The sequence below is a fragment of the Nicotiana tomentosiformis genome, chromosome 8 (genome assembly GCF_000390325.3).
Source record: "Nicotiana tomentosiformis chromosome 8, ASM39032v3, whole genome shotgun sequence".
Classification (NCBI taxonomy): Eukaryota; Viridiplantae; Streptophyta; class Magnoliopsida; order Solanales; family Solanaceae; genus Nicotiana; species Nicotiana tomentosiformis.
The window spans coordinates 15,033,396-15,105,484 of record NC_090819.1 but is presented as its reverse complement, the minus strand read 5'-3'; the positions used below and the strand labels follow the sequence as shown (position 1 = coordinate 15,105,484).

Below are 72,089 nucleotides of genomic sequence, written 5' to 3'. Positions count from 1 at the left end.
AATGCTGAGCGTGCTCCTCCTGGCTACGAGAGTACACCAGGATGTCATCAATGAATACAACAACGAATGAGTCCAAATAGGGCTGAAATACACTGTTCATCAAATTCATGAACGTTGTTGGGGCATTGGTCAGCCCAAAGGACATCACCAAGAACTTATAATGGCCATATCGGGTTCTGTAAGTTGTTTTAAGAGTATCTGAATCCCGAATCTTTAGCTGGTGATAACCGGACCTCAAATCAATCTTGGAGAACACCCTCGCTCCCTGAAGCTGGTCGAATAAATCATCAATGCGAGGCAAAGGATACTTATTCTTGACTTTGACCTTGTTCAACTGCATGTAATCAATACACACTCTCATGGAACCATCCTTCTTCTTCACAAATAGAACCAGTGCACCTCAAGGTGACATACTAGGCAGAATAAACCCCTTATCAAGGAGTTCTTGAAGTTGTTCTTTCAATTCCTTCAACTCCACCGGTGCCATATGATACGGTGGAATAGAAATTGGCTGAGTTCCCGGAACCAAATCAATGACAAAGTCAATATCCCTGTCAGGCAGCATGCCCGACAGGTCTGCATGAAACACATTTGGAAAATCACGTACCACCGGAACAGAATCAATGACAGGAGTCTCTGCACTAACATCTCTCACAAAAGCCAAATAAGATAGACAACCCTTCTCAACCATGCGTTGAGCCTTCAAATATGAAATCACCCTACTTGGTACATAATCTACAGAACCGTTCCACTCAACCCTTGGAATTCCTGGCATAGCCAATGCCACTGTCTTAGCGTGACAATCTAGAACATCATGACATGGAGATAACCAATCCATACCCAATATCACATCAAAGTCAATCATACTGAGCAATAATAGATCCACTCGGGTCTCCAGACCCTCAATAGTCACCACACATGACCGATATACGCGGTCCACAATAATAGTATCGCCCACAGGAGTAGATACATGTACAGATAAAACTAAGGACTCACGGGGCATATCCAGAAAATGGGCGAAATACGAGGAAACATATGAATACGTGGAATCAGGGTCAAATAATACTGAGGCATCTCTGTGACAAACTGAGACAATACATGTAATCACAGCATCTGAAGCAATAGCATCTGGTCTGGCAGGGAGAGCATAGAAACGGGCCTGACCACCCCCTGATCTGCCTCCCCCTCTAGGGTGACCCCTAGCTGACTGACCTCCACCCCGAGCTGACTAGGCGGGTAGTGAGGTAACCGGTGCTGTAGTCGGAGGCTGACTCCTCTGCTGAGATAGACCTCCATGACGATGAGGACACTGCCTCCACATATGCCCAAGATCCCCACACTCAAAAACAACTCCCTGGTGCTGGTGGCGGAAACTAAAGGGAACCCCTAGAATCGGGATGACAGGTAGAAGAACCTGGCATGGAAGGGCCCTGAAAAGGTGGAGCACGGGATGAACTCTGAACTGGAAGGGCACTAAGTGATGAGTGGCCCTGATGAGAACTGTGAGAATAATGGCCAGATGATGCACCCTGATGAAATGGCCGAGCTGACTGAGCCTGTCTGAAATGATGACCTCTACCGTGCTGGAACTGACCCCCAAAAGGAGCACTGCTGAATCCGCCCTGACCATAAGGCCTTTTGGCCTCCCTCTCAACCCTCTCCTGACCGCGAACCATCTCAATCTGCCGAGCAATGTTGACAACCTCATCAAAGGTAGCACCTGAAACCTTCTCTCTGGTCATGAGCAACTATAGCTGATAGGTGAGACCATCGATAAACCTCATGATCCTTTCCCTGTCCGTGGGAACCAACCAGATCGCATGATGGGCCAACTCAGAGAATCGCATCTCATACTGTGTCACAGACATATCACCCTAGCGAAGCTGCTCAAACTGTCTGCACAACTCCTCTCTGTGGGATCGAGGCACGAACTTCTCCAAAAAGACCACGAAGAACTGCTGCCAAGTAAGGGATGCTGCGCCAACAGGCTTACGCCTCTCGTAAGTCTCCCACCATCTGAGTGCAACCCCAGAAAATTGAAAGGTAGTGAATGAGACCCCACAAGTCTCCAAAATACCACCAGTACGGAGTATCCTCTGACACTTGTCCAAAAAGTCCTGAGCATCCTCTCTCTCTGTGCCACTGAAAGGTGGTGGTTGAAGTTTCCCATACCTCTCCAACCTACGCTGATCATCCTCAGGCATAGCAGGAACCACATAATCCTGAGAAAAAGCAACTGGCTGGGCTGGTGGTGCCTTCGGTGTCTAAAGTCCTTGAATAACCTACTCGGGTGTGTGAGCGACGGGAGTTTGAGTGCCTCCCCTGTCCTGAGAAGTGGCTTCGGCCGTCAAAATAGAGACCGCCTGAGCAAAGCCAGTACACATTGTCAGAATCTGAGCTAGGGCCTCCTGAAGGCCTGGAATCACAATAGGCACAAGTGGTGCCTGAGCTGGAACATCAATAACTGGAACTTGGTCCTGATCTGGGACAACCGGTGGATCTGTAGCTACTGCCCCAGCTGTTGTACGGGCTGCACCTCTGCCCCTACCACGGCCTCTACCGCGGCCTCGGCCTCTCGCGGCCCTGGCTAGTGGTACTGGTGGCTGGTCCTCCTGCCCAGTAGTACGAGTCCTCACCATCTGTGAGAGAATGAAACAACAAATGTTTAGTTACTAGAATCAACAGATTCGCATGACAAGAATTCAAGAATGTGGAGTTTCCTAAAGGTTTTGCATCCTCCTGAAGATATGTACAGATGTTTCCGTACCGATCCGCAAGATTCTACTAAACCCGCTCATAACTCGTGAGACCTATGTAACCTAGGATCTGATACCAATTTGTCATGACCCAAACTAACCTCTGTCGTGATGGCGCCTATCGTGGAACTAGGCAAGCCGACTCATTTCCAAAACAAACCGATAATTTCATTTCAAAGATAATTTCAGTGTTATTTAACATAAAAACCTTCGTAAAGGAGTTCCAATCAAAATAAAAGTGCGGAAAGAAAAGCCCGACATTGGGGTGTCACTAGTCATGAGCATCTACTACAAACTGTGTAACAATATCAAGGCTAACTCAGCCTGGAAAATAACTAAATACAACTAGAGGAAGATAAGAGGGAGAAGAGCAGGGGCTGCGATCGCCAAACAGCTACCTTCTTATCTCCAAGAAAATATGCAACCAGAACACTCAATAACCGCTATCGTGTCCAGCTACACCTGAATCTGCACACAAGGTGCAGGGAGTAACGTGAGTACGCCAACCCAGTAAGTAGTGACGAGCAATAAAGCATATACGTTCATATCATGAAATCTCAATAAAGTACAACATGCTTTAAAAATCAGTGTTTGAATAAAATCATCTCGTTTAAACCCGGTTCCAGTAAAAATCATTTAAAGATATTTTTCCAAAAGTTTTTCAAACAAAGGCTCAATGCAAAGGTGAGCAAAAATGATGAAATCATAAACAGCCCCTCAGGCAAACCTCACAGTCACTCGTGCCACTCGGGCATACCTTACAATCACTCTTGCCACTCAGGCATACCTCACAATCACTTATGCCTCCCAGTCACTCAACACTCAGCACTCGCACTCAGTAGGTACCTGCGCTCACTGGGGGTGTGTACAGACTCCGAAGGGCCTCCTTCTGCCCAAGCTCTATAATCTACACGGATAACTCACGTGATGCGGACAACTCACGTGCTATAATAATAAAGTATATTGCAGGCGGGCAGCCCTGATCCACACTCATCCTCACAATCAGGCCCTCGGCCGATATCAAACATGCTGCGGCGTGCATCCCGATCCCAAAAATATCCTCACAAATCAGGCCCTCGGCCTCACTCAGTCATAAACCTCTCAAGCCACTCGGGCATTCGGCCCAAAACATTTATATGCATCAAAATAAAGTCACAAAAACTGAGTTATGCGGTAAACAAATATATACCTGACTGGGTATAGATTTTCAATCAAAAACAATGAGATGATAGTAAGATAAAGCCCCTAAGGGTCCAAACAGCACTGGCGCAAGGCCCAAACTTGGCATTCAACCCAATTTACAGAAACTCTTTCTAAAACATATAAGTATCATATAGTTTCAACAAAGTATGCAACTTTACAGTTGCTACGGGACGGACCAAGTCACAATCCCCAACAGTGCACGCCCACACGCCCGTCACCTAGTATGTGCATCACTAAAAATAGTAGAATGATACAAAATTCGGGATTTCATACCCTCAGGACTAGATTTACAATCGTTACTTACCTCAAACCGCGAAATTCTTATTCTGTAATATCCTTTTCTCATGAATTGATCTCCAAACGCCTCGAATCTGGTCATAAATAATTCTTTTCAGTCAATAAAATTCATTGGAATTAATTCCACAAGATAATAATGATTTTCCATAAAAATCCGAAAATTAGCTCAAAAATCGCTCGTGCGGCCCACGTCTCGGAACTCGACAAAAGTTATAAAATCCGGAAACCCATTCAACCACGAGTCTAACCATACCAATTTTACAAAAATCCGACCCCAACTCGACCCTCAAATCTTCAATTTAAACCAAGAGGGTTTTCAAATTTTTCCCAACTCAATTCACCAATTTAAATGATAAAAACAACTATGGATTCGGGTAATTTAACCAATATTGAGTTAAGAACACTTACCCCGTTGTTTCCTCTGAAAAATCACCCAAAATAGCCTCAATTCCGAGCTCCAAATCGCCAAAAACTAAAAATGGGACTTAAACTCACTGCCCAGACTTTTCTTCTTCGCAAACGCGGTCAGTGCCTCGCGTTCACGAAGCACAAAATAACTCTCGTCCAATTTCCTCCTTCGCGAACGCGACATCACCCTCGCGTTCGTGAAGCACAAAATGCCTCTGCCTCAATGCCTTCTACGTGAACGTGTTCAACCCATCGCGAACACAATGCTTCGTTTTCCCCTCACTACGCGAACGCGACACCACCTTACACGAACGCGTAGACCAATTGCCTGGGGTTTTCGGCTGCTTCCTCTCTTCTTTGCGAACGCGTAACACCTCTCGCGTTCGCGATGCACACCCAGTCCACCCTTCACGAATGCGTGCTTCTCTTTACGAACACGAAGAGCAAATATTGCCAGCCTCCCAGTTCCTCTTCGCGAACGCGAGGCTCCACTCGCAAACGCGATGAAGGAAACCAGATGGTGCATCAGAAAAATTCCAGCAGAGTTCCAAGTCCAAAATCCAACCCGCTAACAATCCGAAACTCACCCGAGCCCCTCGGGACCTCAACCAAATATACCAACAAGTCCTAAAACATCATACGGAATTAGTTGAACCCTCAAATCACCTCAAACAATGCCAAAACCATGAATTACACCCCAATTCAAGCCTAATAAAGTTTGAAATTTCTAATTTCTACAAACGACTCCGGAACATATCAAATCATGTCCGATTGACCTCAAATTTTACACACAATTCATAAATAAAATAACAGAGGTATTCCAATTTTCAGAATCAGATTCCAACCCCGATTTCAAAAAGTCAACCCCCGGTTAAACTTCTCAAAAATTAAACTTTCGGCATTTCAAGCCTAATTCCTCTACGGACTTCCAGATAATATTCCGGACACGCTTCTAAGCCTAAAATCACCATACGGAGCTATTGGAATCATCAAAATTTAAATCCGAGGTCATTTACATATAGGTCCATATCCGGTCCACTTTTCTAACTTAAATTTTTTAATTATGAGACTAAGTGTCTCATTCCGCTCCGAGTTCCTTCCGAACCCGAACCAACTAACCCGATGTAACATAATATAGCTGAATAACACAAAAAGTAGTAGAAATGGGAAAAACGGGGCTATAACTCTCGAAACAACTGGCCGGGTCGTTACAACCCCGGATCAAAATTTTGATGGTTTTGTTAGGTCCGTATGGTGATTTTGGACTTGGGTGTATGTCCGTATAATTGGATGTTTATTGAAGGTTCTAGCGTTAATTGGCGAAAGTTGGCAATTTGGAGTTTTGGAATGTTCATAAGTTTGACTGGAAGTTGACTTTGGTAATATCGGGTTCAGATTTTGTTTCCCGGAGTTGGAATATCTTCATTATGTCATTTAAACTTGTGTGCAAAATTTGAGATCATTTCGAGTTGATTTGATATGGTTCGGCACGAGTTTTGGATGTTGAAAGTTCAAAATTTTATTAAGTTTGATTTGAGGTACGATTCGTGGTTTTTATGTTGTTTGATGTGATTTGAAGCTTCGAATAAAATCGTATTGTGTTTTAAGACTTATTGGTATAATTGAATGGGGTCCTGAGGGGCTCGGGTGTATTTTGGATCATTGGTTGAGAAACTAGTTAAGTTAAGAATTTAGAGTTTGACCATTGTCAATATCGGGTCAAGATGACCTCTTTTCGGTGTTTTGAATGCGCGAGCATGTTCGTAGCATATGTTATGATTGAAACAGATATATGATTTGTGTCCGGGAGGTTCCGAATGAGTTTTGGGGGCTAAAACAAAAATTCTTTCGTTGCTGATTTTCTAGTGTAAAATAATTACGAAAATGTCATTTTTTATCCCTTAAATCTCCAGACTTCACTTAAAACTTCAAAACATCATATTTTCCTCATTTTAAGGCCGAATTGGGTGATTCAAAGCCCTAACTTGACTGATATTTCACAAGAAATCTATTGGAGGCACCAAAAGCGAATTTTGGGATCGTTTGACATATAAAACAAGGTAGAACAACTGAACAAAAAAATATTTAATATCGAGGATTTGTTCATTTGATCATATTTTGAGTTGGGGAGCTCGGATTTGGACAATATTTTAGGCGATTTATGAATTGGGGTAAGAGTTCTCCACTCGATTTTGGTTATATTTTGTGAATCTATTTTTGTTTTTGGTAATCGGAATGTGAATTTTAAAGAGAAAATTGGGGGGTTTTGTTCAAAGTTTCATAGAGTGAATTATTGAGTTTTGAACATCGATTCGGAGTCGGATTAGGGTGAAACTAGTATAGTTGGACTCGTAATTGAATGGCTTGTCGGAATTTGTAAGTTTCATCGAGTTCCGAGGTGCGGGCTTGGGTTTGACTTTTTGGTCGATTTCGGGATTTTGATTAAAGATTCGACATTTATCGATTGGGTTTGTTCCCTTTGGCATTATTTGATATATTTGAGTTGCTTTGGGCTAGTTTCAAGCCGTTCGGAGGTCGGTACGCATGGGATGGCATTTTAAAGCATCGTTTGGCTTGCTTGGTATTGGATTTGGCATGTTCGAGGTAAGTAGAACTTCTAAACTTGGTGCTGAGGGTATGAAATCACGTATTGCGTGTTATGTGATTGATGTTGAGGTGACGCATATGCTAGGTGATAGACGTGTGGGCATGCACCGTGTGAATTGTGATTTAGTCAATTCCATGGAATTATGTAGCTATCTTTTCTGGATATTTTCATTGTACTCTATGTGTTAGAACACCTGAGCTGTAATTCATCCTAAAAATCATGCTTAGGCATATGTTGGGATTATTGGGACCCACTGAGGTCATTTCTATTATTGAATTATATGTTTAAATTGAAGTTTTGTACTTAGTCATATTTATTCATTGCATATCATATCTCAGTCTCTATTATTATTTATTGATATATCATATCATCATTTTTGAGCTAGTTTCATAACATTGTTAGCCCGAGAGACTGGAGAGTTTGATGGCTGAGTGAGGCCGAGGGCCTGATTGTGAGTGATATTTATGGGATCGGGCTGCACACCATATCATGCTTTATTGATTTATGCCTGGATCTGGCTTATTATAACTCTTGGGCTGAAGGAGCCCCTCCGAAATTTGTACACACCCGTAGTGAGCGCAGTTGATTTATATTGAGGGATGGATTTTTTCTGGGCATGGATCTTGCCCGAATCATTTATATTTGGGGATGGATCTTCCCCTAGGATGGATTGGCCTTATACAGTACTGAGTGACTGACTGTCAGTTGATATATATATATATATATATATATATATATATATATATATATATATATATATATATATATATATATATATATATATATATATATTTGGGATGGATCTTCACTGGGCTAGATTGACCATATACATTACTAAGTAACTGAGTATGTCGAGCGATTGAGCATGATGAGTGAAAAGTGTGAGATAATGAGATTGAGTATTCTGAGAGTGTGAGTGCATGAGTTCATCACTGAGATACATTGCATTTGACATGCGTACTTGAGATACATGCATAGAGATGCATTTCTTTCTGCTACCCAATTTTGGTGACATTCATGATTTCACCTGCATAGTGACATGTAGGCATAGAGATGTACTTTCCTCATGCTATCTGAAAAATGAAACATCTTATTTATTGTTGAAAATTTTTGGGAAAAAATCATAGTTTTACAATACTACTCATATTTTGGTGATTTCGGTAAAAGAATTGGTTTTTCACTTATATACTTGAAAAGAATGCCTATTTGTCCGAACTGTGAACGAGATGAGCATCTTATATCTGAGTATGTTTCTTGTACCATTATTATTATGTTGTTATGAACTGTTGTTGGCTATTGGTATTGGACTCCGGCCTCTGTTCTAGCTCGTCACTACTTTCAACCTAAGGTTAGGTTTGTTACTTATTGAGTACATGGTGTAGGTTGTACTCATACTACACTTCTGCACCTTGCGTACAGATATTGGATGATGATGTTGTTGTATTCGACGGGAGATGGATTTGAAGATGTACATGCGTTTCGGTTATAGCTGCCTCTTGTTCATAGTAGCTCTAGACTTATGAAAGATCTGTTCATGTATATTTCAAACAGATGATGTACTTTATTTCATACCAGCTTCGTAAATTCTAAATCTTAGATGCTCACGATTTGTACTACTAGTCCTTGGGGAATGTATAAGATTCAGATATTTTCTTTCACTTAATTGTCTTATTAAATTTCATTAGAATTGGAAAGTTGTTAATTGGCTTACCTAGCGGGTTGGGTTAGGTGCCATCACGACTAGTTGGATTTTGGGTCGTGACACATAAACAAGCAAAATGGGGTACCGTAGGATACACTCTCGATACAAATTTGATTATGCTCTCATTCCTATCTGAAATGATGCACATGTTTTCCGGCCATAAGCTATCTTAAATTGCTCAAAGAACCACAACCAAGCAGCATCATTCTCTGAATCAACAACATCATATGCTAGTGGCAATATATGTCATGTAAATACAATTGCATATAGATAAAAAGATATCATTCAAGTTGTATTAAAAAGTCAAAATAGCATATTGTATGTTAAATAAGCTTGTATGTATTTTTTTTAACTGACTAACCTGCACTATCCAACGTGCTAGCCAAGACGAATGTCCCTGTGTATGCTAATTTTAGGTGGCTTCCATCCACAACGACGATGGGTCTACAGTAATCAAACCCCTTTATAAAATCATACAACTATATATACAAATACATGAACTCATTTTAGGTGATTTTTCCATTCTAATATGTGAACCAGGATATGTCATATCTAGTGTATATAAGTACCCTGGCAATTTATTGTATGAATCAGCTGGTTCACCCCTCAGAAAATTCATTGCCTTTTCTCTAGCGCGTCACGCCAACATGTAACTAACATCTACACCAAAGTCCGATTTCACATCATCAATTATATCCTTTGGCATGTATTTTCTCTTATGATTAGTAAACTTGGACCTAATCATTCCCCTAACCAACCTACTGGTTGCTTGACATTGCTCATACACATTATCCTTCAACGGACATGTATGCTTATCATTGAACTCCCTCACTTTGAACATTTTTGATTTATTTATAATAGAAGCCTTAAATTTCCATTCACAGTCCTCATAAATACATAACAATGTATAGCTGCAAATATATTTGTGTTATAAATACGATTGGCTAGTTATGGATAAAACATATACAGATCCTACAACTGATTCGGCTACAGACACACAACATTTTCATTTGTCAACAAAGTTTTGACTATAGAAACATACAATGAAATACAATGTATGTTACATGATTATTACATAAAAATTGTTGAATACATTGCATAAAACAATGTATTATGAACAAAATTAATATAAATAGTTCAATTCTCCTATAACTGTTTCAGAACATTCAATTAAAAACACTAAAGGAGAGCATATATCATGAATACAACATTATACTTGCTATATTTACAATATGCTGCCATGAATACACTATAAAACTATTACGAATACATATACATCCAGTTGAATACAACATATGTTACGGCCCAATTCTATTACAGACCGTGATGGCACCCAGCGCCGCCGCTAGGCAAGCAAACAGTGAACTAACCACGTGATTTCTCTTTTTAATAAATTTCCAAGTAATTAAATTTTTCCTGAATTAAAATATGAAGAAGTAGAAAATTTAAATAAATTAAAACGAAAGCAGCTTAGTGCAATCATAACCATAGTAATAATCCAAAACCACAAAGTCTGCTAGTGTGTGCTAAGACCTTGTGTCATAAGTGTATGAGCACTAATAGATTATACATAACTCTAGCTACTGCCTGAAATGAAAATAGACAGAAATGAATGCAAAGGAGAGACTCTAGGTGTTGCGGAACGGCTCAGGAAACAGCTCACCACTAGGCCTCTGGGTAACGGGAATGCGCGCCGGTGTGACCGCCAGATGAACCTGCCTCAGATCCTTCACTGTTAGTACAGAAATGTAGTGTGAGTACATAAACAACATTCACCAAGTAAATATCAAGTCTAACCTCGAAGAAGTAGGGACGAGGGTTCCACATCGACACTTACTATGGGCTAACAATAAAAATACATAAGCTCTAGATAAGCATGGGCTATGTATATAACTACATCAATTCAATAACAACCAGGAAGTAAATAATTCCTTTACACATGCTAAATCTCAATAACTTTTTGTCTGATATTATTTTAACCTCCCAAGCCATGAAATGATATCAATAAATAATTAAAATCCAAGTGTTATCACGCACGATTATGCCGAGGACGTACGGCCCAATCCAGAATAATGTGTACACTACCGAGGGTCGTGCGGCACGAACCATAGATGTATCTATCTACTGCCGAGGTGTTCGGCCCGCTTCACAAGAATATCGGATGTTTTATAACTATTTGACTTAAACGTTACTACAAGGCTAATATACAATGTAGTACAATTTCCATTAACGATCAAGTAATTCGCTCAAAATTCAAGAAAGTGAAATTCGGTCCTTCACGATTGCTCTAACAAGTCCTAATATAATTTAGGCACTTTAATTAAAAAGTAGGGTACAAACATTACAAGTAATTCATGATTTTGGTCCTAAACTACCCGGACATAAGCATAAATAGTAGCTACGCATGGACTCTCGTCACTTCGTGCATACGTAGCCCCCACAATTAGAAACAAATAGCAATTTAAATTACCTATAGGGTAAATTTCCTCTTACAAGGTTAGGCAAGAAACTTACCTTGTCTCAAAGCTCGCTTTCTGATCTCAAAATTCGCTCTAAAGCCTCAACCCGGTGTCGAAAATCTAAAACTAGTCAAATGTTGTATAAATAAATCAATATATGTTCCAAAGTTCATAATTTAACTATTAGAGTAATGACCCAACCCAAATTGGAAGATTCTTAAAATTCACCTCAGGCCCACATGTCCGGATTACGGAAATTTTCAAAGAAAGTTGTTACCCATAACCTCATGAACTCAAATATATAATTTTCACTCAATCCCATAACCATTTTCATGGGTAAATCCCATTTTTATCAAAACCTAGGGTTATTCACCTAAACACATAATTTTCACAATTTTACATGTTAAAATTTACCCATAATCTATGTTTTAAACTCATATTGCATAGAAATCACTTACCTCAAAGTGCTAGGTGAAAACCCCTCTCCAAAAGCTCCAAAATTTCCAAATGAATGAAAGAAATGAGTCAAAAATGGTTTAACTCCAGACTTAAATGAACCCTTCTGCCCAACGGTATTTCCGTACCTGCGGGAGGACCTCCGCTTCTGCGGGAACGCTTCTATGGTCAACTTTCCGTCCAAGTCCAACTCTCGCATCTGCGTCCAAGTCCTGCATCTACGAGCCCGCTTCTGCGGCTCGACTCGCGCATCTGCGACCATGGCCAAGCTGCCTCCCTCCGCATCTGTAAACCCCTCCACCGCATAAGCGAGTTCGCTTCTGTGAAGCTCGCTGACCCCTCCTCTTTCCGCTTCTGTGAGCAAGGTGAGGCATCTGCGGTGCCGCTTCTGCATCCATTCCACTGCAAGTGCGAACGCACCAGATAACAGGCACCAGCAGCTCCTCTCCAAAGAGCTAACAAGCCTCGTCGACCCTATGAATCCTGTACGGGGGCCCCGAGGCCTCCACCAAACAAGTTCGTAAACATAAAACGGACTCGCTCGCACTCTCAAAATGCGGAAAACAACATCAACACTAAAGATCACAACCCAAAACCAAATAGATTCAACTTATGAATTTCAAATTCTTCAAACTCACACCGAACGCGCCGAATCATACTTAAACTACTCGTAATGACTTCAAATTTTGCATACAAATCTTAAATCACCATAAGGAACTATTCTTAGTCTCAGAATACCAATTGGACCTCGATAACACCAAATCCTACTTCAAATCAAATTAAAAGGACTTTAAAACCTTCAATGTGCCAACTTCTAATATTAAAGCGCCAAAACGCTTCTAGGTCATCCAAAAACTGATCCGAACATATGCCCAAGTCCAAAATCATCATACGAACCTATTGGAACTGTCAAATCCCAGTTTTGGGGTCATTCACTCAAAATATTGACTCAAGTCAAACTTAGTCCTCTTTAGCCAACCTTAAGGAACCAAGTGTTCCGATTTCAACCCGAACCCTTCCAAATCCCGAACTAACCATCCCCGTAAGTCATAAAATAGTAAAAGCATATACGTAGAGTTTTATTTAGGGGAACAGGGATTTACTAAGTAAAATGACCGATCAGGTCGTTACAACATATTTGGTGAAGAGGTTGTAAGTGACAACATTCAAACCTGATAGCATTTGACCTATCAACTCGGAATTGAAACCTTTCAACAATTGCATATTTCTCCATCACCACCTTCAATGTGTCCTTATACTTATATACTTGTCCATCCATCACCTCTTTTTGATTAGATTTTGAAATAATCAAATCCCTTTCCAGTTCAAAAACCTCAATTGGTTCACCTGAGTTTAAAGACTCAAGTGCAAGTGTATCAACTGTATCAAATTATGATAGAAAAGGATCCCATGATCCTGAACTGATCTTACCTAGGATCGCAAATCCCAAGTTTGTCTATCAAAAGCGGAAGTGTCACGACCCACTTTTCCCTCTGTGTGACATCGTAACGGCACCTAGTCTCTACAACTAGGTAAGCCTAACACTTTGCGGAATAATAAAATAAAAATATAAATTTAACCAACTATTCAAAAATACACAACAATCCCCAAAACCCGGAACATCGTGAATCACAAACTACAGAAGGAAAAGTCTAGTGTCTCTATACATCAGAATCTAAAAAGGAAGATACATAAAATAATGGACATGAGAAGGAGTAGAAGGGGACTCCAAGGTTTGCGGACGCGACAGATATACCTTGAAGTCTCCAAAGCTGTCTCGGCTCACTGACAGTGCGGCTGATAAGGTGCACCTAGATCTGCACATGAAAAAAAAATATGTGCAGAGAGTAGCATGAGTACACCACAATGGTACCCAGTAAGTGCCAAGCCTAACCTCGGTCGAGTAGTGACGAGGTCAGGTCAAGGCCCTACCGGAGTAAATATAATAAATTAAACAGTAAAAAGATATAAGTAAGTTTTACGGTAAACAGTTAAAGAAAATTTTCAAAGAAATTTAACAGTCAAGGGAACCCTCGGCTCAGAACAAGGTATACACAATGTGGAATCTCCCGAGATACCGTCCCGTAGTCCCGAATGAATATGCAGTACAGGGGATCTCCCGAAATAAGTCCATAGTCCCAAAGTAAATATGCAGTGCTAGGGGATCTCCCGAAATACGTCCGTAGTCCCAAAATAAATATGCAAGACAGGGGGATCTCCCAGAATACGTCCATAGTCCCAATTTAAATATGCAAGACAGGGGGATCTCCGGGAATACGTCCGTAGTCCCAATTTAAATATACAAGACATGGAGATCTTCTGGAATACTATTACGTAGTCCAAAAATAAATATGCAGCGCGAAATATAGAAATACAACTACATCACGAAATTTTTACCATTTAGGCTAGGTACCAGTCAGGGAAGGAGTAGGAAATTTACTAAGCATACTGCACATAATTCACATAAACAATCAAGACACGTAGACATGTTGTAATAGACTAAACATGATAGCTATACATATTGGAATAACGTAATTAAGAATAAAAATAGATTTGTACTCATTAAAATGGTATAAATCAAAATAACAGGAAAACATGTTGCTGCTCAGTAAGAAAATCGGGTTTTACCACAACTAGCCCCTGTACGTACTCGTCACCTCACGTACACGGCGCTAACATATCACAATAGTTTCAAATCTTAAGAGAATTTCCCCCCACACAAAGTTAGGCAAGCCACTTACCTCGAAACAAGCTCAATCAATCGGTCACAATGCCTTTCCCACGAATATTCGGCTCCAAATGGCCCAAATCTAGCCAAAAGCAATTATATATCATAAATACAACCATAATAAACTCATCTAATTAATGAAATCAACATTTTAACAAAAATTCCGAAATTAACTCAAAAATCGCCCGTGGGGCCCACGTCTCGGAATCGAGTAAAAGTCGCAAAATACGAACACCCATTCACTCCCGAGTTTACTCGTACCAAAATTATTCAAATCCGATACCAAAATCTCGATCAAAACCTAAAAATTCAGCCTAAGAACTTTTCTCAATGTTTACCCCAAATCTGAAATTAAACGATGAATTCAAGCATAGATTAGTGGAATATAACCATAAAGGAGTTTAGAATCATTACCCAATCGATATCTCTGAAAATCCCTCAATCCCTTGTCCAAAATCCGAGCTCCCAACTCAAGTTTTTGAAAAAAATGGCATAACCCCCGTTTTTGGAAACTTTAATACTGCCCAGACGCGTCCTTCTTCGCGAACGCGGCCACACCCTCGCGTTCGGGAAGTACAATTTACTTTGGCCCAAAAATCCTCCATCGCGAACACGATGCACATGTCGCGAATGCGAAGACCACTCAGCTTGACCCTTCGCGAACTCGGGATCTCCATCGCGAACGCGAAGCACAAAATCTCGCCTGCCTCCAGCTTTTCTTCGCGAATGCGAAGACCATGTAGCGAACACGTAGCTTCGAGGTTCCATACCTTCGCGAGAGAGACATCGCGGACGTGAAGAGTAATTCAGCTGCCCTTCCCAGATACCTTACGCGAACGCGAGAACGCCCTCGCGAACGCGATGAAGAAAATGCCTGCAACAGAACACCAAAAATCTGCTGTCTTCCAAAGTCCAAAAGTGATCCGTTAAGCATCCGAAACTCACCCGAGGCCACCGGAACCTCAACCAAACATACCAACAAGTCCTAAAACACCATACGAACTTAGTCGAGCTCTCAAATCACATCAAAAAAAATGCTAAAATCACAAATCACCTTCCAATTCAAACTTAAAGAACTTGAAACTTCAAAATTCTACAACCGATACCGAAACCTATCAAACCACGTCCGATTGACCCCAAATTTTGCACGCAAGTCATATTCTATATTACGGACCTATTCCAACTTCCAGAATCAGATTCCGACCTCGATATCAAAATTTCCACTACCTACCCAAAACTCCAAAAATTCGACTTTCGCTATTTCAAGCCTAAATGAGCTACAGACCTCCAAAACACAATTCGGACACGCCCCTAAACCCAAAATCACCTAACGGAGATAACGGAACCAACAAAATTTTATTCCGGAGTCATCTTCACACAGTTTTGACTACGGTCCAAATTCTAAGGCTTAAGCTCTCATTTAGGGACTAAGTGTCCCAAATCACTCCGAAACTCAAAATCAATCATCCTGGCAAGTCACAATAGCAGAAATAGATATGGGGAAAGCAGTTAATAGGGGTTCGGGGCTCTAACTCTCAAAACGACCGGCCGGATCGTTACATCCTCCCCCTTTTAAAATAATCGTTCGTCCTCGAACGAGTATAAAGACATACCTGAAACTGTGAAAAGATGAGGGTACTGGCTGCGCATATCCTGCTTGGTCTCCCAAGTCGCCTCATCGAAGGGCTGACCTCTCCACTAGACCTTTACTGAAGCAATATTCTTTGACCTGAGCTTTCTGACCTGCTTGTCCAAAATGACTATTGGCTCCTCAGCATAAGATAGATCCTTGTCCAACTGGACTGAGCTGAAATCCAATACATAAGTCGGATCACTGTGATACTTTCGGAGCATAGACACGTGGAATACCAGGTGAACTCCTGCTAGGCTGGGAGGCAAGGCAAGCTCATAAGCAACCTCCCCAACTCGCCGCAATATCTCAAAAGGACCAATGAACCTCGAGCTCAGCTTGCCCTTCTTCTCGAACCTCATGACGCCCTTCATAGGCGATACCCGAAGCAAGACCTGCTCACCAACCATAAATGCCAAGTCATGAACCTTCCGGTCTGCATAACTCTTCTGCCTGGACTGGGTTATGCGAAGTCTCTATTGAATCACCTTCACCTTATCCAGGGCATCCTGGACCAAGTCTATACCCAACAATCGGGCCTCGCCCGGCTCAAACCATCCCACTGGGGATCGGCACCGCCTACCATACAAAGCCTCATACGGTGCCATCTGAATGTTGGACTGGTAACTGTTGTTGTAAGCAAACTCTGCAAGTGGCAAGTATTGGTCCCATGACCCTCCGAACTCCATCACACAGGCATGGAGCATATCCTCAAGAATCTGAATCGTGCGCTCGGACTACCCGTCCGTCTGAGGGTGAAAGGTTATGCTCAGCTCCACCCTAGTACCCAACTCCCACTGTACGGCTCTCCAAAACTGTGATGTGAACTGTGTACCTCTGTCTGAAATGATGGATACTGGAATACCATGAAGGCGAACAATCTCTCTGATATAAATCTCAGCCAACCTCTCAGAAGAATAAGTGGTCAACACTCGAATAAAATGAGCTGACTTGGTCAGCCGATCCACGATCACCCAAATAGCATCAAACTTTCTCAAAGTCCGTGGAAGTCCAACTACGAAGTCCATGGTGATCCGCTCACACTTCCACTCTGGGATCTCTAACCTCTGAAGTAATCCACCCAGCCTTTGGTGCTCATATTTGACCTGCTGACAGTTGAGACACTTGGCCACAAACCCAACTATATCCTTCTTCATCCTCCTCCACCAATGGTGTTGTCTCAAATCCTGGTACATCTTCACGGAACCGGGATGAATGGAGTACCGCGAGCTATGAGCCTCCTCGAGAATCAACTCCTGAAGCCCGTCTACATTGGGCACACAGATCCGACCCTGCATCTTCATCACACTGTCATCACCAATAGTCACATCTCTAGCATCACCTCGCCAAACCCTGTCCTGAAGAACTAGAAGATGAGGATCATCATACTGGCGCTCCCTGATACGGTCATAAAGAGAAGGCCGAGCAACCATATAAGCTAATACCCGGCTAGGCTCTGAAATATCCAATCTCACGAACTGGTTGGCTAAGGCCTGAACATCCAAGGCTAAGGGCCTTTCAGCTGCCGGAAGATATGCCAAACTCCCCAAACTCTCTGCCCGGCGACTCAAAGCATCGACCACCACATTGGCCTTCCCAGGGTGGTACAAAATAGTGATATCATAATCCTTAAGCAGCTCCAACCACCTCCGCTGACGTAAGTTAAGGTCTTTCTACTTAAACAGATGCTGCAAACTCCGATAATTGGTGTAAATCTCACAAGGAACACCGTACAAATAATGTCGTCATATCTTCAAGGCATGAACAATAGCTGCTAACTCAAGGTCGTGGACAAGATAGTTCTTTTCGTGCACCTTCAGCTGTCTGGACGCGTAGGCAATCACCCTACCGTCCTGCATCAACACCGCTCCAAGGCCAATCCTCGAGGCATCACAATAGACAGTGTAGGACCCCGAACTTGTAGGCAATACTAATACCGGGGCTGTAGTCAAAGCTGTCTTGAGCTTCTGAAAGCTCTCCTCACACTCCTCGGTCTACCTGAACGGAGCACCCTTTTGGGTCAGCCTGGTCATAGGTGCTGCAATGGATGAAAATCCCCCCACAAAGAGACGGTAATACCCTACCAAACCAAGGAAACTGTAGATCTCCGTAGCTAATGGCGGTCTAGGCCAACTCTGTACTGCCTCCACCTTCTTCGGATCTACCTTGATCCCATCACAAGACACTATGTGGCCCAAGAATGCCACTGAATCAAGCCAGAATTCACACTTAGAAAATTTTGCATACAACCTCTTCTCCCCCAAAGTCTGAAGCACGGTCCTCAGGTGCTGCTCATGATCATCCCGAGACCGGGAATATACCAGGATGTCGTCAATAAACACAATGACGAAGGAATCAAGATAAGGCCGGAACATACTGTGCATCAAATGCATAAAGGTTGCTTGGGCATTGGTCAGCCCAAATGACATGACAAGAAACTCATAGTGACCATATCTGGTCCTGAAAGCAGTCTTCGAGATATCCGGCTCCCGAATCTTTAACTGATGATAGCCAGAACGCAAGTCAATCTTGGAAAACACCCTGGCACCCTGTAACTGATCAAATAAATCATCGATGCGAGGCAAAGGATACTTGTTCTTCATTGTAACCTTGTTCAACTGCCGATAATCAATACACATACGCATAGAATCATCCTTATTCTTCACAAATAAGACCGGAGTACCCCAAGGTGATACACTGGGCCTGATGAAACCCTTATCAAGCAACTCCTGCAACTGCTCCTTCAACTCAGGAGGAGCCATACGGTAGGGAGGAATAGAAATGGGCTGAGTGCCCTGCAACAAATCAATGGCGAAATCAATATCTCTATCGGGCGGCATACCCGGGAGATCAGCTGGATATACATCAGGGCTCACTACTGGAACTGACTTAACTGTAGGGGTATCAATACTGACATCTCTCACATAAGCCAAATATGCATCACACCCCTTCTCAACCATTCGCGGAGCCCTAAGAAATGAAATGACCCTACGAGGAGTATACTCTAAGGTAACTCTCCACTCTAATCTCGGCAAGCCTGGCATAGCCAGCGTCACGGTCTTAGAGTGACAATCAAGAATAGAATAATGGGGCGACAACCAGTCCATGCCTAAGATAACATCAAAATCTACCATACTGAGTAATAACAAATCGGCTCTGGTCTCAAAACCACTAAGAGCAATCAAACACAACTGATACGCGGTCCACAACGAGAGAATCTCCCAAGGGAGTAGATACATAAACAGGGAAACTCAAAGAAAATCGAGATATCCCCAAATGTGGAGCAAAATAAGAAGACACATATGAATACGTAGAGCCTGAGTCAAATAATACTGATGCATCCCTATGATAGACAAGGACGATACTTATGATGACTGAATCTGAAGCAACGGCCTCTGAACGAGCTGGAAGGGCATAGTACCTGGCCTGGCCTCCCCCTCTAGGGCGACCTCGACCTCCCCGACCTCCACCTCGAGCTGGCTGAGGAGGTGGGGTGGCAGCTGGGGATGGAAGAATGGCCGAAGGACCCGGTGGAGCACGTGGAGGCTGATAGGTCTGTAAAGGTATACCCCTCCTGGATCTGGGGTAATTTCTAACCATATGACGAGTGTCACCACACTCAAAACAACCTCTCAGAGGACACGGCGGCTGAGACTGACTCGAACCTGGCCTGCTGGACTGGACGGTAATAGCACCTCTAGTATGAGGCATACTGGATACTGGTGGTGCATAATAGGGCTCCTGAGGTCTAGGAGGAGCTGGAACACCACTGGCTGTTGGAAGAGCTGAATGAATAGGGCGATTCACAAAACCCCTACCATAGCGTGTTGCTGGTGCACGAGCTCCTGGATAATGACCAGTCTCTCAAGACCTTTTGGCCTCTCTCTCCTCTCCCGGGCAAACATGCCCTCCACTCTCCTAGCAAAGCTCACTGCCTGCTGATAAGTGATGTCCATCTCCAACTCCCTGGCCATGCTGGTCCGAGTACTGGGGTGGAGTCCCTCAATGAAGCAACGAACCCTCTCTCTGACTGTAGCAACTAGAGCCAGTGCATGGCGAGCTAACTTACTGAAATGGACTGCATACTCCAACACAGTCATAGCACCCTGACGCAACTGCACAAACTCTGTGCGCCAAGCATCCCTGAGGCTCTAAGGAACATACTCACGCAAGAACATCTCTGAAAACTGAGTCCAAGTGAGTGAGGCTGCCTCATCCGGACTACTCAGCTCATAGGCATGCCACCACTGATATGCTGCTCCCCTCAGCTGGAAAGCGGTGAAAGAAACCCCACTCATCTCCACAATGCCCATAGTGCGGAGAATACGATGACACTCCTCAAGAAAACCCAGAGCATCATCTAAAGCTAGTCCATTGAAAGTAGGTGGGTGGTACTTCTTGTACCTCTCAAGTCTGAGCTGCTCCGTCTCAGAAGCAGCTACCCTGGTCTCATGCTGAACCAGAGCCACTGCGGGAGTCTGTGCCCCTCCCCCGGCCTGAGATGTAGGGGGAGCTATCGGAAATAGTCCAGCCTGAGCCAGAGTGCTGAACATGCTCATGAACTGAGCTAAAGTCTCCTGGAGGGCTGGAGTAGCAATAGGGATCTCCGGTGCTGGCCCTCCAGCTGGAGCTACTAGGGGCTCCTCTGACACAGCTCTCGCAGGTGCTCGGGCTGCACCGCATGGTCGTCCTCTACCCCGACCCCGACCTCTGGCGGCTCTAGCAGGGGGCGCGGGTGCCTGGTCATCAGATCTGCTTGTAAGTGTCCTCACCATCTGTGAGAGAATAGAATACAGAAGTTTAGAATCTTTGAAGTCAACAATGCACGACAGGGAATCAAAGTAGTGAAATTTTCCTAACTGTTCCATAGCCTCCTGAAGATAAGTACGGACGTCTCCGTACCGATCCACGAGACTCTAATAAACTGGTTTGTGACTCACGACACCTACAAACCTAGAGCTCTGATACCAACTTGTCACGACCCAATTTTCCCTCTGTGTGATGTTATGACGGCACCTAGTCTCTACAACTAGGTAAGCCTAACACTTTGCGGAATAATGAAATAAAAATATAAATTTAACCAACTATTCAAAAATACACAACAATCCCCAAAACCCGGAACATCGTGAATCACAAACTACAGAAGGAAAAGTCTAGTGTCTCTATACATTAGAATCTAACAAGGAAGATACATAAAATAATGGACATGATAAAGAGTAGAAGGGGACTCTGAGGTCTGTGGACGCGTCAGATATACTTTGAAGTCTCCAAAGCTATCTCGGCTCACTGACAGTGCGGCTGATAAGGTGCGCCTAGATCTGCACACGAAAAAAAAATATGTGCAGAGAGTAGCATGAGTACACCACATTGGTACCCAGTAAGTGTCAAGCCTAACCTCGGTCGAATAGTGACGAGGTCAGGTTAAGGCCCTACCGGAGTAAATATAATAAATTAAACAGTAAAAAGATATAAGTAAGTTTTATGGTAAACAGTTAAAGAAAATTTTCAAAGAAATTTAACAGTCAAGGGAACCCTCGGCTCAGAATAAGGTATACACAATGTGGAATCTCCCGGGATACTGTCCCATAGTCCCGAATGAATATGCAGTACAGAGGGATCTCCCGGAATAAGTCTGTAGTCCCAAAGTATCCCAAAATAAATATGCAAGACAGGGGGATCTCCTGGAATACGTCTGTAGTCCCAATTTAAATATGCAAAACAGGGGGATCTCCCGGAATACGTCCGTAGTCCCAATTTAAATATGCAAGACATGGGGATCTCCCGGAATACAGTTCTGTAGTCCCAAAGTAAATATGCAGCGCGAAAGAAATACAACTACATCACGAAATTTTTACCATTTAGGCTAGGTACTAGTCAGGGAAGGAGTAGGAAATTTACTAAGCATGATGCACATAATTCACATAAACAATCAAGACACGTAGACATGTTGTAATAGACTAAACATGATAGCTACACATATTGGAATAACGTAATTAAGAATAAAATAGATTTGTACTCATTAAAATGGTATAACTCAAAATAATAGGAAAACATGTTGATGCTCAGTAAGAAAATCGGGTTTTACCACAACTAGCCCGTGTACGTACTCGTCACCTCACGTACACGGCGCTCACATATCACAATAGTTTCAAATCTTAAGGGGATTTTCCCCGCACAAAGTTAGGCAAGCCACTTACCTCGAATCAAGCTCAATCAATCGGTCACAATGCCTTTTCCACGAATATTCGGCTCCGAATTGCCCAAATCTAGCCAAAAGCAATTACATATCATAAATACAACCATAATAGACTCATCTAATTAATGAAATCAACATTTTAACAAGAATTCCGAAATTAACTCAAAAATCGCCTGTGGGGCCCATGTCTCGGAATCGAGTAAAAGTCGCAAAATACGAACACCCATTCACTCCCGAGTTTACTCGTACCAAAATTGTTCAAATCTGATACCAAAATCTCGATCAAAACCCCAAAACTCGGCCTAAGAACTTTTCTCAATTTTTACCCCAAATCTGAAATTAAACGATGAATTCAAGCATAGATTAGTGGAATATAACCATAAAGGAGTTAAGAATCATTACCCAATCGATATCTCTGAAAATCCCTCAATCCCTCGTCCAAAATCCGAGCTCCCAACTCAAGTTTTTGATAAAAATGGCATAACCCCTGTTTTTGGAAACTTTAATACTGCCCAGACGCGTCCTTCTTCGCGAACGCGGTCACACCCTCGCATTCGCGAAGTACAATTTACTTCGGCCCAAAAATCCTCCATCGCGAATGCGATGCACATGTCGCGAACGCGAAGACCACTCAGTTTGACCCTTCGCGAATGCGGGATCTCCATCGCGAACGCGAAGCACAAAATCTCGTCTGCCTCCAGTTCTTCTTCGCGAATACGAGGACCATGTCGCGAACGCGTAGCTTCAAGGTTCCACACCTTCGCGAACGCGAGAACGACATCGCAGATGCAAAAAGTAATTCAGATGCCCTTCCCAGATACCTTACGCAAACGCGAGGACTCCCTCGCGAATGCAATGAAGAAAATGCCTGCAACAGAACACCAGAAATCTGTTGTCTTCCAAAGTCCAAAAGTGATCCATTAAGCATCCGAAACTCACCCGAGGCCCCCGGGACCTCAACCAAATATACCAACAAGTCCTAAAATACCATACGAACTTAGTCGAACTCTCAAATCATATCAAAAAATGCTAAAATTACGAATTACCTTCCAATTCAAACTTAAAGAACTTGAAATGTCAAAATTCTACAACCGATGTCGAAACCTGTCAAACCACGTCCGATTGACCCCAAATTTTACACGCAAGTCATATTCAATATTACAGACCTATTTCAACTTTCGGAATCGGATTCTGACCCTGATATCAAAAATTTCACTACCGGCCCAAAACTCCAAAAATTCGACTTTCGCCATTTCAAGCCTAAATGAGCTACGGACCTCCAAAACACAATCCGGACATGCCCCTAAATACAAAATCACATAACGGAGCTAACAAAACCGACAGAATTCCATTCCAGAGTCATCTTCACACAGTTCCAACTACGGTCCAAATCCTAAGGCTTAAGCTCTCATTTAGGGACTAAGTATCCCAAAACACTCCGAAACTCAAAACCAATCATCCTGGCAAGTCACAATAGTAGAAATAGATATGAGAAAAATAGTTAATAGGGGTTCGGGGCTCTAACTCTCAAAACGACCGGTCGGATCGTTACAGGAAGCCCCCAAAAATGGTTTTCAAAAAATAGGTGATCAAAATATCGAATTACTATGCCTATCTTGGTGGTCGTTACTTTAGGTGGTATTTCTTTTTGGTCCTCTTCTTGTTCTATTGATCAGAAGCATCCAGCAGCACCACGCGCTTTCGAGAACTAAGATTTACAGTTTATTCTACGTTCGGCGAATCTTCTTCCGGGGAATTCAACTCTTCTTTCATAGATTTGGAACATAATAAGCGCCCTTTAGAGAAATAATTACCTTTAGGTTAGCTTTCTTTCTCCGCTCTCATTGCCCCTCTTCTTATTTGTAAAGTGTCATTCTTTCCTCAGCGCAGTCTGGGCCTTTTTACTCACCCCATCGATTTCGTCAAGTTGCATTAGGTCACGTTGAATTAAAGTTCCTCTAGCTACAATTTCTTTATCCATTGAACTTATACACAATGAATACATCCCAAATTCTCTGTTCTCCTTTTTCAACTCTACATACACCTGATAACTCATGTAGTTGTGTATTTCCATAGGCGTGCAATTTTCTTTCACTTTGTATTCAATTTTAATTGACTTTGAGCTCAAATCTATGCGAAGTTGCTTCAAAATTGAAGTAACCAAATCATTGTACGACGCATACTCCTTTATCAGTATCCCATCAATCGAATAATCGACATAACAATTTTCAATGTTCCACTTACTAGAATGATGAATTAGGACGGTTAAACTTGCCATCTAGAAAATCAAATTTCAAACTATTTCTGTAGATACTTGTATCACTTCCTAGCAGAACCTTGAACAATATCACTGGAAAAAAAAAATATTGAACGATACCAGGAAAAAAAAGGAGTGAAACTCTGAAGATGTCTCTGTTTTTTGGTGTTTGTCGTCTGCAAAATCTTCTCATTAATTGAATTGATAATGTTGCGTATTATAATGGTGTTTGTTGAGTTATATTAGGAGTGTATCACGTTAATCGATCCACTGTCCGTTTTTAAATAGCTGGAGAGACCTATTTTTACGTTGATTGCCGTTACTGTATTAATGAATATATGGCGCGAATACATGTGAATACAGCGCCATACAACTGTGCTGGCCTATTTTTTAGCCGAGTTTTGCTACTGTATTCATGAATATAATAGCTTGAATACATCAAATACATTATCATAACAACTGAAAAGGTAGTTATAGGAAGTAATTAAGTACTCCCTCAGTTTCAATTTATGTGAACATATTTTCTTTATAGTCCGTGCCAAAAAGAATGACACATTTCCTTATTTGAAAATAATTTACCTTCATGCAATGATTTATAGCCACACAAAATATATGTGCCTCATTTTACACCACAAGTTTAAAAGTCTTATCTCTTTCTTAAACTCCGTGATCAGTCAAATGGATTCACATAAATTAAAACGGATGGAGTATATAATAGCTATAGGAAGTTAATAGCCACTAAACAATAGTGGTTTCTGAAAATTTCTCTAAAATAAAAGACATTTGGAACTTCACTCCCACTCATTTATATAGTTAATTTTGCCATTAACATGTATTTGGCATAAATGTCAAAGGTCTTTCTTAATTTGTTAAACTTTATATTGTATTTAGTCAAATATGCTCACTAAAAGTAGAACGATGAGACTATTAAATTAATAAGAATCCTAAAATTCGCAAATAATATACAAAAAAAATTACATTTTCAACGTTTATAACTTTGAACCTTACAATCAAATGGTAAGATGTCATTGGTAACAAATGCCTACCTGAAATAAAACTTGTCGTCTGGTGGTCCTCGGAGATATACTAATGGCCAAATATATAAACAACCTCTCTAATTTTACACCAGTTTTTATTTTGATACTTCATCTCAATCTTGTTACACTTTGGTCCTCCAACCTCATTTTTTATGTATCATTTAAACACAAAATAATTTATATGGTGTAAAGCAGTGCGTGTTTATAATCGCTTCTAATGTGTAACAACCATCCAATTAGATTCAAACACCTTCTTTTATCCTTATTAACCGAGTTACCCAAAATTCGATTTCATTATTTACCCAGATAAGTTACAAAATCCCGATTTTTTTCTCTAACTCCCAAAGTCATCTGCCTTAATTTCATTCCCCAAATCTCTAGTCTTAGGAGATGAAATTGTTTATCCGTAAAACGGTACAGTTGAATTTATACGTGATTTCTAGACAAGTGAATTAATTTGATCCTGAAATAATACAATAATTGAAGAAATATATAATACTTCGCCTTGAAATATAGATGAAAACAGTAGAGATGACGATTCCGAGAATAATGTTTCCGGGCACAGCGATAATGAGATCAAAAAACGAGAAAGTAAAATTGTATAAAGCTTTGTATAGAATAGAGTGTAAGTTTAGTCAGAAAATTTGTGTTATTTGCAATGATAACTGAGCTCACTATTCATAGTTATGTCTAGGGAAGGAAGTCCTAGGATCATGTCCTCCTGTAATATCAATTATGAGGGTTATTGATGAAGACGTAACGGTGAACATAAATGCCAAATTCTCTGTAATGGACTCTCGCTCTTAATGCTGCAGAAGATTCGCTATTAAATGCTACCGAGCGCGGAGCATTTAACACACCTTTATGAACGTTATTCTTTCCGGTGACAAGCGGAATGACCATTCAGTATTCGGTCATTTCTGTCTTGGGTTCCACGTGTCCTCTTTTTAGACGTCCACGTGCCATATCATATTTCATCATATACAAAATCATCGATTATTAGTGAATTCTTCATCATTTAAGGACGAGAATCATATTTACATAAATTAATTCTTCATATTTTGCTATATAGTTAGCAGTTAATGATATTTTCGAAAGTGACCATTTTTCATTGTTGCGGTTCTTGTACTGGTAAGTGTCCATTTAGCCGTGCATTAAAGTTTTTTCTTTTTGTTTTTATGATATTTTGGGAATTGAAGACATGAGTTCAGCTGAAAAATTCAAAACTTCGGATAAAGATATGAAATTGGCTTAGAGATATAACTAAATAAAGAAACGCAAAAAAAGAACAAATAAAGAAACTAAAAAACCCAGACTTTGAAGCTTTTATGGAAATGAAATCGAAATGCACAAGAAAATAAGGATTATTTTGGAGAGGAGATGATGAAAGAAATAATGGAAGAGGAGGTTGAGCATTTAAATGGAGTAAACTGTAATTTTTATGGCCTTTTGTTACCGTTAAAATAAAGAATCATACTCCTGTCAAGTGAGGAAATTCTACTAACGTGACACTTTTTGTGTTAAAACGACAGATAAAAAAAATGGAGTTGAAGAGTCAAAATGGAACAGAGCTAAAATTGAATATCAAAATAAAAATTAGTGACAAGTTAGGGGGATATCTATGTATTTGGCTTTATATTAATCCAAACATTCTCAAATATTCAGAAGAGGAAAATAGTATTAAATGAAATAGTGGTTCTTCGAATATTCCATTGTATTATTTCATGATCTGCTGTAGCAGCAAAAATGTTGATTACATATCTCTAGAAAGTCAATCATGCTGTTAAATAATTTTGTGACCCATTACAAACTTATTTTTAGTTTTATAATTTTATTTTTTTATATATATAAGAGATTTATTTTTTTAAATAAAAAAATTTAAAAAAGATATTTTTTTTAATTTCAGCCGAGGCCTAAAACCCTTGTAATCCCAATGGCGCAATAATTTTGTGGTACCTTTTCCAGCCGCCTCACAATAATTTTGGCAGTACTAATAAGCTATGGCGAAAGTGTCGACATCAACAATTCTCATGTTTAATTTTCAGCTTACATGCTAATGAATATTTACTCTATTAGAGTGTGTTGGAATGTATTACTCCATCCGTTTATCGTTTATTTTTACTTGTTTAAAAAATTTTGAAAAATAATTTTTTAAAAAATAAATAATTAATGGAAAAGATAAAACGAAAAAAATTAGTTATCTTTCACTTGATATGCTAAAATAAACAAGCATAATTTTAATTTAAAGGACAAATAAAAATAAATGGAGCGACTAACAGTAACTTCACATGTTACTGTCGTATAAATACGTAAAAAAAAAAAAAAAAAAAGAAGAAGAATCAAATAGAATATGGGAGAGTGGATCACGCGCTGCTGTGAGCGTGAGAGGAGAAGTGAAGAGCCGTGGCAAGCAATAAGTGTTGTCGTAAAAAAGAAAATCCTGCTGGTTTTCGAGAGAACCATGGGCGGGCTTGCCGGCTTTCGGTAAGTAGAATCCGCAGACACGCGTATATTTTTCCTTCAAACACGTGTTGGATTTTCATTGGCTTAGATAATGAGCCGTGAATAAAATGCGGGACCCAGCCACCATTAAGGAAAAAGTGTTGAAAAAACGGATCCATATGACGCGGCGGAATAGCTGAGAGCCTTAGCCGACAAACCCGGTTCAACCGGATTTGTCACCGTTTCTCCAACTCCCCACATTTATCCATTTATTTGACCATCTTCCACGTGTTTTCCTTACCTTAGATTATTATTACTTGAGTGTCTGAATTATTATTTTTTTCCTTAATGTCTTCGATATTCTCTTGTTTTGTAAGCCTAATAGAATTAACGGCGAAGGTCCAAATATATTCCTATACTTTTAAAAATGATCTAAGAATATTTTTTGTTTATGTTATCTTTACTCATCTAGTAATACTTTAAGTTTAAATATACCTCTCATTTAAACAGAAGGACACGTATCATCGTCATGTTAACCAATTATAAATATCTCCTAATTAATTAAAAAAATTCATTACTCATACCCAAAAAGCAATTTTCTAAAACAATTTTCTTTGTAAAAATTCGAAAAAACTGAAATATTTATTACTAAAAACTGGAAAAAAAACAAAAATATTTTTTTTCTTCAGTTTTTACAAAAAAAAAAATGCTTTAAAAAAACAGAAAAATATTTTGTAAAATAATATTTATGTAAAAACTAAAAAAAAAACTGAAAAGAAATTTTCTAAAGCAATAAAAAACTAGAAAAAACTGAATTTTTTTAAACTAAAAACTGAAGAAAAATAATATTTGTTTTTTCAGTTTTTGCAAAAATATTGCTTTAAAAAATTACTTTTCAGTTTTCTTTTTAGAGTTTCTACAAAAACAATTGCTTTAGAAATTATTTTTCAGTTTTTTTTTAAAAGCAATATTTTTCTAAAAACTGAAAAAAAATATTTTCGATTTTTTTCAGTTTTTAGTAAAAAACCATTCAGTTTTTTCCAGTTTTTACAAAAAAATTGCTTTAGAAAATTGCTTTTCAGTTTTTATTTTTAGTTTTTACAAAAACATTATTTTAGAAAATATTTTTCAGTTATTTTAAAGCAGTTTTTTTGTAAAAATTGAAAAAAAAAACTATTTTCGTTTTTTTTCAGTTTTTAGTAAAAAAAACATTCAGTTTTTTCCAGTTTTTAGAAAAAAAAATTGCTTTAAAAAATTATTTTTCGGGTATGGGTAATGGATTTTTTTAATTAATTAAGAGATATTTATAATTAGTCAACATGACGATGACACGCGTCCTTCTGTTTAAATAAAGGGTATATTTGAACCCAAAGTATGACCGCATAGGTATAGATAACCCAATAGTATAACGAGGGATATTCTTACAATAGCTTGCCGTAAAATTAATTACCTTTTGAAGGTTGTTACAATAGCTTTGGCATAATTTAAAAGAAAATTTTCAATTACGCTTATAATTCTACGATATTTGACCAAATCTATTTTTATTTTGGTGACAAGATTTATTTCAATCAAATATTTAAAAAAGGAAAACTAACTCAAAACTTTGTCAAGTTATTTGAAGGTATGAATGCTTCGAACACAGTCTCACTTACATTAACATTCCAAGATTTCACCTATGAGATTACACTGAGTTTGTTATTTTTATTATTTGCATGTGTGACTTTAGAAGAATTTTCAATAAATTATGCAATTTCATGAATTATTTTCTAAATTTACATTGAAATAATAAAGGGGTTCGTCTAAATATTGCAACAAACTCATCTAGTTAAAAGTTATTGATAAATTATAAAGTACATTTAATCCACTTAATATAGCTCATCAATTTAAAATATACACATTAATGTGAGATGTTAAATTGTGCATATAGTTTATAAATACAAATTCTACTAAAACTTTTTTCTTTTCATAGAAAATAAAATTATCTACACCCTTTTTTTCAAACAACAAAAAACACAACCCAGTGTAATTTTACATGTTGGGTATGGACCATTTTTTTTTTAAAGTATGCCTCAATATTTATTATTATACAGTGAGTAACCTGTAAGTAATTTTTTAGATTAATTTGGATTATGTAAATTATTTATACTAAGTACTAACAACATGCATATGTTGTTTAAAACTCTATCACTTGCATTTATGGACAATTAAATTTAGTCGCTGTAACGTACTATTGAAGAATCAAATTCCATTTAATACCTAACCTTTTTATTCAACTTTGACTCCACATTTATTCCTACTGATCTGTTTGTAAAAAACCGACAATAGGCAATTGCCCCTCTAATTTTCACCAGTCACATATTATTGTATAGCAAAATACTAATGTCTACGTACTTCCCACGTATATCCAAAAAATAAAATAAAATACTCTGCCGCCATCAAATAACACAAATGTCACGTAACTGAATGGACCCCACATATCGAGAACGTAGGTCCCACATCCCATGGGGGCGGCTATTTCTGATTAGTCAAATACCCATAGCCACTATTGACCGTACCCCCCCGCACGCTTTTTCCTATTTAAATCGCCTTCTTCTTCTTCCATTTTCTCTATTCCCTACCCTTTGTGTTCTTCAAATTTCAGCATAAATTTGTCCAAAATTATTACTATTAAAAAAATAGCATAGGCAGAGAGTGAAAATGGCGCCGAAGCAACAGGGTGGCGCGATAGCCGTGCCGGTTACAGCGGCGGTTGGAAAAGTGAACGGAATTTCAAAAGAGGTGCATTATAGGGGCGTAAGGAAGAGGCCATGGGGGAGGTACGCGGCGGAGATAAGAGATCCGGGGAAAAAGAGCCGAGTTTGGCTTGGGACTTTTGATACGGCGGAGGACGCAGCGAAAGCCTACGATGCGGCGGCGAGAGAATTTCGCGGTGCCAAGGCGAAAACTAATTTTCCTCCGCCGGAAGAAGAGAACCTCAAAATCGCCCAAAACAATTTAGGCGTTAAGATAAATAAGAATATCAATGATAATAACAATCGTAGTCCGAGTCAGAGCAGTACCGTTGAGTCATCTAGCCGTGACGGGTTATCTCCTGCCGTTATGGTTGACTCATCGCCGTTAGATCTCAGCCTCGGCGTGAAATTCCCGTTCCAGAACCATCAGCTCCGTACTTCTCCGATTTCCGGCGGGTTTCCCGGCTGCGGTTTCACCGGCGCAACTCCTGCGGTGAATCATCACATGTATTATCTGGAGGCTCTGGCACGTGCGGGAGTGATAAATCTGGAAAAACACCAGCAAAGGAAGACGGTTGATTTCCTTGGCGGCAGTAGCGGCGGTAGCGGAAGTGGGACCCAGAGTGAATCTGATTCATCATCGGTGATTGATTTTATGCGCACCGATGTTAAACCGACTACCAGAACTGGTCTTAATCTGGACCTCAATTTTCCTCCACCGGAGAACGTGTGAAAACGCCGGCGACGTAGGTCGGAGATTTTGAAAGCATTTCTTTTTCTTTTTAATTTAATTAGTGCAATTTCCTTTTAATGTTTATTTAACAGAAAAGGAAAATGAAAAAAAAAAGTATATAGAGTTAGGTGATAATTAGAAAACTCAAGAGCCACCGCCGATCGATGTGAATATCAAGAAAGGCTGATCTACTTCCTTTTTTTGCAACACAAACAAATCTATTGATTTTGATTGCTGTTGTTCAAAGATCATCCTTATAATATTGTTGCCGGTTTTTTTTAGCTGAAAAAAGAACAGCCTTAATATTAATTATTTTAGACAAATTTCAATATACAGTTAAAATATTCGCTTTTTTATTTTACATCCAGATTTTACGTGTGTGTGTGTGTGTGTTTTGTTCGGTCGGAATCGGAGGAGCATGTGGTGGTGGTGGTGATGGCGGTCAGAGAGTTTTGGGTTACACGTGCGGCACGTGTAGTCCATTAGAGTACGGACATGGCAGATACCGAGGAGGACAGAGTTATTTTTGAGCAATAATGGAGTCGGTGCCACGTGGGTGTTGTCTGCTCCCCTTTAGGTGGTTGGTTTATCATTCAGCTAACGTAATAAATACGTACTTTAAGCTATAACCGTAATGATGTACAATCTTTCTTTTTTCTATACTTTTCTTTTAAGTGAAAAATTGTTAGCCTCACTAATGGATTAAACGTTATTGGCAATTACTCCGTCCGTTTCAATTTAGATGAGTTAGTTTAATCTGACACGGAGTTTAAAAAAAAAATTTGAAACTTGTGGTCTTAAAAACTAAAGAGGTAAAAGTTTTGTGGGGTCATGACATTTGTGTGGTTATAAAAACTTCTCATTAAGGATAAAATGGGTAAAACGAAGAGTTTAAAGTTGAATTATTTTTAAATTTACTAAAAAGGAAAGTACCTCATTGCTATTATAGTTAAAAAAATTAGTATGTAAAACTTGACTTTTTATTAAAATTATTATGGAAAACTTTGACTTTTTATAATAAAATGATATTATATACTCCTTCGTTTTCAAGTTATGTGAACTCATTTGACTGAGCACGGAATTTAATAAAAGAGAGAATTTTTGAACTTATGGTGTAAAATGGGTCACATATATTTTGTGTGGTTATAAATCATTGCATAAAGGTAATTTGTTTCCAAATAAAAAAATGAGTCATTCTTTTTGGCACGAACTAAAAAAAAATATGTTCACATAAATTAAAACGGAGGGAGTATGATATTGATATTGAGAGTATGTGAATCAAGATGTGAACAAGTAAAATTAAAAAATCCAAAATTATCAAGTAAAGATTTATAATCTATATTGCACTTGTAATAATTTTAAATTTAATTCTAAATTCTATAAGTAAAAACTTTGAGGATCAATTGATCATACACTTGGATAACTTTTAGCAAATATAGAGGAGAGAACAAATACTTGAATGGATTATAATTCAAAGTACTCCAACAGTCGTTTTGCAGTTTAGATTATGCCTTGATCTCGGAAATATAAAATATTGAACTTTTTAATGTATTTGACGGGAGATATGAGTTAATTAAGAGGCAAGGCATTACAAACAAGGTAATTTTAGAAACTCGAAAGGGTAAATTGCAATTTACTAGTCATGCTTACAGTGTAATCTTAGCTGTCTGTTGGTGGTTCCCCGACATAAATAGTGGTCTTAACCGTAGAATCTCTTTTTGAGTAAAGCAAACAGATAAAGCTTATCCTTAAAACGACGTTAATGCGAATCAGAGCAAAAACAGATAATCTTATCTTATGATAAATGAATTAAACCAATATTTAAGTAGGGATGGCAATGAGGAGTGCGGGTGCGGGGCGATGTGGGTTTTAGCATATGCGGAGTGGTGCGGATTTAGACATATGCGGGTGCGATACGGGTCAAAATAATTTTTTTAAATTCTTTGTGGGTGCGGTGTGGGTCAAAATAATTTTTTTAAATCCTTTGTGGGTGCGGTGCTAGCTTTTAACTTGTTGCAAAATTACAACGTTTCAACTATTGCTCATATTATTACAACCTGGAAATATTTACTTTTTTAGTTTTGAACTTATGGTTCATTTCTCCTATGCATTGATTATTTTAGACTCAAACTTTTTTTTAAAAATTTTCATGTATCTGATCTCATTATCTTGTACGATACATCTGAATCATTAGAAATGACATACTGATATATCAAACTGAATTCCAATACTGATGCATATAAAATCAGAAATAAGTATATTAAAAGTTTTAAAACCGAACATTGTTAAAAATTAAAATTGACAGCATTCGGTAAGATTTATAGTTATGAATATTTAAAATTGGACTTCTTTGGTTTGCAATTTGGATTCCAACAGAAACTTTTAGATTATAACTATAATTTAAAATAAAATTAAATAAGATAAAAATATTACAAATTGAAAGAAATAATAAAGGAAAAATTTTGCAGAGTGGGGCAGGGAGGGTGGATGCGGGGTTGATGTGGGGCGGATGGATGCGGGTGAAAATACTATGTGGGGTGAGGCGGGGTGGGTTAAAATTTTGTGGGTTAAGGCAAAACCCACCCCTCACCCGTCCCGCCCCATTACCATCTCTATATTTAAACCACTATAATTTAGAACATTAATTTTGGATTTGGGGCATGGGGGTGTGATAGAGGGGGGTAATACGTCTGAGTTGTTGACTGTGTAACCCTATGGAGACCAGAGTAGGTGGCAGTCCGCAGATAATGAGATATTACCAAACTACATTTTAGAGATTTTTACATAATTGCTCTCTTTTTAAAAACTATTCTCATAAATAATAGTAGGTTTTGTTTATTCCAAAAACGACACATTTTTTTAAAAAACTTTTTTAGCACTTTTACATTGATAACTCCATTAACTAAGGGATCCCTCTACATTAATACACTTTTTACTACATTTCCTTTTTCCTAACTATATGACTGGCATGTGTGCCGGGCCCGGTCCTAAGTGAACTTCGTGGGCCGGTCCTAAATGGGCCCGATCCCAACTTAAACGGGCTTCGCGGGTCCGGAATTCGCGAGTTTTTTGTAGGAATCGGGCCAACAAACTAATGGTCCTGGTCTAAGTGGGACGGCCCCGGGCCTAAGTGGGCCCAACAGATACTTTCTATTTCTTTTTAAAATTTTATAGAAATTAAAGAAAAAATATGGTAATAAAAATATCTAAGGCAATTCCTTGTAAATTATATTATAGAATTGTGACCTAAATTTTTTAATTCAAATTTAAAGACAAAAATATTATAAAGAGATATTTAAAGCAATGCGTTATAATTTTATTATAACATTAAAAAAATATGGCAATATCTTTCTTAGTCTTCCTCCCTCCTATGGAATGAGCACAACAAGGTGCTAATACCACAATTGAGAAGAAAAAGAAACTAATCAAGATGTGCCAAAATCAGATGTTTCTATCCGTTTAGAAGGTTGTCTAGAAAAAGTAGGGGAAGTAACAGGAGGGTCAGACGGGGCATCATTTGGATTATTATTAGTTGGGTTAACTTCAGGAGCAGGACTAGTGGGTGTATCGTCATCCGGTTGCATTTCATCAAAATATATTTCTTCATCATCATTTTCATCAATAGTTGTATTACCATAAAGAGCATTCATATATTCATGATTTAATTGTTCACCGGGTGCAATTATATTATGGCAAAATTGACTCTCGGTAAATTGTAATAAACTATTATCGCTATCAAGAATAGCAGTTGTAGGATGGGTAACAGATTTGGGTCGGGGAGCCGGGGAAAGTGGAGGAGGAACAGATTGGCCACTAGATTCACCACTCTTGGATTTTTCCTTATTTTTCCTAAATATTTTTTAAGGAATAAGGCATCTTAATTAATCAAGCAATATAACGTAAATAAAACAAATAAAACTATAATATTAAAACTTAAGAGTTGGAACGAGTTTACCGAATTGACGAACAACTTGTTGAAAATTAATTATCGTTGAAGACTTGAAGATTTCAATTCACCAACTTCACAATTTCTCACAAATTGTAACAATAAAGTAAGCAATTATAGAAGAAAACTAGAGAGATTGAGAGAGACTGATGATTTTGTGAGAAAAATGAAAGAATGAGGGAGTATATATAGTTGAAAATAGGGAAAAAGTATAATTATAAAAAGTTTGGAGTTAAAACAAAGTTAGGGGAGTTAAATGGCTATTTTGGCAGAGGAAACGACTAGATTTTAAATGCCCAAGCGGGCAGATTTTTTTTTTTAAAATTATGTCCGTTGGGACCGTTTAGGCCCGCTACGACCGGTCCCGGTCTCAAACGGTCCGGTCTCGCGGGCCTCAAGATAAGGACCAACCCACTTGCCAGGTCCACCTCCCCCTGTCCCGGTCTTAAACGGTTTAGCCCGTTTAGGCCCACTACCCACATGGGCCGCGGTCCTAGGCCGGTCCCCGTCCCCGTCCTGAACCGGCCCACTTGCCAGCCTTACCTCACTCTTCCATATTTTCTTTTTTCTCTTTCATAAATAACACTTACCCAAATATATCAATAATAGTCTACTATTAATGAATGTAGCCCCCATTTTATGGGATATATTTTTCTTTTAATATGTCTAGAAGTATTAAAGCTTATAATTTTAAAATTAATTACTTTAAAAATTTGTATTTCAGTCCTAATAATATTTAAAATAATTACTTCGTACCATTGTGGGACTAGTCATGTAGGGTTTTTGTCTAAGATAGTTAGTGGCAATGTTGTGTCTCACTGTTTTTCTTTTCAGTGCAGGTCCTATTTACTAGCTATCACTTTTGCTTTGTATCTTTCTTCTAGATTTCATGGTGTTCATATTTTCTTATGATTGCTATGGTGATACTAATATTGTCTCACATTGCCTTGCATTTTTCTTCTGGATTTCACGGTGTTCCTATTTTTTCTATGATTAATGTGGTGATACTAATATTGTCTCCTTTTGTCCTTTTGTCTTTTTATTTTCTTGAGCCAAGGGTCTTTCGGAAACAACCTCTCTACTCCTTCGGGGTAGGAATAAGGTCTGCGTACACTCTACTCTCCCCAGACTCCATTAGTGAAATTTTACTGAATTATTATTGTTGTTTTAATAATATTATATTATATCATATTATATTCACAAAAAATATTTATGACTAATCTTAAAACGACAAGCTTCAAAAAATTCTCTCTTAAATTCACCCCCTTCGAAAAAGGTATGTAAGTGTCTAACTATGCAATATAAGAATATTTACATTACTAGATCATGAAAAATAATAAAACACCGTTAAAAAGTAAAGTAGGTTGCTCGACGAATTATCTAATACTCCCTCCCTTCCATAAAATACCATATCATATTTTTATTTTGCACGCTTTTAAGGAATCGTAAATATGAAATATTTTTTGATTAATTTACCCTTTATCTCTATGCAATAAATGCGAGCTGTATTAAAATTATTTGCTTTTAAGAACAATTAATATTATGGACAAAATCAGAAAAAAATAATTAATTATATTTTGATTTTATAAATTGTGGCTTCTTCGTTACTGTATTTTTTTTCCGCTACTGCTGGAATTTTGTTTTTTTTGAGTGGAGGGTTTATTTGAAACAATCACTCTACTTTCATAAGGTAAGACTAAGATCTGCATACACACTACCCTCTTTATACCTCAATGGTACTAGGATTATTATTATTGTTGTTAATTTTATAAATTGATAAGTATTTTTGGATAAACTTTTATTGCAATCTTGACAACTGTCTGCTATATATATATATATATATATATATATATACTCCATCCGTTTTAATTTATGTGAGCCTATTTCATTTTTCGTCCGTGCCAAAAAGAATGACTTCTTTCCTTATTTGAAAATAATTTACCTTTATACAATAATTTATAGCCAATAAAATATATGTGCCTTATTTTACACCATAAATTAAAAAATCTTTTTTCTTTTCTTAAACTCTCTGTCCAATCAAATGGGTTCACATCAATTGAAACGGATGGAGTATAATTTACGTATTTTATTACGAGAAAATGTGGGATAGCAGACAGGGGAAAGGGCCCATGTGGACGCGGACCTAAGAAGTGAAGAGAAAGCGCGGCAGCCGGTTTACGTGGGGCCCTGTCATTTTGTTGTCCAAAGGCAAAGCCGTCCACGAGATTCTCCTTTATTTCTGATTTTTCGTGTCATTTTAGTAGATTTTCAATTTAACTATTTAAATCTAATATTTTATTCCCTTTTTTTACCCGAAAAGTCCAAGACTTCATTTTCCTTTTCCCTAGCAAGTTGTTTATTAGCACGTCTTACTCAACATAAATTATGACAAACAAAAAAAGTAGAAAATTTTCTGGTAAATGTTAATTAATAGCAAAAGAAGATGCTAATCTCTTGTTTGGTATGGACGAAATTTGAAATTAATACCAAATAAACTTCCGACAGATTGAGTAGTTATTGCAGTATAAAAACTTATTATAAATTACGTTTTGCTTTTAAAAAAACAAGTATTTTTGGTAAATAATTAGCTCTTCTTTCTTAATTGTATAGATTTTTTGACCTGGAATTGGATAATTTTTTTTAAAAATATGAGACATGTTAAAATAATAGTTATACTGCCAAAAAATGCGGAAAAGAATCTTATGGCTACATATCTTTTTAGGTATAAGATAAAACAAAGCACAGTATGACTCCAAACATTTGGAGTCATTGAACTGTTTTCCTTAGCATACTTAGGTTCTGTGAATTCTTTCTGATGTATTTTCCAGGCTTTGAATAGCTAGCTGTGATGTGTATAGGTTATAGTTTATGGCCATACATTGTGTTGGTCGTGTAGTGTATAGAAATGTCATACATCGTTTAGGAATCGAACAATTTTTGGTTGAATAGAAAAACTGTTTTTAACCCCCCCCCCCCCAAACACACACACACACAACAAAAAAAACAAAAAAAAAAACAACAAAGCACATTATGATCAAAATGGGGAAAAAATCTAAAGGGTTTTGGATATTTAAAAGGATTTATTAATTGTATAAATACTTAGTTCATGTTTGACCATAGATTTTGATAACTTTTTTTTATTTTTTTTTGGAAATATCGTTTGTTTATGGAATATGATTAGTTTTTGAAAAAAAAATTGAAATCTTTTTTTAAGTTCCAAAAATCTGGTTTAGGGCAGCTTTTGGATGAAAATTATCTTCCGCTCACAAGACATTAAGTTTTTAAAAATAAATTGCATGTCCAAACGCAACTTCAACTTTCAAAAATTATTTTTCAAAATAATTTTTTTTGTTTTTCAAATTTCAATTAAATTTACGTTCAAACATTGGCTTAGAAAATACAATAAGCTATAAGCCTATAACCTCCAAGTGAAATTTATGAAATTCTTTAGTGATAAAGATATGATATGCACACTGATTTAAATTCCCATTGCAGTTGTCAAGCAATTTAGAAGCTGGACCACAACTTTTTAAAAGTTACTTTGAATGTGGAAATTACTTGCTATAAATGTTATTCTAAGAGTAGTTGTCATTTGATATTCAGAATAAAAAGAATGGAGAATTAGAGGAAGCATCTAAATACTTTTTTCACGTAGTTGCTGACAATCTGAAGTCAGCAAAGCAGAATGACCTCATTCAATAATTTCAATGAGTCCATTTAATTCGCACTTCACTCCTGTTTGACCCATTAAATTTCATTATAAAATGTTTCTTTATGCCCCTAAAGTTCTCAAACTGTTGCACTTAGCATCATTGTTCATAATAATGCACATTTTTTGTTGTTCAATTTTTTGGTCAAATTTCTTATTGAGACCGTTATCTTAAAATTTTAAATGGAGCAGAATAGGCCTAATATATTGGGACCTTCGAAACTCGATATTTCTTTTTTATTGGTGTACACCTGTTTTAATTTAATGTGTTTTATTATTTTCTTTAGTTTATTTTAGAAATAGTTTTTTTTTTATTATATATATATTTAGTAACTCCTTAACTTCAACTTTCCACATGACATATCTAAAAACATAAGATTCAAGATATTTTGGTACTATATTATACACATCTTTAATTTAAGATCATAAGATTTAGAATTTTTTATTACTTTCTTAAACTTCGTGCTAATCAAATTAATACTAGCATGTTTGGCCAAACTCAAAAGATCAGTTTATTTTGAGAAGTATTTTTTCTCAAAAGTATTTTTTATGAGAAACAATTTGTGTTTGGTTAATTAATTTGAAAAGTACTTCTGAGCAGCAATTGGTGTTTGACTAAAATTTTAAAATATGCTTTTAAGTTTATTTTTCTCAAAAACAAATTTTTTGGGAGAAAATATTTTCCTTTGATTTTTCAAAATTACTTTTGCTACTAATCAAAAGTATTTTTTTTCTCTAAATATTTGGCCAAATACTTTAAATTAAAAAAATATATTTTTAGAAAAAATTCCTTTAACTTTGAAAAAACTTGATCAAAAAGACTATAAGATACATAAATTAAAACAATTTAAAAAATAAAAGAAATTGTTTAAAGCGGTTTGGCGAGTGGACCCGCTGAAGAAGCCCGTTTACGCGCCACGTATATCGGCAACTTAGATGATGGAAGCAGACAAAAGAAACTGCAACACAATAAGACACACAGAAGATAAGAGATTGTGTGTGTGCGCGCGCGTGAGAAGGGCTGGTGGTGTGGGCGGCTGTCGGAAATTATTTTATATGCTTTTTTAAAAAGAAGAGTGTGTACGGCTGCTAATATATGTTTCTTTATTTCCTTTCTATTTTAGGTTTTAAGTACACTTCAAATAAAAAGTTTAACGAAATTGGTAATCATTGGCAGCTATTAATTTTTTTGACTCCCTAGTTATTAACTTAAATAAATAATTTCTCAAGAAACAATAAGATACTTTCTCCTTTATTTTAAATATCATTTGAGATTTTGACACGCCTGTTATGGAGAACATTCGATAGTATTACTCTTTTAAATGTATACATCATTTACAAAGGTAAGGGTATAGAATAATTAATATATTCTTAATTTGTTAAACTAATAATTATTTTGAACTAAATTGCCCCTCTAATTTGACATCAATTTTTATTTTGACACTCTATCTCATCCTTGGTCTGAGCCAGGGGAAGTGGGCGTAGATGTGAGGCTTGATTCGCAGGTCATTCCGAGTAGAGGCAGCTTCAAGTACCTTGATTCGGTTATTCAGGGGGGAGGGGAGATTGACGAGGATGTCACACACCGTATTGAGGTAGGATGGATGAAGTGGATGTTAGCATCTGGAGTCCTATGTGACAAGAGAGTGCCACCGATACTCAAAGGTAAGTTTTATAAAGCAGTAGTTAGACCGACCATGATGTATGGGGCAGAGTGTTGGTCCGTTAAGAACTCACATATCCAGAAGATGAAAGTAGCAGAAATGAGGATGTTGCGGTGGATGTGCGGGCACACTATGATAGATAAGATTATGAATGATGATATTCGGGAGAAGGTGCATGTGGCCCCTATTGATAACAAGTTGTGGGAAGCGAGGCTTAGATGGTTCGGACATGTGCAGAGGAGAAGCCCAAATGCTCCGGTACGGAGGTGTGAGCAATTGGTTGTGGAGGGCACGAGAAGAGGTAGATGGCGGCCTAAGAAGTATTGAGGAGAGGTGATCAGGCAGGATATGGCGAGGCTTCAGATTTCCGAGGACATGACACTTGATAGGAAGATGTGGAGGTCGAGTATTAGGGTTGTAAGTTAGGAGACAGTTGAGTCGTGCCTTACTTCGTACCATTGTGGGACTAGCCATGTAGGATTTTTGGCTAAGATAGCTAGTGGCAATGTTGTGGCCTACTATTTCGCTTTTCAGTGCATGCCCTATTTACTAGCTATCGCTTTTGCTTTGCATCTTTCTTCTAGATTTCATGGTGTTCCTATTTTTCATATGATTGTTGTATTGATACTAATATTTACTAATATTGTCTCCCTTTGCTTTGCATCTTTCTTCTAGATTTCATGGTGTTCCTATTTATCATATGATTGTTGTTGTGATACTAATATTGTCCCCTTTTTGTCCTTTTGTCTTTTTGTTCTTTTTTTTTTTTAGCCGAGGGTCTTTCGGAAACAGCCTCTCTACTCCTTCGGGGTAGAGGTAAGGTCTGCGTACACACTACCCTCCCCAGACCCCATTAGTGGGATTTTACTTGGTTGTTGTTGTTGTTGTATCTCATCCTTGTTCTATTTTGACACTCCAACCCTATTTAAAATGTTTCATTTTAACATAAAAAAGCTGACTTGTCACATTGGGTGAATTCCTCACCTGGTAAGCGCGTGAGGCTCTATTTTAAATGCCCAACCTCCTTCCTCGTTATTTCATCTACATTGATAGTATTACTCTTTTAATGAAATATATTAAAAAGATTTGGAGTACTAAAATGGAACAAAGCTAAGATAAAGTGTCAAAATAAAAATTGATGCCTAGATGGTTGTCTATGTATTTGGCCTTTTGCAATATTAACCTTTTTGGATGTTGTTGATGAGACAAAATCCATAGATGAAATTGATGGATCAGTAAAAGTAGGAAAAGTTGCCCAAAGAAAAATGTTGATAAAGAAATACTGTTAGGTTTTACTATATAAAGTTTTTACCATGTCCAATTAAATTGACATATAATAATAGTAATTACTCGTAACAAATTTAATATAATAACTTATAATATAAAGTGATAATCTGTTATAATCAATTATATTAAACGGATGGTGTTTATTTTTCTTAACGTATATAACTTTAATCGATAATTTATTAGGTATTGATAGAGACAACAAGAAGCCCCAAAAGAATTACTCCTTTCAAATTCCCACATTTCAGCCTATTGTTTTTCTTCTGATCATTCCCATTATCTTTGGTTAAAATGGCATGACATAGTCATTTTTACGGGTGCTTATTGAAAAACAGTCAGTATTTATAAAGTTATTGAAAAGTAGTTATTATTTAATGTAAATTATTTTGTTGAAATACGGAAAGTTCCAGCATAATATACTAAATTATAAAATTTCTGCATATAAATTTCCAACAAATTATATTGGAACTCCAACGCATTATGAATTCCAACATCTTAATATAATATGCTGGAAATTTTCCGAATTTTAAGGTTGTTTTGTTCAGATTTTTATTTTCGCATGAAAAAATGGCTAAACTTTGATTAATTTTAAAACTATGACTAATTTTCAATTACTAATTGTAAATCTGACTATTTTTGTTTTTTTCCTTTTCCCTACCCGCCTGTTCCTTTTCTTTTAAATTTGGGTGGTCCACATAAATCACGTTAATCATTACGTAATTACAAAAGTTACGTATAAAAACATACATAAAAGAATTATATTATGTATTCATTATTATAGTATAAACTAAAAAAAATAACTGCTACAATTACGTATTAGAAACATATCTAAAAAAATATATTACGTATTTATTTCTTTTGGTATAAATTAGAAATGTATATATTTTTTCTATCTTATAACCTGTTTGGTCAAGCTTCTCAAGAGGCCAAAAGTGTTTCTTTTACTTTTCTTCTTACCAAAAATATCCTTAACAAAATATAGTATATACCAAAATAACCGTTAAACTTAATACTTAGGATATTAATGTATAAATATTTCTTATTATTTTTAGGATAGCTTTCTAATATATAGTGACTTTAGGGGTGAATGCTTTTATATTTGTTGAATAATTTTTAATATATTTAACTTATATTAAAAGAATTAAGTACTTTTAAATTTTATTTTCATATTTTACTTAAATAAAATGAAAAAATTTATTTATTGCATGTAATAACAGATTTTTAAGATTATTTATTTACTTATAATATTAACTATTAAGTAAATCTATTCCTGTCCTTATTCGTAATTTGATACTTAAAAGCACTTTCTGAAAAGTTTGGAGAAACACAAATTATTGCTCAAAGTGCTTTTCAGAGTAATTAGCCAAACACAAACTGCTTCTTTCCAAAAATATTTTTTTCAAAAGCACTTTTCAAAATAAGCTGATATATCGGGTTTTGCCAAATATGCTATTAGTGGTCCACCTTTTCTGAGAAGGGCACCAACATATTTATTTGTTTAATCAATTTCACCTTTAATAAATAAATATTTTTTGGTTGGTTAGAAGATTGTTAAATTTCAACACACAATGATTGTTGCAAGACAACAATATAATCCATTGATTCAAAAGACTTTATTTTTCTTTTTGGTTAACAATTCAAAAGACTTTAGTTAAATATAATAATCATAACGTGAAAAATGCGCGACTACCAATAAAGAAAAGCCGCTTTCTTCCTCTTTTCCCGTATGAGTACTTTACTCTTAAAAGATAGTCGTTATAATACCTAATCAAGCATTATTTGTAGCCGTAAGCATTATTTATATTCCTTTATTTATTTTTAATTGTATTTTATTGTCAATGCACCACGTTTCTTACTCCTACAATCATTTTGTGAGCACCCTCAAGGTCCATCGAAGGTTTGTATCAAAAGTAGGTCAAAGGAATTTTCAATTTATTCCAGGGGTGTTTTTAGTTTATGCAAAACTGAAAAACTTTTTCTAATTGAAACTCTTTTTGAAGAAATAAAATATTTAATAAATATATCGACAAACTTTAAAAATGAATTGTAACTGCGTCTATTATATTCATCTGTTGTTCTTACTGCATTTAGGGATGACAAGTGGTGCGGTGCGGTTGCGAGGCAAACCCGCATGAACTCGCGAAGATCTCAACCCGCCCCGCATAGTATTTTCAGTCGCGTCCACCCGCCCCATATAGACCCGCATCCACCCGGCCTGCCCCGCACCGTATAATTTTTTTTTTTTTTCAATTTTGTTTACTTATTTCATTTTTATATTTTGGCAGCAATTTTCAATTAATCAACCAAAAAATTGAAAGTTCTTTTTGTTTTTTCTCTGAAATTTTACTTAATTTGAATTTTTATGTAATAGTACAGAGATGGACCATTATTATTTGGAGAAATTCCAAATAGTTAAACTTTAGTGTCAAAGATAAAGTTGGGATAAAGTAAATGAAAAGGTGTCTTGAAACTCTCCCACAAATATGTATAAAAGCTTTGTAAAACATGTTAAAAATCAATCTTTTGTTGCAAACCGCCATAACATAATACAAGCCTTTTCTACAATTATGAGGTTAGTTTTCTTTTTTACGTTATCTAGAAACTAAACCATTTGAATTTATTGTTTTCTAAACTTAACACTCCTTTTTGTGCTGTTAAGGAATATCAACTTCTTTGCTTTTAATCACCAATGTATCATCATGTACAAGCAATTATAAATTTTGGCAAAATACAAAATCGATAGGTCGACTGAAACTAATTGGATTCACTAGTCTAGAAAGTGTGTAATATATATATATATATATATATATATATATATATATATATATATATATATATATATATATATATATATATATATATTACACAAATAGCCAAAAAAATATTTTTTATCAATTATTATTTTTTAGAGCGGCATTTCTCTAAAACACTTTAGCATACGATTTTTGTTTATGTGCAGTGTGTGTAAAAATAGCACGGGCTAGCCAGTTTTCGGACTGGTCATTTAAAAATAGCTAGCGTTTGCCAAGTTATTGAAAAATAGCCACTATTTTACTGTAACAGAGACCGGTCCAGCATAATATACTAGGGTTCGGTGCACCTGTGTATGAACTTCCAACATATTATGCTGGAACTCCAACACGCGGAAAGTTTCAGTATAATATACTGGAGATTCGAGCACATGTGTATGAACTTTCAGCATATTATACTGGACCGGTATACTTTGCTGGAACTCCAGTATATTATGTTGGAGTTCTAGTATACTTATGCTGGAACTCCAGTATAATATGCTGGAGTATTTTTCGGATTTTGAACAGTATTTTCGTTCAAAATTATCTTTACATGAAAAGTGGCTAAATTTTGATTACTTTGAAAGTGTGGCTATTTTTGAATGACCACTTGTAAATCTGGCTATTTTTAAATTTCTCCCGCAGTGTGCAAGATGATTGGGTCGAATAATTTTGGGCTTGATTTTTTGGCGGTCGTGGGCCTGAGCCCAGATCCAGCCGAGGTCTTATCTTCTCATATTACCACGCTCCTTGTCCAATTCCCCCTTTCACGTAAAAATAACACGGTCTAGTCAATTTTCGGACTGATAATTGAAAAATAGCCATCGTTTGCAAAATCATTGAAAATAGCGACTATTTTGTGTTGGACCAGTATATTATGCTGGAAGTTCACATGTACAAAATTCGAACTCCAGTATATTATGCTGGAATATTTTTCAGGATTTTGAACAGTGTTTTCGTTCAGATTTAACTTTACATAAAAAGTGGCTAAATTTCGATTACTTTTGAAATTGTGACTTTTTTTCAATAACCACTTATAAATCTGGCTATTTTTTTAATATCACCCTTTTCACCCATCAATGTCTACTACTATAGGTTATTCCTTTAAATAAGCATCTTAATTGAAAATAAAGAAAATCCAGAGGGAGCTAATATAGAAGGTTTATGAAGTTATTTTGCTTTTTTCTTTTTGGTTACTTGGTAGAGGAAGTTCTTTATCTTGTTCTACCCTATGCTTTGAGCCAAGAAAGATAAAGAAACAAAGTAGATAGGGAGAATAAATAGAGCACCCCAAAAAAAAAAAAGGAACACTAAGTTACTCTCTCCATCTTTCTTCCTTTTCCTTTGTAAAATCAAAAATTGAAAGGAAAATCGATATGACATCTACTATTTATATCATGCTTTTGAAATTTTTTATTTTAATAAATTGCAAAAAAAGAAAAAGAAATTGTCGTTACCAAATAGTAGTAGTATTCTTTCCTTGAGGTGAAGAGACATATCTGGGCTGATGTACCAAGTTTCTAAGATGAAGTGCACAAACAATCATTTTCAGGGCTGCTATTTAGGGATTAACCATTATTTATTTTGTCTGAAAATTTGAATTAAAATTCTTAATTTCAAGATAATTCAGGATATTTGTGTATCAAAAAACTAAAATTCAGGACACATTGACTAATTTCTAAATAGCAATCCTTTAAAGTGACTACATGATATAATTTCTACACGTTTCTATGTCAAAACCATCTAAGTGGATATGCCACAGAATCCAGTCCAATAAACATATCCAGCCCACTACTTAAGGTGGCGTTTGATTCAAAAATTCGAAAACAATTTTTTGGTAAAACAAACGATTTTTTCGGTGATTTTGAACCAAAGGCCACCTATTAACCCAAATAGCCGCTCACCCTAGCACTTAAATTAAATAAATAGCACGGGCTAACCCGTTTTCGGACTGGTCATTCAAAAATAGTCAGCGTTTGCAAAGTCATTGAAAAATAGCCACTATTTTGCTGCAACACGGAAAGTTCCAGCATAATATACTCGAGATTGGTGCACCCGTGTATGAACTTCCAGCATATTATGCTTGACCGGTATATTATACTGGAACTCCAGTATATTATGCTGGAGTTCCAATATACTCCAGTATAATATGCTGGAGTTCCAATATACTTATGCTGGAACTCCAGTATAATATGCTGGAGTTCCAATATACTTATACTGAAATTTTAGTATATTATGCTGGAGTATTTTTCGGATTTTGAACAATATTTTCGTTCAAATTTATCTTTACATGAAAAGTGGCTAAATTTCAATTACTTTTGAAATTGTAGCTGTTTTTGAATGATCACTTGTAAATCTGGCTATTTTTAAATTTCTCCCTTAAATAGCCGATGAATGTAGAATATATGCATAATTTATGTATTGCATATGTGTAATTGTATATAATCAATGTATAATCTATGTATATGGTTAACAAAAAAAAAAACAATTAATATGGCCGCTATATGCGTATAAACCCCTTGGAACTATAGCTTTTCCTTTTTTTTTTTTCTTTTTTTCTTTTTTGGGGTGTTAAGGCCCTTTGAGGTTGGTTCATTCTTCTGCTACGTTTGGCTTGCTTTAAACGTCATATACTCATTTGATTACAAAAGAAACTTATAAACTTTGGCTATTGGGAATTAAATGATTTAAGTTATTAGATTTAAATTCTTATACTATATAATATCTCTCTAATATCTCATCAGTTGCAACAAATCTCCTGCCATCTTTATCTAAATTACCAACTAAAGTTTACTATAAACATTTCATGTGTTTCACTTTATTTGGCACATTTACTATTTGAAGAGTCAAAGAAAATCTTCTTTTGACCATTGACTTATAATATTTTTTATATAGTTCAGATATACCAAATTCATTCCTAAAAATCTGAAAAATCTGTATCCGAATTTTCATAAGAAAATTAAGTATTTTGACTCTCGTACTCTCAAATTTCAATCATGCCAAACAAAGTGGAACAAAATAGTAAATTTTTAAGATAGTAGGATTTAAATAATATTTTTTGTTATAAATAGAATTGTATTTAAGGTGAATGTCTATATTTTAGAGAGATTTTAGAGTTTGTTACTTGGTAGCTAAGTCATTTTTTCCCTATAAATAGATGAGTTCTATTCCATTATAAATCATCCCAAATCAATAAAAATTCTGTCTCTTTATTTTTCTCTGCAATACTCTTCTTCTTTTATTGTTTTATAATACGTTATCACGAGAATTTACCGTCTTGGATCACTTGTCGTAAAAATATCAAAGTGTAGGTGAGGTCTTGTTCTTTCAAAATTAAGAAGTATGAATATGAAATTGATAGTACAGTCCGAGGACAATTTTGTCAAGACAACAATGATCGATCGATACAAACCTCAAAATCATTAAACTCTACAAGTTTAGTGGACACGCAAGGAGAATATTTCACAAAACTTGTAGAGTGGAAATTTCACAAAAAGGTAGTTTTGCAATCAGAAAAGTTTATCATTGATCAACGGCAGCCGAGAATTACAGAGAGGGAGAGAATGATGCTATTTTTAAAATCCCTAAACTCTCTCTAAGCATTTTACCTTATTTTTCTATTTTATATTTTTAAAATTCTATAAATTAATTTTAAATACAAGCAAAGACAATAAATTTTGATTATAGCTCTAATGAAGTTTGTAAGAAATTATAACCATCCGAAGTGGTAAAATTTCTATGCCTTGCCATGATCAAATTCATGTATGATTGTGAGCACAAGAAGTAGAAACATGTCCCATTGAATTTGCTTCATTCTCATTCTCTTAAGACGAAATTATAATCGTCATCATTGTGGTAATGAGAACAATAAGGATTTTTAAAATAATCCTTCATTTTGTGAAAGTAATGTTTGTTATCGATTTGACATGAAATTTTATAAAGCACATATAGATGATTATGGTCCATTCATGGTGTGAATGTGACAACATGTGATTTATGAATACATATTCATTCTTGGGAGAATATGAACGTGCTTGTGGTAGTGAATATGCCACACTCACCTCTAGAAGGAGGTTTGAGATGAAATAAGAAAATAATTTCATTATTATGGCACAAATTCATTGATCACGTACCTATTGTGATTATGGAAATGTGATTATTATAGGGAAAAAGTAATAGAAGCAACATATCTTGCTGTCTCGACCCAAAATCCTAACCTGTCGTGATGACGCCTAACATGGTACTAGGCAAGCCGATTTCTCACAAATATTTCCAATACTTTTAACAAAAATAAATTGAAAGCAGTTTCAATAGTAAAAGTTCTCATAACCGGGATAGAAAACCCAAAACATAATGCGAAATTCCCAACTATCGGGGTGTCACAGAGGACATGGGCATCTATACATCACAAGTCTGGAAATACAGTATATAATAGTCTGAGACCAAATACAGTAATTAAGAAGATAAGGAAGGAGAGACAAGATCTGCGAAACACCGGTAGCTACCTTGAAATATCCGGATAATCAACTGTGCAAAGAAATCAATACTCACTGTGTTTAGGAACACCTGGATTTGCACACGAAGTGCAGGGTGTAGTATGAGTACAACCAACTCAGCAAGTAACAATACTAGATAAAGAACTGAAAGTAATGAAGAGCTTCACAGCTGAGTCCAATTACAGTAATTTCCAACATAACAAGGTATGCATGCTTTCAAGTTCAACATTTAATGTCAAAACAGTAATTTCATGTCAAGTTCAACTGAAACGTAAGATAATATCTCTCAGAAATTTTCAAAACAGTGGTATAAGATAGCTAAAGTGCAACAATAATGAAATTCAATTGCATCCTCTTAGGACCACAGTCACTCAGCCATTCCATTCACTCAGCACTCAACATTTGCACTTAGTAGGTACCTGCGCTCACTAGGGGTGTGTACAGACTCCGGATGGGCTCCTTCAGCCTAAGCGCTATAATCCGCACGGACAACTCACGTGCTGCACGGACAACTCACGTGTTGCACGGACAACTCACGTGCTATAGTATCAATATCTGGATCCGCACGGATAACTCACGTGCTGCACGGACAACTCACGTGCTATAATATAATATTTGGATCCGCACGGACAACTCACGTGCTATAGTATAATATATAGATTCACACGAATAACTGACGTGTTGCACGGATAACTCACATGCTATAGTATAATATCTCACAATCAGGCCCTCGCCCTCACTCAGTCATAAATTTCTCCAGTCTCTCGGGCTCTCAATAATTATGAAAATAAGCCCAAACAACAATGATATGATGCATCAATAATAAATAATAGAGACTGAGATAAAATAAATAAGTAAACTGTGACTGAGTATAAAACAACAATTTAGCAGATAGTTCAACATGTACACGATCTCTGTGGGTCCCTACAGTGCCAACACATAATCTAAACATGATTTGTGGTTCGATTTCTCTATTACATGGATGTACAGATAACAACAGATTATTCAACTACATAGTTTCATGGAATTTTACCAAGTCACAATTCCTACGGTACACGCCCACACGCCCGTTACCTAGCATGTGCGTCACCTCAAAAACCGATCACATAATACATAATCCGGGGTTTCATACCCTCAGGACCAAATTTATAACTGTTACTTACCTCAAACAGCAAAATTCGTTATTCTGCTATGCCTTTGCCTCGTTAATCGGCCTCCAAACGTCTCGAATCTAGTCACAAATAATTCGATTCAGTCAATACAAATTATAGGAATTGATTCCATATGAAAATATTAATTTTCCAACAAAATTCGAAATTATACCCAAAAATTGCCTGTGGGGCCGTCTCGAAACCTGACAAAAATTATAAAATATGAACTCCCGTTCAACCACGAGTCTAACCATATAAATTTTACCAAATTCCGATATCAACTCGACCTCCAAATCATCAAATCTTATTTCAAAATCCCTAGATCCAAATTTTCAATTTACACCTCTAACACACGTAATCTAGTCAGATTATTCGATGATAATTCAATATTATAGAGTTGAAATTATCACAAGTGACTTACCTCAAGTTTTCCCGTGAATTCTTGCTCAAAAATCGCCTCAACCCATGTTGGAAATGTCAAAAATGACAAAAATCCTGGATTCCTCTGTTTTTAGCATTCTGTCCAGGCTTCTCGCACTTGCGACCCTATATCTGCACCTGCAGAACCGCTTTTGCGGTGCATTTTTCCGCTTCTGCGGAAGCCATTTATTTCCCCCAACTCCGCACCTGCGCTCAAAATCTCGCACATGCGGGTGCGCTTCTGCGAACCCTTACCGCACCTGCGGCCACGCAGGTGCGGAAAACTCTTCACACCTGCGACCTTCATCCTCCCCATCCTTGGCCTCTTCTGCGATGGCCCTTGCGCTTTGCGGTGTCGCACCTGCGAGCCAATTTCGGCAGGTGCGATTACATCCGATGGCAGCAAGTTTCCAATTTTGTTCTTAGTCCGAATTTAATCCGTTAACCATCCGAAACTCACTCGAGGCCCCTGGGACCTCAACCAAATACACAATCAAGTCCTAAAATATCATATGAACTTAGTCGAAGTCTCAAGTCACATCAAACAATGCTAAAATCACAAATCACACCCCAATTCAAGCTTAACGAAACTAACGAATTCCAACTTCTACATTTGATGCCAAAAACTATCAATTCAATTCAGATTGACCTCAAATTTTGCATACAAGTCATAAATGGGATAACAGAGCTATGAAAATTTCCAGAACTGGATTCCGACTCCGATATCAAAAAGTCAATTCCCCGGTCAAACTTCCAAACTTAAATTTCTATTTTTTCGCCATTCTAAGCCTAATTTAGCTACGAGCTTATAAATAATTTTTCGGACATGCTCCTAAATACAAAATCACCATACGGAGCTATTTGAATCATCAAAACTCTATTCCGGAGTCGTTTATATATAAGTCGACATCCGATCTCTATTTTAACTTAAGCTTTAAACTTTAGAATTAAGTGTTCCAATTCATTCCAAAACCTCACAGGACCCGAACCAATTACCCCGGCAAGTCACATAATAACTGTAAAGCATAAATTGAGTAGTAAATGGGGGAAACAGGGTTGTAATACCCAAAACGACCGGTCGGGTCGTTACACTTGCCTATAATAATTTTGACCATGACCATAATGGTATAACTTTCTCTTTGAAAGAGATATTCACCATATGTATGTTGGTGAATATGTGGTAGTACAAAATTAATTGAGAGCTCTGGAAGAGCCAATTATACTATTTTGGAGAAATAAAATTGATTATCAATACGGTATTGTATCGTACTAAGTCTCAAAGAAACTTATTGAGTTTCTAAAGTATTCGTGAAAGCGATTGGTTATATTGAGACTATAAATAAAGTAAAGATTTAATATCTTCTACTACTACAACTTGTAGCGGGGTAATATGTATGTGAAAAGCTACCCGCTTTATTCTCCAGTTTGTACTATATAAATAAAGAATGCCACAATAAAGTAGAAGTTTATTGATATAAAAACTCATATAAAAATAAACTTAGAGTTTATTGATAATTGTACATGTCATGGTGTAAACCTAAAGTTTATCAATATTGATAATTTATTAAGTTGACATAACTAGTTTAGCCATATCAATTTAAGTATGACGTGCAAAAATAAAAGAGAATTCACATGGGTAAATATTAAAGAACTAGAAAATTCTTTACGAATTCTCTTATGTTACTTGTTCTCATTAATTAATAGACCAACTAAAATTGGGACTGAATCTCATGAATGCTGGAAATATCAAAGGTGAATATGGGCCCATTCACCTGCCATGTATACCACATAAGATGCATCTATGAGATGGTTACATGTGCGATTATTATTAACCCACAACTTGGTATTTGCGAGGTAACTTGCTCAATAATTTAATTTAGAGCATAATTTTCAGATTTTCTTTTCAAGACAGTTCATCTTGATAAGTTGGTTTACATCACAGTTGATTTAGCAAAATAATTTATTGAATGCCTTTACTTAATAGCTAAATTGTTTCTTATGAGAATAAAGTTATTTATATCAGTTTGATATAGGTTATATACGAAAGTATATTACATTCTCTCCTCACAAGTGGTTCACAGTCATGAATCAAATAATTTCATCTTATTATTATTATTGATGTGCAGTGTATATTTTAATTAACCCTATAACGCACAAAGGTTGGTTTCCAAAGTTGAGCAAGTAAGTTAATTTTTCTAACATGAGGGTGAAACATGATATACATTTGAGAAAAAGTTACATGGAATGAATTATCATTTATACATCTAGATCCTCGAATAAGATAATATGAACTTGACGTTCATAAAAAGATAATTCATCTGCAATATATTGTAAAGCATGCTAGACGAATTTGCTGATCAAAGAAAGTAACTATATTCTCATTGCAAATACTCCTATTAGAATAAATTCTAGAAGGACAAAGTCTATGGTACGTTTAAAGCTTATAGACAAATTCGAATAGAATTGGTTTCATATGAAAGATATGAAAACACTTGAAAGTATAAAGTCAATGACGTGTGCAATCACTTTTATTTACCTTATATGTCTAGCATGGCATGAAGATTTTATATGCATCTAAAGTCTATTTATATGGCTTATTTGACTATACTTATATGACAATCCCTAAAGGATTTAAAACTGCTTAAAGCATATATAGTTCTTAGTCCTGAAGTACTACATCCTAAGTGTAATTTGTGCATATATGTATCTTGCTATAACTATAAGCATGATAATGTGGTAGCGAGAATACCTCTATGGAGATATTGAAAAGCCATTCCACGACATTATATGAAGACATTATATATCTATCATGAATGATGATTTTAATGTGCAATATATTCATTCAAGTTAAAATGGCTGATTTGTTTATCGAATCTCTACCAACGAACTTTTGAAGATGGTGCACAAGATTGGAATGTGAAGACTCAAAAATGTGAATTGATTGTCTATTTGTAACGACACGACCGGTCGTTTTGATAGTATTAGCCCCGAACCCCTACTTATTGCTCCCTGTATCTCATTTTTGGGTTTTGTGACTTGCCGGGAGGTTTGGTTTTTGGTTTCAGGGTGAATTGGGACATAGTCCCTAAAATGGAAGGTTAAGTCGTAGGAATTGACCGTAGGTTAGTCTGTGTGAAGACGACTCCAAAATGGAGTTTCGACGGTTCCAATAGCTTCGTAGGGTGATTTTGGTCTTAGGAGCGTGTTCGAAAGTTGAATTGGAGGTCTGTAGGTCATTTTAGCGTCAATTGGCGAAAGTTGGAAAATTGGATGACTTTTGGAAAGTTTGACGGGGAGTGGACTTTTTGATATCGGGATCAGATTTTGATTTCGAAAGTTGGAGTAGATCCGTAATGTCAATTATGACTTGTGTGCAAAATTGGAAGTCAATCGGACTTGAATTGATAGGTTTCGGCATCGAATGTAGAAGTTTGAAGTTTTAAAGTTCATTAGGCTTAAATCGATATGCAATTTGTATTTTTAGCGTTGTTTGATATGATTTAAAGGCTCGACTAAGTTTTTATGGTATTTTAGGACTTGTTGGTATGTTTGGTTGAGGTCCCGGGGGCCTCGGGTAGATTTCGGATGGTTAACGGATCAAGTTAAAGTTGAGAGATTGCTGAAGACTAGACTCTGCCAGTGTAACCGCACCTGCAGAGCTTTGATCACAGGTGCGAGCCTGCAGGTACGGACTGGAATGTGCAGGTGCGAGTTTTGGAGTGGTGTGTGCAAGTGGCCGCAGGTGCGAGGGAATTGCCGCACTGCGTGACCACAAATGTGGCAGAGGAATCGCAGAAGCGGAATTGGGAAAGGGAGCTGGGACCGTAAAAACTAAGTGAGGGGACACAGGAGCGGAAGAAGCCGCAGATGCGGGCGAGTGGTCGCTTCTGCGATGCCACAGAAGCGGTTAAGTTTCTCTAGCTTGTGTAGTCATCATGTTTAGCCTAATGTCGCATTCCTACATGTCTTAACTCTTACTTGAAATTTGTGCAACCTGCTTAGTTGAATTACCTGCTTCCTTGATCTTGTATTCACTCTTTAACTATATGATTCATTGTTGTAAACTCATTGTTCCATAGGTTATGTGTTGTGTATTTACTTTTGGGATTATGAGGAGATACCTCGGTAGCTCCCCCTATTATGTATTTACTTTTGGGACTACGAAGCGGTACCTCGGGAGTGACCCTATTGCATATTTACTTTTGGGACTATGAGGCGGTACCTTGTGAGCTCCCCCTATTCTGTATTTACTTTTGGGACTACGAGGCGGTACCTCGGGAGCTCCCCCATGTTGTGCATTTACATTTGGGACTACGACGCGGTACCTCAGGAGCGCCCCTATTGTTTACCTCTATTCGTCGTGTTGTTACTTTTCTGTAACTTCTCATTGCTTAAATTACCCGTTATTTCATTATATTGTTATATCTTCTGCCTTGTTTTCCTTTTATTCCTGTAGGGCCCTGACCTGACCTCGTCACTACTCTACCGAGGTTAGGCTTGGCACTTAATGGGTACCGTTATGGTGTACTCATACTACAGTTCTGCACATTGTTTTATGCAGATCCAGGTTCTTCCTACCAGGCCAGATACCAGTGAGCTGGACCGTACATGGAGACTTCAAGGTATATCTGCCAGCGTCCGCAGACCTCGGAGTCCCCCTCTATCTTTAATATGTTGCTTTCTTTATTTTACTAGACTCTGATGTATAGAGACACTTAACATGTTCTCTTTAGAGCATGTGACTTATTTCTACCGGGTTTTGAGAGTTGTATTTATTTGAATCGTAGTTCATATTTATATTTCATGTGTTGAGGTTGAGTTAAATTTATATTCAGTTATTCCGCAAGTTGTTAGGCTTACCTAGTCTTAAAATCTAGGTGCCATCATGATATTATACAGAGGAAAATTGGGGTCGTGACAAGTTGGTATCAGAGCACTAGGTTCATAGGTGTTATGAGTCACAAGCAAGTTTAGTAGAGTCTCGCAGATCACTACGGAGACGACTGTACTTATCTTCGGGAGGCTTTGGAACTGTTAGGAAAATCTTCGCTTCTTTGATTCCTTATCGTGCAAGATTTTGACTTCGGATTCTAAATTTTTGTTTTTCTATTCTCTCACATATGGTGAGGACACATATAGCTGGATCAAATGATCATACATCCACACCCCCTGCTAGAGCCGCGAGAGGCCGAGGTCGGGGTAGAGGCTGAGGACGTCTACGTGGTGCAGCCAGAGCACCCGCACGAGCTGCTACAGAGGAGCCACCAATAGCTCCAGTTGGAGGGTAGGCACTTGAGACGCCTGTTACTATGCTAGCCCTCCAGGAGACTCTTGCCCAATTTCTGAGCATGTTTAGCACCTTGACTCAGGCAGGATTAATACCACTTGCTCCTGCCACATCTCAAGCCGGGGGAGGAGCACAGACTCCCGCCGCTCGTACCCCATAGCAGCGGGTCCAGGTCGACCAAGTTCCTAAGGTCATACCGATACAGCCGGTAGCTCCAGTTCAGCCCGAGGTTAGGGCAACAGTTTCTGAGGGGGAGCAACTCAGGCTTGAGAGGTACAAGAAGTACCACCCTTTTACTTTTAGTGGTTTGGCGTCAGAGGATGCCCAGGGTTTTCTTGAGGAGTGCCACTGTATCCTCCGTACTATGGGTGTTGCAGAGTCTAGTGGGATTTCTTTCACTACATTCCGGTTTAGAAAAGCGGCTTATGAGTGGTGGCGAGCATATGAGTTGGGTAGTTCAGCTGACGCAACTTCACTCACTTGGACTCAGTTCTTAGATATGTTCTTGAGGGAGTATGTACCCCAGAGTCTCATAGATGCATAGCACGCAGAGTTTGAGCAATTACGCCAGGGTTCTATGATCGTGTCGGAGTATGCGGCCTGGTTTACTGATTTGGCCAAGCATGTAACAGCCTTGGTTGCTATAGTTCGGGAGCGAGTTTGTCGATTTATTGAGGGGCTCAACCCTAGTATTAGATATAGCATGGCCCGAGAGTTAGCGATGGACATCGCATACCAGCAGGTGGTGGGGATCGCCAGGAGATTGGAGGGTATGTTGATTAGGGAGAGAGAGGAGAGGGAGGCCAAGAAGTCTCGAGAGTCTGGCACATATAGTGGTACTCGTGCCCTAGCTACAGTTCGTCAGGGTAGGGGCTATATGGGTCACCCTGTTCATTCAGCACTTCTAGCCGCCAGTGGTGCTCCGGCCACTCCTAGGCCCCAGGCTCCTTATTATGCATCGCCATTGTCTAGTGCACCTCCTGCATGGGGTGCTTTCAGCGGTCAGTCCAACCGATCAGGCCCGAGCTAGTCACAACAGCCACATCCTTCGAGAGCTTATTTTGAGTGTGGTGACACTCGTCATGTGGTAAGGGATTGCCCCTAACTTAGGAGGGTTGCACCTCCACAGACCACTCAGGCACCGCGTGCTCCACCGGGTCCTCAGGCTATGGTTACAGCACCAGCTACCACTCCACCTGCACAACCAACTCTAAGTGGAGGTCGGACAAGTAGAGGTCGCCCTAGAGGGGGAGGCTAGGCCAGATATTATGCCCTTCCTGCTAGGACGGAGGCAGTTGTATTCGATTCTATCATCACAGGTATTGTTCCAGTCTGTCATGGAGATGCATCAATCTTATTTGACCCAGGCTCCACTTATTCCTATGTGTCATCTTATTTTGCTCCATATTTGGGTATATCCCGTGATTCTCTTAGTTCACCTATCTATGTGTCTACACCCGTGGGTGATTCTATTGTTGTTTACCATGTATTGGTCGTATTGGATTGTTCTTAGTGGTTTTGAGATCAAAGCCGATTTATTATTGCTCAGTATGGTGGATTTCGATGTTATTTTGGGCATGTACTAGTTGTCGCCCTATCACGCTATCCTTGATTGTCACGCCAAGACGGTGACTTTGGCTATGCCAGGTCTACCGCGATTAGAGTGGAGAGGTACCTTAGATCATGTTCCTAGTAGGGTTGTCTCATTTCTTAAGGCTTAGCGAATGGTTGAGAAGGGATGTGATGCATATCTGGCATATATGAGGGATGTTAGTGTTGATACTCCTACCGTCGAGTTAGTTCCGATAGCAAGGGTCTATTTAGATATATTCCCGGTAAATTTTCCGAGCATGCCGCCCGACAGGGATATTGACTTTGGCATTGATTTGTTACCGGGCACTCATCCCATTTCTATTCCACCTTTTCGTATGGCCCCAATAGAGTTAAAGAAATTAAAGGAACAGTTGCAAGAGTTGCTCAATAAGGGCTTCATTCGGCCCAGTATGTCGCCTTGGGGTGCTCATGTCTTGTTTGTAAAGAAGAAGAATGGTTCTATGCAAATGTGTATTGATTATCGCTATTTGAACAAGGTTAAAGTGAAGAACATGTATCCATTGCCATCTATTGATGACCTATTTTTTCAGCTTCAGGGTGCCAGAGTATTCTCTAAGATCGACTTGCGTTCAGGTTATCATCAGTTGAAGATTCAGGAGCCAGATATCCGAAGACTGCTTTCAGGACTTGGTATGGTCATTACGAGTTCCTTGTAATGTCTTTTGGGCTGACCAATGCCCTACCAATTTTCATGCACTTGATGAACAATGTATTTCAGCCCTATATTGACTCTTTCATCATTGTGTTTATTGACGACATTCTGGTGTACTCCCGGAGTCGGAAGGATCATGAGCAGCACCTGAGGACCGTGCTTCAGACTTTGAGGGAAAAGAAATTATATGCAAAATTTTTGAAGTGCGAATTCTGGCTAGAGTCAGTGGCATTTTTTGGTCATGTAGTATTGAGTTAGGGGATCAAGGTAGATCCGAAGAAGATTGAAGTAGTGCAGAGTTGTCCCAGACCTTCCTCAACTATGGAGATCTGGAATTTTCATGGCTTGGCGGGGTATTATCGTTGATTTGTAGAGGGTTTCTCACCTATTACTGCACCTATGACTAGATTGACCCAGAAGGGTGCTCCGTTCAGGTGGACCGAGGATTCTGAGGAGAGCTTTCAAAATCTCAAGACTGCTTTGACTACAGCCCCAATGTTAGTGTTGCCTACTGAAGCGGGGTCCTATATGGTGTATTATGATATGTCATGCATTGGTCTCGACGTGGTGTTGATGCAGGACAGTAGGGTGATTGCCTACATATCTAGACAACTGAAGTTGCATGAGAAGAACTATCCGGTCCATGACCTCGAGTTAGCAGCTATTATTCATGCCTTTAAGATCTAGCGGCATTATTGGTACAATGTCTCTTGTGAGGTCTTCATCGATCACCGGACTCTATATCATCGTTTAAACAGAAAGATCTTAACTTGCGGCAACAGAGATGGTTGGAGCTTCTTAAGGATTATGACATCACCATTCTCTATCATCCCGGGAAGGCCAATGTGGTGGCCGATGCTTTGCATTGCAAGGAGGAAAACTTAGGCAGTTTAGCATATCTACCAGTAGCAGAAAGGCCTTTAACCTTAGATGTTCAGGCCTTGGCCAACCAGTTTGTTAGATTGGATGTTTCCGAGCCGAGCAGGGTTTTGGCTTGTGTGGTTTCTCAATCCTCTCTTTATGATTGTATCAGAGGGCGTCAGTATGATGACCCCCATCTGCTTGTCTTTAAGGACACGGTTCAACACGGTGATGCCAAGGAAGTCACTATTGGAGATAACGGTGTATTACAGATGCAGGGCAGGCTATGTGTGCCTAATGTAGATGGATTGCGTGAGTTAATTCTCCAGGAGGCTCACAGTTCGTGATACTCTATTCATCTAGGTGCCGCAAAGATGTATTAGGACCTGAGGCAGCACTATTGGTGTAGGCGGATGAAGAAGGACATAGTGGAATATGCAGCCCGGTGCCTAAATTGTCAGCAGGTGAAGTATGAGCATCAGCAACCAGGCAGATTGCTTCAGAAGCTAGAGATTTTGGAGTGGAAATGAGAGCAGATCACTATGGATTTCGTTTTTGGGCTCCCACAGTCTCAGAGGAAGTTCGACGCAGTTTGGGTGATTGTGGATAGATTGACCAAGTTATCTCATTTCATTCCTGTAGTTACTACTTACTCTTCAGAGCAGCTAGCTCATGTTTACATTCGTGAGATTATCAGGCTTCATGACGTACCGGTATCTATCATATCTGACCGGGGTACGCAGTTTACATGTCAGTTCTGGAGAGCCGTACATCATGAGTTGGGTACTCGGGTGGAGTTGAGCACAACATTTCACCCTTAGACGGACGGACAGTCCGATTGCACTATTTAGATATTAAAGGATATGATTCGTGCGTGTGTGATAGATTTTGGGGGTGCTTGGGATCAGTTCTTGCCACTTGCGGAGTTTGCCTACAACAACAATTATTAGTCGAGCATTCAGATGGCACTGTATAAGGCTTTGTATGGAGACAATGCCAGTCTCCAGTGGGTTGGTTCGAGTCGGGCTAGGTTATTGGGTACAGACTTAGTTCGGGATGCTTTGAAAAAGGTTAAATTGATTCTGGATCGACTTTGTACAGCCCAGTCCAGGTAGAAGAGTTATGCGGATCAGAAGGTTCGCGACATTGCATTCATGGTTGGGGAACGGGTCTTGCTCTGAGTTTCGCCTATGAATGGTGTTATGAGGTTCGGGAGGAAGGGCAAGTTGAGCCCTAGGTATATCGAGCCTTTTGAGATTCTTAAAAGGGTTGGATAGGTGGACTACAGACTTGTACTGCCACCTAGTCTCTCTGCAGTTCATCCAGTATTCCATGTTTTCATGCTCTAGAAGTATCATGTCGATTCATCTTATGTGTTAGACTTCAGCTCAGTTCAGTTGGACAAGGATCTATCTTATATTGAGGAGCCAATGGTCATTTTGGACAGGCAGGATCGAAAGTTGAGGTCAAAGAATATCGCTTCAGTGAAGGTTTAGTGGAGGGATCATCTAGTTGAGGAGGCGACTTGGGGGATCGAGCATGATATGCGCAGCCATTATTCTCATCTTTTCACCACTTCATGTATGTCTCTATACTCGTTCATTAGAGGACAAATGTTTGTTTTAAGAGGGAGAGGATGTGATGATCCGGTTGATTGTTTTGAGAGTATTAGCCTCGAACCCCTAGTTATTTCTCCCTCTATCTCATTTTTTGGTTTTGTGACTCGTCGGGAGGTTTGGTTTTTGGTTTCAGGGTGAATTGGGAGACATAATCCCTAAAATGGAAGGTTAAGTCATAGGAATTTACCGTATGTTGGTTTGGGTGAAGACGACTCCGGAATGGAGTTTCAACAGTTTCAATAACTCCGTAGGGTGATTTTGGTCTTGGAGCGTGTTCAGTTGTTGAATTGGAGGTTCGTAGGTCATTTTAGCGTCAATTGGCGAAAGTTAGAAAATTGGATGATTTTTTGAAAAGTTTGATCGGGAGTGAACTTTTTGATATCAGGGTCGGATTCCGATTCCGGAAGTTGGAGTAGGTCCGTAATGTCAATTATGACTTGTGTGTAAAATTTGAGGTCAATCGTACTTGATTTGATAGGTTTCGGCGTCAGATGTAGAAGTTTTAAGTTTTAAAGTTCATTAGGCTTGAATCGATGTGCAAATCGTATTTTTAGCACTGTTTGATGTCATTTAAAGGCTCGACTAAGTTCGTATGGTGCTTTAGGACTTGTTTGTATGTTTGGTTGAGGTCTCGGGGGCTTTGGCTTGATTTCGAATGGTTAACAGATCAAGATGAAGTTGAGAGATTGCTGAAGACTAGGCTCTACTGGTGTTACCGCACCTGCCGAGCTTTGATCGCAGGTGCGAGCCCGCAGGTGCGAGTTTTAGAGGGGTGTGTGTAGGTGGTCGTAGGTGCGAGAGAATTTCCGCACCTGCGTGACCGCAGATGCGGCAGGGGGACCGCATAAGCGGAATTGGGCAAGGGAGTTGGGACCGCAGAAATGACTTGGAGGCTCGCAGAAGCGAGTCCGCAGAAGCGGAGTGAGGGGATGCAGGAGCGGATGGAGCCGCAAGTGTGGGCAAGTGGTCTCTTCTGTGACGCCGTAGAAGCGGTTAAGTTTCCATATAAGCGGAAGTGTTGGCAGAACACTTAAATACAAAGGTTTGCGATTATGCTTCATTTTAAACATTTTGGGCTCAGGTTTTGGCGATTCTTGAGAGGATTTTCGAGGGGTTTCTTGAGGTAAGTCTCTTGTGCTCATTTTTTATAAATAACCTTGTTTCCCCATTAATTTTCCTACCTAGTTTGTGTATATTTAAGGTGGAATTTGGGAGTTTGAGGCTAGGAATTTGGAGAGTTTAATTTGGGGATTTGAGTGGCGATTTGGTGTCGGATTGTGGTAAATTTGATATGGTTGGACTCGATATTGAATGGGTGTTCGTATTTTGTGACTTTTTTCCATTTTCGAGGTGTGGGCCCGGGTCGACCTTTTAGGACGAATTTTTAATTCTTTACTAAAGTCGTAGATTTATTATTTGAATTAGTTTGTTATAGTTGTATTTATAGTATGCAATTGCTTTTGGCTAGATTTGGTCTGTTCGGAGTCAAAAAGTCGAGGGAAAGGCGTTCTTATCGATTGATTGAGCGATATTTGAGGTAAGTGACTTGTCTCACTTTGTGTGGGGAAATGCCTCTTAGGTTTTGGTACTGTTATGATATTTGCAATACGTGCTTACTGTTAACTCTTACTTGCAATTTGTGCAACCTGCTTAGTTGAATTACGTGCTTCCTTGATCTTGTATTCAGTCTTTAACTATATGATTCCTTGCTGTAAACTCGTTGTTCCATAGGTTATGTGTTGTGTATTTACTTTTGGGACTATGGGACGGTACCTCGAGAGTGTCCCTGTTGCATATTTACTTTTGGGACTACGAGGCGGTACCTCAGGAGCTCCCCCTGTTGTGTATTTACTTTTGGGACTACGAGGCGGTACCTCGGGAGTGCCCTTATTGCATATTTACCTTTGGGACTACGAGGCAGTACCTCGGGAGCTCCCCCATGTTGTGCATTAACATTTGGGACTACGAGATGGTACCTCAGGAGCGCCCCTGTTGTTTACCTCTATTCGTTGTGTTGTTACTTTTCTGTAACTTCTCATTGCTTAAATTCCTCGTTATTTTATTATATTGTTATATATTCTGCCTTGTTTTCCTTTTATTCCAATAGGGCCCTGACCTAACCTCGTCACTACTCTACCGAAGTTAGGCTTGGCACTTACTGGGTACCGTTGTGGTGTACTCATACTATACTTCTGTATATTGTTTTGTGCAGATCCAGGTTCTTCCTACCAGGCCAGATACCAGTGAGTTGTACCGTACATGGAGACTTGAAGGTATATCTGCCAGTGTTCGCAGACCTCAGAGTCCCCCCTCTATCCTTAATATGTTGCTTTCTTTATTTTACTAGACTATCATATATAGAGACACTTAACATGTTCTCTTTAGAGCTTGTGACTTATTTCTACCAGGTTTTGGGAGTTGTATTTATTTGAATCGCAGTTCTTATTTATATTTCATGTATTGAGTTGAGTTTAGTTTATATTCAGTTATTCCGAAAGTTGTTAGGCTTACCTAGTCTTAAATACTAGGTGCCATCACGACATCCTACGGAGGGAAATTGGGGTCGTGACACTCATTAGGGGAGTTAATACGCGTTGTACTCCTTTTCCCTTACAAGATTTTTGTAATAACATGACCGATTGTTTTGCTTTCTAGATCCCCGTTCCCCTAAATAAGAGTCCTCATATGTGCTTTTGATATTTTGTGACTTGCGGGGATGGTTAGTTGTGGTTTGGAAGGGTTCGAGTTGAAATCGAAACACTTAGTTCCTTAATATTGGCTTTAAAGGGCTAAGTTTGACTTGGGTCAGCATTTCTAGTAAACGACCTCGAAACCGGGATTTGACGGTCTCAATAGGTTAGTATGATGATTTTGGACTTAGGCGTGTATTTGGATCGGGTTTTGGATGACTCGGGAGTGTTTCGGCGCCTAAAGTTGAAAGTTGGCTTATTCAAGGTTTTAAACTTCTTTAAATTTAGTTTTTAGTAGGTTTTGGTGTTATCGAGGTTCGTTTGGGATTCTGAGCCCGGGAATAGTTCCGTACGATGATTTAAGACTTGCATGCAAAATTGGTATCATTCTGAGTAGTTTAATTATGATTCGGCGCGTTCAGAGCAAGTTGGAAGAACTTGAAGTTCATAAGTTGATTCGGTTTGGTTTGGAGTGTGATTCTTAATTTTGATATTGTTTTACGCGTTCTGAGGGTTCAAGCGAGTCCGTCTTATGTTTACCTACTTGTTGGTATGTTTGGACGAGGCCTCGGGAGCTACTCGGGTGATGCATGGATCGAGTTTAGGTTTGAAAGAGCTACTGGTGCACCAGATCTGGTGTGCCCGCATCTGCGAGCTTTTTGGCCACAGGTGCGAGCTCGCAGGTGCGAGCGTGTTGCCGCAGAAGCGATTTCAGGAGAGTTGGCTGTGGCCCGCAGAAGCAGAGATATTTCCACAGAAGCGACCTCGCTTCTATGAGGGCTGGCCAGACCTGGGTCGTAGATATGAGAGGCGAGCCGCAGTAGCGGGCTCGCAGATGCGGTGTCCTTTCCGCAGGTGCGCCCAGTGCTGGGCTTGGAGCATTCCGTAAAAGCGGACCTTCGTCCACAGAAGCAGCCAATTCTCTGCAGAAGCGAAAACTGCTGGGAGGCAGTGATGACCATTTATTACGGGTCTTAGGTCATTTTGGTTCATTCATCACACTTCTTGGACGATTTTTGGCGCTTCTTAGAAAGGGATTTTCACCTAGCCATTGAAGGTAAGTAATTCCTACCCAATATAAGTTAAATATATATATTATGGGTAGATTTTAAAATGTAAGATTGTGAAAATTATGGGTTTAGATGAAAAACCTAGGGTTTCGATAAAATGGGATTTAACCACGAAAATAGTTATGGAATTGGGTGAAAATGATATATTTGATTTTGTGAGGTTATGGGTAACAATTATCTTCGAAAATTTTCGGAATTCGGACACGTGTGCCCGGGGATGAATTTTAGGAATCTTTCAATTTGGGTTGGGTAATTACTCTAATTGTTAAATTATCAACTTTTGAACATGTATTGATTAATTTATATAACATTTGACTAGTTCCGGGTTGTTTGGCACCGAGTTGAGGATTTAAAGCATATTTGTGGATCGGAAGTGAGCTTGAAGACGAGGTAAGTCTCTTGCCTAACCTTGTAAGGGGGAACTCATCCCCTTAGATGTATTTTCGTTGTGAATTACTTGTGTGGGGAGCTACATACGCACTAGGTGACGAGAGTCCATGCGTAGCTATATTACATGAGATGTCTGGATAGTGTTAGATTTACATTATGCCTTGACTGTACTATTATGTTTATTATGCATATTAATTGTCTAAAATAAAGCTGAGATTAGGGCTTGTAAGGTTGAAACTCTTCAATTTAGACTTTTTATTTTTGGGAAGAATTGAGGGATATATAATAACTCTAAGAATTGCATGTCCACTCGCGCCGCAAGTACTTCCGCGAGCGAGGTAAACTTCACTACTCTCATGGGAGCGGGTCGTTCACCTCGACAGGTTAATAGATGCATCTATAGTTTGTGTCGTTCGACCCTCGGCAGTGCACACAATATATTTTTGGACCAGGCCATACGACCTCAACATAAATCGTGCGTGATAATACTTGAAACTTGATTACACTTAATATTATTTCATGGCTGGTGAGGTTATAATTTATTTAATGACAGAAGTTGAATCGGGGTTAGTAGGTGTTGGCTAGAGAAATACTTGGGATTTTATCATTAGTTGAGGGACCATTTATTCACTGCTTGTTATGGTGTTGTTGTTATTATTATTATTATTATACAAGAGTGGGTTGCTCTAGTGGTGAGCACCTTCCACTTCCAACCAAGAGGTTGTGACTTCGAGTCACCCCAAGAGCAAGGTGGAGAGTTCTTAGAGGGAGGGAGCCGAGGGTCTATCGGAAACAGCCTCTCTACCCCAGGGTAGGGGTAAGGTCTGCGTACACACTACCCTCCCCAGACCCCACTAGTGGGATTATACTGGGTTGTTGTTGTTGTATTATTATTATTATTATTATTATTATTATTATTATTATTATTATTATTATTATTATTATTATTATTATTATTATTATTATTATTATTATTATTATTATTATTATTATTATTTCCTTTCATACCTGTTTATAATTTTTGTATTTTATTATTGGCCCATAGTAAGTGTCGATGTCGACCTCTCGTCACTACTTCTTCGAGGTTAGACTGGATACTTACTGGGTACATATTGTTTATGTACTCACGCTATACTTTTGCACTAGTGCAGGATCTGAGGCAGGTGTATCTGGTAGACATCCCGGCGCGCACCCCTGGTACTCCGAGACTAAGTGGTGAGCTGCTTCCGAGTCCAATCTGTAGCACCTGAAGTCTCTCTTTTGTATTTACTTTATGTCTACTCTACTTCGGACAGTAATTTAGTATTTTGTATATTCTACTAGTCGCTCATACATTTGTGACACCAGGTCTTGGAATTATGCTAATAGACATTTGATGATTTTTGAGTATTTATTTCATCACACTTGTCCTTATAATTGCTCACACTTTATTTTATTAGATTTCTCATCTCTCACTTATTTAATAATTAAAAATTGACCATTTCTAAAATGTTAAACATGGTAATTACATGGTTAGTTCACCGTTGGCTTGCCTAGCGGCGACGTTGGGCCCCATCACGACCTATAAGGGGATTTGAGTCGTGACAGTTTTGTCCCACTGGGTTTTCCTTGCAAGGTTTTTAACGAGGCAACCAAAAGGCGTATTGTTAGATATGTGTACTCTTTTTCCTTCACTAGATTTTTTTTTCCACTGGATTTTATTTTAGTTAATATTTTAACGAGGCACATTATCTGTTGAATAGACATTCAAGGTGGAGTGTTATAATAGAATTGCATTTAAGGTGAATGTTTATATTTTAGAGAGATTTTAGGGTTTGTTACTTGGTGGCTAAGTCACTTTTTTCCTATAAATAGAGAAATTCTATTTCATTGTAAATCATCCCAAATCAATAAAAATTCTCCCTCTCTACTTTTCTCTGCAATATTCTTCTTCTTCTTTTAATGTTTTATAACATTTTTATTATATTATACACATATTTAATTTAACACAAAAAAACAGAATTTTTGTTACATTCTTAAACTATGTTATATATATATATATATATATATATATATATATATATATATATATATATATATATATATATATCCTTTTAATTTCCAACAAAATCCAAAGGGTGGGCATGATATTGATCGAATTGAAAAAATCAATGGAACCGACAGTTTTGACTTTTCGGTTCAATTTATTTGATTTTCGATCAATGTTCTATTTATATTTTTTTAAAGTTCAGTGTTCGATTTTAACGCACAATTTTCAATTTAACCAAATACCAAAGTTTTAAAATTTGGATTCTCGTGGGCTCCTCTTCACTTATTAGTTATTAGTCCAATTTGTTTACCCACGTGCTGAAACCCCAAAACCCATTTTCCAAAATCAAGCTTTGAACTCTATAATATTTTTATTTTTATTTTTATTTTTATCATCTTTCTTGATAAAGGATTCATTCTGCAATTAAACAGTAATAACGTAGTTGCTTCTTCCTTTTTTGTTGTTGCTGCTTGCTAGGAATTGGATGGCCTTAGACTTCTAGATTTGATTATACTCATAACTCTTTTAATTATTTCTTCTTGTTAGTATATATGTTTACTATATATACTTATTTGCATATAAGACGTCATAAAGCAGAAAACATGTAATACATCTTTGAATGTTTTTTGACATACCCAAACCGACCAAAACAAACTGAAAAACGAACGAACCCAAATTAGTAAAAACCGAAAAGTCTATTAAAATAGTAAGGACTAGCCAGTTTTCGAACTGGTATTTGAGATTTTTTTAGATTTTTACTTTCCTATATTACATATGAAAATTTATTATTTTTCTTAATCAAGTTTTAACTTAATTACACGGGCATATACAATTACCAATTATATACAAATTAGTATTAATGAGTATCCATTTTATATTAGGAATTAATAGAAAATCAGTTATTTCCCATTTCTGCTCTCTTTTTCTCTCTCTTCGTCTCTCCCTCTCTTTCTCTCCTCCTCTGTTCTTTCTCCAATTTTTTCCCTTCATTTTTCTATGTATTTTATCCTCTCTCTTTTTCAGGAAATTCATCAATGAATTTCAATTGTTTTAATATAGAGTTCTAACCAGGGGCGACTCAACGAAATTGGTGGCCTAAAACCGAACGTTAAGAAGAGGCCCAAAATATATATAATAAAATTATATATATTTATGATTTTGTTTCTTTTTTGTTATTAATAATATGGACCGTCTGTACGTATTTTGGAATTTCACTCGTGTCACGACCCAAAATCTATTATAGGTCGTGATGGCATCTAACACCACTGTCAGACAAGCCAACAATAATTAATTAACTTAATTACTCATTTTAGTATTTGAAATCACGATTTCCTTCAATTTAATAATTAAACATGGACTTTACAGAGTAAATAAAAATATTTTCACAATTTCAATACCAAACAACCCAAAATCCGGTGTCACAAGTGCATGAGTATCAACTAGGAAGCAAAATAAAATACAGCATCTTTCTGGAATACAAATTGGACAGGAAAAATATAAATACTCTGAAGGAGACTCCGCTGGCTGCGAGTCATAATATGGAATGCAGCTCACCTAAGTCCTCGCATTTAACCACGCCTCTGCTCTCACGAGACCACTAGATATATATGTACCTGCACAAAATATGCATCAAGTGTAGTATGAGTATGTAAATCAATGTGTACCCAGCAAGTATCCAGTCTAACCTCGAAGAAGTAGTGACGAGGGGTCGACTCCGACACTTACTATGGGCTAAAAATAAAATGTCCATCTTATATTTAAGCATGGAATACATAACATAGATGAAAATTCAATAACTGAAAATAATCAACAATTTTTTTTACTAATAAAACTTCCCAAATTCATTTTCATCATTTAACAATCTATATCTCAAGCCAGTAAAGTAGCGTCAATTATTATTACTTCCAAAGAGTTATCATGCGCAAGTCATGCCGAGGTCGTACAACCTTGTGATGACCCAAAATGTCATATTTAAATTTAATAATTAATTTTGTGTTCTAAGACCTCGAAAAGTACTATGTATAATTCTTCGACTTGCGTGCGCAGTCCGTAAAAAAATTTTGAAAAGTTTTTATGTGAAAAATGGATTAAAATGTGAATTATAGCTTTAAAACTCAACTGAGTTGACTTTGGTCAACATTTTGAGAAAACAGACTCGAATCAGTATTTTGACAGTTTTGGTAGGTTCGTATCGTGATTTGGGACTTGGGCGTATGCACGGAATCAAATTCCGAGGTCCATAGCCCGAGATATGGAATTTTGATGAAAAATTAAAAGTTTAAGTTCAAATGGTTAAGTTCAAATAGTGACCGGATGTCGAATTATGTGCAAACGACCCCGGAATAGAATTTTGATGATTCCAACACCGTATGGTAATTTTGGACTTAGGAGCGTGATCGGAATTTTATTTGAAAGTCCGTAGTAAAATTAGGCTTGAAATGGCTAAAACAAGAATTTAAGTTTGGAAGTTTGACCGGGGAGTTGACTTTTTGATACCGGAGTCGAAATCCAATTCTGAAAATTTTTATAGCTCCGTTATGTCATTTATGATTTGTGTGCAAAATTTGAGGTCAATCGGAGTTTATTTGATAGGTTTCGACATCGAATGTAGAAGTTGAAAATTCTAAGTTTCATTAAGCTTGAATTGGAGCATAATTCGTGGTTTTAGCATCGTTTTAGGTGATTTGAGGTTTCAAATAAGTTCGTATGATATTTTAGGACTTGTTGGTATATTTGGTTGAGGTCCTAAGGGCCTCGGGTGAGTTTCGGATGGTTAACGAATCAAAAGTTGGACTTAAAAAGCTGCTGCAATTTTTCCTTCTGCTGGATATTTTGGGTTGTGATCGAGACCAAGATCGAGCCCAGGGTCGGTGGCCTGAGGCGAAGCCAGTGACGAGGCTCAGTATCAAATCTATGATCGAAGGTCTAGCTCGAGGGCCATGATCAAAGGTCCAGCTCGAGGGCCATGATCGAAGGCAATGCTCGAAGGCCAGGATCGAGACCCAAGATCGAGGGTCACAATCGAAGGCTCAGGCTCGATGCCATGATCGAGGCTATGATCGAAGGACCAGGCTCGATGCCATAATCGAGGCCATGACCGAGGTCCAGACTCGAGCCTGTGATCGAGGCCCACGATCGAGGCCCAGTTCTGAAGGTTGTCTCGGCAGTTTTATAAAAAGAGGGCATTCGTCCCATTCGCCATTTTTAACAAATTGGAGCTTGAGCAGAGGCGATTTTGGATAGATTTTCAAGGAAAGACATTGGGGTAAGTGATTCTAACTTGGATTTAGTCTATATACACAAATATATCATTATTTTTACTATTTAATTAGTGTTTTGAGATTGAAATTTGGGAAATTTTTGAAATCTCATAGAAACGAATTTTCGAGATTTCGGTATCGATTCGGAGTCGGATTTGAGTGAAACTGATATGATTGGACTTATAATTGAATGGATTTTCGGATTTCATAACTTTCACGAATTCTGAGACGTGGGCCCCACGGACGGAATTTTAATTAATTTTGGATTTTTATTAAAAATGTAGTATTTTCTTATGAAATTGATTCTCGTAATTGTTAGTGATTGTATCGAATTATTCTTGGCTAGATTCAAGCCAGACAGAGTTGGATAATCGTGGAAAAGACCTTCTATTGGATTAAATTGGAACAAGATGAGGTAAGTCTCTTATTTAATCTTGTGAGGGGAAAATTACCCCATAGATAATTAAGATAATAATTGTTGTTAATTGTGGGGGCTACGTACGCACCAGGTGACGAGAGTCCGTGCGTTGCTACTATTAATGCTAAAGTCCGGGTAGTTTAGGACTCAAAGCATGAATTACTTGTGTAAATTGTATTCTTTGTTTAATCAATATTATTTGATATATATATATATATATATATATATATATATATATATATATATATATATATATATATATATATATATATATATATATATATATATATATATATATATATATATTGTGAATTGTTAGATAAAAATATTTTAAAGATGAAAATCTCATATGCTTAATTTTTTGTTTAAATAAATAAATTGTTAAAAGAAATTGTTCATCCTCCTGAATTTATCTTATAATGAATATACTCTCTTTTCGGAGGTACTTAAGAAAATGTCCTCCTTTCTTGTGGAGCGGGCCGAATGCCTCGGCAGGATAGATGCATCTATGGATCGTGTTGCACGTCCCTCGACAGTGTACACGACACTCTGGATCGGGCCGAACGACCTTGGCAGAAATCGTGCTTAATAATAATAATTACACGATACTTTGATAGTTTATTGTAGCTTGTGAAGCTAATTGATAAATTAAAAATCTTTGGAATTTAAAGAATTATTATTCCTGCTTGTTAAGGAATTATTGTTATTCCTATAAATGAGTCTAATTGATAAATTTGGAAATTTATTGAAATTGAAGGAATTTAATTATTTCTGCTGGTTAAATAAATTATTGTTATATTCTGTGAATCATGCTGATTTAGATATTCTAGTTTTATTTCAATTATTATTATTGACCCATAGTGAGTATCAAAGTCGGCTATTTCGTCTCTACCACTTCGAGATTAGGCTTGATACTTATTGGGTATACGTGGTTTACGTACTCATACTACACTTGCTGCACTTTTTGTGCAGAACCTGAGGCAAGTACTAGTGGGGACATATATCCTTACACCCACGTTATCCAGAGGCATAGGGTGAGCTGCCTTTCTGAACCGTTTTGCAACTACCAGTGTCTCTTCTTATATTTATATTCTGT

At 37.9% G+C, this 72,089-nt stretch overlaps 1 protein-coding gene across 1 annotated transcript; it reads left to right on the top strand.

Moving 5' to 3' along the window:
* The first annotated feature begins 30,743 nt into the window (after positions 1 to 30,743).
* LOC104114005 (ethylene-responsive transcription factor 11) lies at positions 30,744 to 31,953 on the top strand. Its single transcript, XM_009624342.4, has one exon. The coding sequence runs from the start codon at positions 30,877 to 30,879 to the stop codon at positions 31,642 to 31,644; it is 768 nt and encodes a 255-aa protein (XP_009622637.1). The 5' UTR covers positions 30,744 to 30,876; the 3' UTR covers positions 31,645 to 31,953.
* Positions 31,954 to 72,089: the final 40,136 nt, after the last annotated feature.

Bases quoted from the DNA above. Each gene is read 5' to 3' on its own strand.
- LOC104114005 (XM_009624342.4), top strand. From the start codon at position 30,877: ATGGCGCCGAAGCAACAGGGTGGCGCGATAGCCGTGCCGGTTACAGCG.